Genomic DNA, 72,089 nt, shown 5'->3' with positions numbered 1-72,089 from the left:
GATTACAAGGCGTTTATGATATACGGTGTCGAAAGCCTTCGGGGAATCTAGAAACACGGAATCAATTTGCAATCCCTTGTCGATAGCACTCAACAATTTGCGTGAGTAAAGATCTAGTTGTCCTCCACACTAACGATGTTTTCTAAATGAAAGATGACTTTGTGTTAATATAGCGTTCCCTTCGAGCTGATTCATAATGTTCGAAAACAATATATGTTCCAAAACCCTGCTGCATATCGACTTTAACAGTATGGTCCCGTAGTTAGTGAATTACGTTTATTGCTTTTCTTGAATATTGGTGTGATCTGTGCAACTTTCCAGTATTTGGGTACGGAGCTTTCATCGAGCGAGTGACTGTGTATGATTGTTAAGTGTGGAGCTGTTTCATCAGCACATTCTGACATGAACTTAATTGGTGTAGAGTTTGGACCGGAAGACTTATTTAAGTTGCTTCACTACTCCGAGTATATCTACTACTAGTTACTCATATTGGCAGCTTTTCTTAACTCGAATTCCAGAATATTAACTTCTTCTTCATTGGCAAAGGAATTTCGGAAGGCTTTAGCAGCACTGTCATCCATAGTATTTACATTGCTATCGTCCAGAGAAGGCATTGTTTGTGACTTTGTAATATCTCTTTATATTCGATGAATTATTCTGATACAATTCTACCCTTGAATGACGTTTACAAATTTTCTATCTTCATACTCGCAGAATCCATGCGCAAAATAGTTTCATACAACAGCTATGCCATGAGCGCATAATTATTCTTTGTAGTACACTCTCTGGTGGTTGTTAAGAGAAAAAAAGCTTCCGAGATTGTCTTCGTTCCGATTAGCCTGAGCTTTGTTTGAAGAACTGTGATCTGATTATTGAGATTTATGACAGAAGATAACTGATACGAAATTGTACAATTAAAAGGGATATATATATATATATATATATATATATATATATATATATATATATATATATTGCTCCTTCATACAAAAGGTGTGTATTTGACATTTGAGAATTTATGACATTCATCGATTGTTGCGTAGTTGTTAATCAGAAGGGAACTTCCGAAAGACTGGATACGAACCTGCATTTAATAATCCAAGAGCTCCATTACTTCTTCGGAAGGTTAAACTTCATCAAAGCCAAATATCCGCTTGATCTGAGGTTTCCCGACTGATTATACAACGCTCCCAAAAATTACGAGGCATTTTATTTGTACAGATTAGCAGACTGCCGCAAAGCATGAGCCTGCAGAGAAGAAGAATCATCGCCTGATTTCGTTCTAACAAGTAAAATTTCTGAATCATTTTGAGTGAAGGAGCTATGATTGTGTTTCATATTACGAATGACTGATTGCTCGAGCGAATTGAGAGCTACATAATCATGTAGATAGGAGGAAAAATCACGGTGGCGACCGTGACAGGACTCTCTTGGATTGTTATATAATATATGTATTTTTTGTTTCATGAAAACCAACGAGAACGAGAGGTAACGAACCTGAAGTGAGATACGGTGCCCATAGTAAAAGATTGCTGATACCAAGAAACGCTTTCAACTATTGGACAACACCGAGACTACAGAACAAGGCCAGAGAAACCTAATTTTTTTATCCTGTAGTTAAAATAGTTTGAAATGAACTTAGAAAGAACTTCTTTCCGTATAGTAGATAGATTGTAGAACTGTATATTGTGTGATTTTCGTATCTGGACATTGAACTTTATACCATCTGTGAAGTAATTTGAAAGTTAAGTGTGTCCACAACAGTAAATTTGAAACTGTATTTAGTGACTAGAACCTGATATTGACAGTTATTTAATGGTATTGACTAGAGCGGCATTTAAAATGTCATTGAATCAGCAACGAGAAGTGCAACAGCCTTCAGCTGTTTGTGCTGAAGCAGAGGCCACAGATAGCAATTCTGAGACTGTTGTGGCTAGCGGTAGCAATATAAATAATGCTGCTGGTTCAGAAAACATTCAAACAACAGCTTACCAGAGTATTGTTGACACATTAGTTGTTATTATGCAACAGTTGTCTCTATTAGCCGAAGGCCAGGCGGAGGTAAAACAAGACTTATCCGTTATACAAAATGAACTCCAAAATCAATTGGCCGAAAATCAAACAGAATTACATAATCAATTAAGATCAACCTTTACCGAATTAGATCAGAGATTAAATACCCAGACACAGGAAATAAAAGAACAGGCAGTAAGGACCGAACAGAATCTTATTGCTCAAATTGAGCAGGTCCGCCAACAATGCCAAGAAAACAATAGTAAATTAAAAGTGGAACTAACCGAATATGTATCCATCAAAATTGACACGATACAAAAACAAGTAGAATTGTTTCCTCAAGTAATACAAGCTCAAGAGGACATACAGTGCTCCGTAGCTATGATACCAGAAATTATAGAATCCCAAGATAATCTAAAGAAGCAATTTGACGAACTGAAGGAAAAACAGACGACAGTGGAACATAGAATGAATGTACTTGCGGGAAAGTTTTCAGAAATGACATTAGAGCGGCAAAATTTTCTTCGGAAACGATAGAAGAAACTGTGAAAGTAGATTACACTAAATTTCGGAGAGTTCCGAGGAGAGTTTTTTCAACAAAGGGTTAAGGGAAGTTCGTGAACAACTTGGCGAAGAATTCTCGCGTTGGAAAGAAAATATAGATAGATCACTAAATCTCTCGCAGGAGGATTTAGAAACAGCGAGAAGTAGGAAACAAAATTCTCAGTCTGCGCGTGACATTCCGTCCTCGTCAAGATCCGATGTAGACAGAACTGGAACGTCAGAAGTTAGATTAGATATAACGGATAGCCACAGGGAAATGTACGAACAGTATGATTTTTGGAATCCTAGTACCGTCGAGGAGAAGATGATTAAAAAGAGACAATGTCAAATCTTTAACCCTGACAAAAAGAATGTTCATCCTGTAGTCTTTATTCGAAGTTTCAGAGGTCTATTTCCACGATCTTGGACAGAATGGCAAAAGATTAGTTTTGTATCTGGATATATACAAGGATCAGGAGCATTGTCGGCATCCGAACAAAAATCTTCTTGTAAATGTTACAAAGAATTTGAGCAGGCTTTTCTAGCAAAATATTGGCCTGCTGGAATACAAGAAAGACTTAGGCGGGAAGTATTATATCCTGAATCTTTCTCATGTTCTAGAGGATCTCTAAAGAAATATTTTGACAAATACATTAATAAATCTTTGTATTGGGATGTACCAATTCCTTTGCCGGATATACTTAGGATACTCAAGTCCAGACTACTCACCAGTATAAGGAATCAGCTGTTATATATAAATGATACGGATATAGACTCATTTATGACTACGCTTTATCATATTGACATAATTGAGGAGGACAATAAAAGGTCAAGAGAAATGTCATATCAAAGAAGAGCAATAGAAGCGAATCCGAGCTGCAACTTGAATGGGAATGGCAGTAATGGTAGCAGTAATAATAATCATAACCTACTACACTGTCCGAGGAGACTTAGAAATGGACAAAATGCAAGCAATAATTATTACCATAATGGAAACTTTAGTAATGGTGCATCGAGGGGCTATTTTGGGAACAATAGGAATTTTAATCGATGTAAACCAATGTATGACAACACAAGACAGTTCTACCAACACAAGCAGAACAACAACAATAATTACACGAATCAAGCAAGACAATGTAGACCGAATTCACCACAACAACCGATAATCACTGAAGTAGCTGAAGAGACAAATACCAATCGGACCAACAATCAGGCAAACTAAACATGACCGCATCGTTCCCCGGAGGAGCGGTCAGAGGATCTGTTAGGGGCGAAACAGTAAAATTACAATTGTTAAGATATAATGATGGTGAGCTGTCGCCTGAAGAGTTAACAAAGGATTTAATAACGTGTCATAATGACAGATCGAGTGTTCCGGTATCGGAAGTATTTGTTGAAATAGAAGAAGTACCAACGAATGTGATATTAGACACCGCCGCTTCCGCCAATGTCATCTCAGGCGCTCTTTTTAGGAGAATTATTAGGAAGAAGAAGGTACCAATTTTGCCGTTACAGAACTGCAAAATCATCGGAGCTGTTGGAGCACGCTCTCCCATTGTCAAAATACAAATACAATTAGAAATGAAAATGGGAAATGTAGCAATAAAATGCACGTTCCTTGTAGTAGAGAAGTTATTAGTGCACTGTATTCTTGGTATTGGGAGTATGCAGGAGTACGATTGTCAAATTGATTTTTTTGTAAGGAATAGTTAAATTTAGATAAAATGGAGAAGAGATAGCACTGTATTGAAATAGAAAGGAGACGGTGCATGAGAAATATTGTCGCGGTGCCATAATTCAATTAATTGACACTACAAACGGCCGTTGGAAGGAGCTTTCAAAGGATTTGATACAACAGGAGGACTTTAACTAAACAACAATGATAAAAACTAGTGAATCAAATCAGCTTACCGGAGAACAAAGGCAGCAGTTTCATTATTTGTTAGAGGCATATGAAGAGATTTTTGATGAGAAACCAGGAATTATTAAAGTGTATATTTGTCACCTACAAGTGAAGCCACATCAGACTTACTGTTACACGCACTATCCGATCCCCCGGCGTTTAAAACGATCTGTTCAAAGGGAGATAAATAGAATGTTAGAATGGAACTTGATTGAGCCATCAACTAGACCATATTGTTCTCCACTCTTAGTCATTCCAAAACCTGGAGGCAACGTAAGATTAGTTCTGGATGCGAGAGAGATTAATAAAATAATATTACCTGTTAGAACTCACTCGGAAAATATAGATGAATTAATTCAAAATTTCCAGGATGTTTCGTACTTAACTAGTGTTGATTTGAGAAGTTCGTACTGGCAGGTCCAAATGGATGAAGAATCTAGGAAATATACCGCATTTATCTATGCTGGGAGAAGTTACCAATTTAGAGTTGTCCCGTTTGGACTTAATATTAGTGCCGGAATATTTATTTCAGCGTTGGATTATGTTCTTGGACCAGAATTGCGTAGTCGTATAACTGGGTTTGTTGACGACTTATTAATAGCCACGGAAACATGGGAAGAGCATTTGCATATTTTGGAAAAGATTTTTGCTGTTTTCAAGAAAACCGGAATTACAGTAAACTTACAAAAGTCTCATTTTGCTTTACTTCAAATTAAGTTCTTACGACATATGATAGATGCGAAAGGTATCCTGCCTACCGAGAAGAAGATAAGTGCAATTCGAAATTTTCCATCACCACGGAATAAAAGACAGCTGAAGGGATTTATAGGTATGGCATCGTTCTTCCGCCGTTTCATAAAGACTCAAGCTATGAATACTGAGCCATTAAACCGGCTTCTACGGAAGGATGTGCCACGGCAATGGACTGAAGAATGTGAACTAGCTTTTCGTGACATTAAAGACCAACTCGTTAACGCATCCTTATTATATCACCCTGATATGAATTGTGAGTTCTGTCTGTCCACGGATTCATCGGATGTTGGATTAGGTGCTTGTGTCTTCCAAATAAGGAAAATAAAAGGGGTACCAACATTCTGCCCGATAGCATTTGCTAGTCGAGTGTTATCGCCCTGTGAGACTATACGACCACAGAACATAAAGCACCTGCAGTTATCTGGGCATTCAAGAAGTTTAACTATTATTTATATGGTTCGAAAACGATTGTGTATTGTGACCATCAATCACTAACCTTTTTGCAAACATGTAAATTATTACATCCCAGACTGTCACGATGCACAATGACACTACATCAGTACCAATTTAAAATTATTCATGTGTCTGGCAAAGAAAATATTATCGTAGATGCACTGTCAAGATCCCCAGAAGGTTTAACGCCGGAAATAGAATCAGTAAATACTTCGGATTTTCCAGTATTACTGTAGCAGGACAATATCTACAAGACTTATTATGTACATCTTTGTAGAGATATGGGAAATTTACAACGAAAAGACCCTCGATGGAAGAAGATAATTCAGCTAAAGGAAGAACAAAATTCAAGGGCTAGTTTACTAGTTTAGATCATTATAAATTAGTAAATGGAGTATTATTCTTCAGATGTGGGAAGGACAACAATCCACGGTGGTGTGTATGTATCCCGAAGGAATATGAGGAAAAATTAATTTGGTTTACCCACTTATCATGGGGACATTTTGGTGTAATTAAATGTGCCAATAAAATAGGAGCATACTGTTATTTTCCGAATATTCGGAGAAAAGTGCACCAAACAAAACAAAACTGTTTACTCTGTCAAAAGGCAAAACTGGATAATAGAAGTAGTAAGCATGTTCTGCATTCAATTAATCCACGAGAGCCAAGGGCGTTAATTTCGTGTGATATCTGCGGCCCTCTCCCACGATCAAGTGGAGGAGTCAAATTCATTGTTGGATTCTTTGACGTGTTTACAAAATATGTAAAACTATATCCGTTAAAGTGTGCTACTGCCAGAGCTCTTGTAGTGAGATTGCTGCGTGACTATCTTCCACATGTAGGTTTACCGAAATCCATAATTACAGATAATGCCAGAATTTTTACCGGGTTTAAGTGGAAGCAAACATTAACACAGCTTGGTATTCGACAAATTTTGACATCATGTTACCATCCCCAAGGTAGTCCAATAGAACGAGTTTTCTGAGAATTAAACCGATATATGCGTACATACTGTCACAGTAAACAAACATCATGGGCTGATTATTTGTCAGAATTTGAACAAATATTTAATAATCTGACACATACCTCAACTAACTTTACTCCAATAGAGCTTATGTTTAGTCAGATTGAAAAGAACTTCTGGATAAACCATCTGCCAAAGTATGAAGACCAGAATTTAAAATGGGAGGAAAAGATTCGACTCGCACTTCTCAATTTAACTAAAAAGGCAATACAACGGAAATTGGCATATGATAAACGGATTCACCAGATTCAGACGTTTCATCTTGGAGAAAAGGTTTTATTGAGGCGACACATCCATTCCTCGAAACTGATGAAGAACATAAAGAAATGGAATCTAATTTACACCGGACCATATGTTATTGTAAATATACCAAATCCTGGATCATACTTGTTGGCATATCCCGAATCAAAAAGAATAAAGGGATTATTCCCGCATAATGATATTAAGAAATTTTTTGAAGGATTGTAGATCTGTGATACCAAATATGGAGAAGAATTTAGAGTGGAATTTGAATATGAGTCGAATGTGTATATAAATATCAAGAAATTTATGTTGTCTAGAGGGTAAGAGACAGTGAGATTGCTCCTGTGATAGGTTAAGAGACAGTGAGATTACTCCTGTGATAGGTTAAGAGACAGTGAGATTACTCCTGTGATAGTTCAGCACAACATTTTAAGATAGGTAGAAGAAATTGTTAAATACTAGTGTTCTTAAGTGTGGACTATGAGCAGAAGCCATAGTGATATACAATGAATGTGCATCTACATTTCCCCAAGACACGGCACTTATGTGAGAATTGCGTGTGAAACTTGAACAGTGCGGGATATGTAGGTCAATACGCTGTGTGTATGATGTGCGCTGTTCGCGCGAGAAAACAAATGAACTGTGAAATGAAGTAACAGTCGATAATGTCACTGCTGCAAACAACTGAAAAAACACTCTGGTTGTGTGAGAGAAAATTATTATAGTTTCTAGATTTTTCATTATGCCTTCTTTACCAGGAGAATTAATTTAAGAATTTTAATTAACATTTTAAGAATAGCAGTTTGTGTGTTTCATATTATGGACATAATTGTTGAAATATATTTCCATAAATGTGCATAAGAGAATGAAGAAGATTCTGCGAGTGGATGATTTGTTAAATGAACATACGTCATCATTAATGATATTTATTTGCAGGTGGATCTATAAATCAATTAATTATAAGAATAAGAATAATGAAAATTTTTCAGAGAATTTTTTTCTAGAAACTATTCCTTTTGTGGAGTTAGTGTCGTATGCATATGTTTAAAATTTTTCATCTGAAATTCTCTGGTTGCGCGAGAGAAAATTATTATAATTTTTAGATTTTTCATTATGCCTTCTTTACCAGGAGAATTAATTTAAGAATTTTAATTAACATTTTAAGAATAGCAGTTTGTGTGTTTCATATTATGGACATAATTGTTGAAATATATTTCCATTAATGTTCATGAGAGAATGAAGAAGATTCTGCGAGTGGATGGTTTGTTAAATGAACATACGTCATCATTAATGATATTTACTTGCAGGTGGATCTATAAATCAATTAACTATAAGAATAAGAATAATGAAAATTTTTAGAGAATTTTTTTCTAGAAATTATTCCTTTTGTGGAGTCAGTATCATATGTCTATGTTTAAAAATTTTCATCAGGTGTAAACTTAAATTTTATCCGTAATTTCGTAATTGAAAGCAAACCTCGGACAGATTCAATGCTCTACTTCCACCTGCACTATAATAAAACGAAGATTAGATTTAAAAAAAAATTGAGAGGAATACATTCGACATGAGCTACAACAAAATTTAAATGCCCACAGTATATTTGGCAATGTTTTGGACAGTCAGCAGTTGTAATGCAAAACAACTTTGGTATTGAGGACTACAAAAAAAAATCGCGATTGTCAGGACTGATGGATGTTCCAGTCTAGTACAGATGGAAGAATATAAGAATCCACTCCGATTTTGAGTTCAACGATGAAATATGGACTTCGTTTCCTTAATCCACTCTCTTCCAGGGATTTATTCACTCAGAACCTTTTCTTATTCCGCTTTAAACCTGTTCCATGTTCACATCCCTGACCATCTGTTCCTGACATCACCTTGCTGTTTCTGCAGCACATCACCAGCTTCTTTCCTGTACCATAAGCCATCGCCTGTCCTCTGTACCGCCTCCACCAAACGCTGTGCGTCGCCTACCCGCTGTCCGTACCCAGTGTTCCTGTTCCATCGACCTCACGACGAGATCGCCGGCTACATCGTCGAAAGAAGAATTTTGAAAATTTTTTGAGCAATATTGTAAATTTTTTTTTGGCTATGAGGCGCTTTTCCTTCGATCTAATCTATCGAGCTTCTATATATTTCAAAATTACTGGAGTTAGGCTTTCCTATATTGTTTAATACCTGAGCTGGGGTCTATTCTTCCGGGTTTTCCCGGGTTTCCTTGTGGAGGCCAGTTCACAAATGGGTAGACCTTTTTCGTAATTACACCAATCTACATCTTCCCTTGTTATGTACTCGGGTTGCAGGTATAACCCAGTACATGTAAAAGCTACAGCTTAGGTATTCTCGTAACTTACTGTCTTAACATATTACCCATACTCTCTATAGTAAAATTCTATTAATTCAAAATATTCCTCTTTTGAATAAACAACCCAACAAATTTTTTCTGTTAGCTCGCAAAGTGTGTCTCATTAACATTGTTCGCTGCGAGGGGCAATTGTAATATCTCTTTATATTCGATCAATTATTCTGATACAATTCTACCCTTGAATGACATTTACTAATTTTCTATCTTCATACTCGCAGAATCCATGCGCCAAATAGTTTCATACAACAGCTATGCCATTAGCGCATAATTATTCTTTGTAGTACACTCTCTGGTGGTTGTTAGGAGAAAAAAAAGCTTCTGAGATTGTGTTCGTGCCGATTAGCCTGAGCTTTGTTTGAAGAACTGTAATCTGATTACTGAGATTTATGACAGAAGATAACTGATACGAAATTGTACAATTAAAAGGGAAATATACACATATATTGCTCCTTCATACAAAAGGTGTGTATTTGACGTTTGAGAATTAATTATATTCATCGATATATTGCGTAGTTGTTAATCAGAAGGGAGCTTCCGAAAGACTGGATACGAACCTGCATTTAATAATCCAAGAGCTCCATTACTTCTTCGGAAGGTTAAACTTCATCAAAGCCAAGTATCCGCTTGATCTGAGGTTTCCCGACTGATTATACAACGCTCCCAAATTACGAGGCATTTTATTTGTACAGATTAGCAGACTGCCGCAAAGCACGAGCCTGCAGAGAAGAAGAATCATCGCCTGATTTCATTCTAACAAGTAAAATTTCTGAATCATTTTGAGTGACTGAGCTATGTGTTTCCTATTATCAATGATTGATTGCTCGATCGAATTGAGAACTTCATAGATAGGAGGAAAAATTACAATTTGATGCTAGCATACTTTACATCAGAATCTCTTTGGATTTTGTGCAAAGTTTCGAGCACGGTTTCGTTGTGGAAACTATTATAAGCATTTCGGTTTGAAGTCCATGCAAAATTTCGAACCTCTGTAAAAGATCGCCAATCGAGGGGATTTTGCGTTCGTTTAAATTTGTTTTTCGTTGTTCTTGCAGTAGCATGTTAACCAGTTTTGTGTATCACGAGGGATGAGCTATGTCGTCTGTTAATTTATTTGGTGCAAAACTGTCGATTGCTATCGATGCTAGAATTAAAATCACATCTTGTCTACTCTTAAACTGTTAATCTGGAAGGAATGGAGATAGTTTCCAGGATGGCGTCAGGTGAATTTTGAACAGATGTAATTTCGTCTATTTCAGGAGGGTTTCAGAATTATGCTACGACAATCCTGTGTTCACTAATCCCTGTCTCCGTTTTGATGTTCGTTATTAGCTCAGGAGTATTTGTTGCTAAGTTATCAGTGTGTTTTGACAACCATATATTATTAAGATAGGCTTGTGATCTAATTGTTAAAAATAGTTTTCAGAGAATGAGTTTAGTACAATTTAGGATGGTGTTTTATGCGTACCTCCTGATTTAAATATATATTTTTGCCAACGTATCGAGGGTAAATTAAAGTCACCATCAAAGTCTAGGATATGCGTACATGTTTGAAATCAGATTCCAGTTTTCTTTGATCATTTCAACAATTTTATCATATGATTTGGCTGATCCGTAAAAGGATCCAGTTATTATATTGTTTTGGTTGCCAAGAATGACATCCACCCATAATAACTCACAGGAACTATATATCCCAATTTCCGTGCAAGAGAAACTATCGTACTTCTAACGGTACCACCAAAATTTGGTCAACTCAAGAAAACAATTTTAGTTATTCTCCCTGACACACTATCAGATTAAATAGAACATTTTTAATCTTCAATAGCAGACCACTCTATATATCTGCAATATTCATTACCAGGGGCTCCTAAAGTATCTGACTGAAAATCATAGCAAAACACAATAATATCTGTTGCTTAATTTGAAAATGACGTAACAAGCCCACATGCACTCTGTGAGAAAATAGCTAGAGGTTACTGAATACAGTATAAGACATGTCGAATGAAAAAGTGAACACTTGACGTAGAGTTACTCGTTTTAAGAAGAACATTATCGCAAATTACATGCTGCAATAACTATAGTCAGTCCTTCTGCTCGTGATTACTTGATTGCATCTGAAGATATTCTACGCCTATAATAATAGGTTTTTGTTTGTGAAAATTATTACATAAGTGAGGATAACGGATAACATCTCTTTCTGTAAATGGTAGACTTACAACCACTGCTTTTTATTCTTTTATTTTTCTTTTTTTTCTGTTTCATTCGGTTTGAATATCTTTCTGTGGTACTCTCAGTATGTTACACTCTTTATGATTACTTTCCAGTATTAATATGAGTAGTAGTTTATTTTGGGGTACATAGCTAAATAAGTATTTTCCTAGAAACAGCAGTGCCAGAGCTATACTTTATTTATGATTTACATTTCTTGGCAAAAAGCAAATATAAATAAGAATGTGAAGTGTAACTGTGGAGGTACAACCAGGAGAGCCTTATCATCTATAGGAAGATAGCACTCTACTCACTTTGAATCTACAAAGACTCTTGAATCTAGTTACCATTTAGTTTAAAATTAAAGTAACTGGCATTGAAACAATATATTAGTAAACTGTAAAAATTAAATATATATTTTATTCGAAAAATTCTCTCACATTTTCAATTGTTTCTATATTTTCAACAAAAAATGTAGATGAAATAATGAGAACAATAAATAAAGTTAATTGAGTGATTAATTGGCTACTCAGTGTGAAATATATTACCTCACTTGGTATTATGTAAATCTGATACTGATGTAAAGCAATGATAGCAGAGCTGGTGCTAAAAACAGTTAAAAGCGTGAAAAAAAACTCAAAAGAAAGATATTCATCTTTACCTTTCTTCAAAAAAATATATACTCATTTCCAATGTATAGGATAATCAAGACATTTGTATGTATTTCGAGACATATTTGGTCCTCTGTCTTAAAACTCTGGAAACGTGTGGCAAATACAAAATTATTTGATAAAAGGATTAATAACTGTTTGTGAATAATAACCGACGTTCATCATCCATGTAAAGGTAAAAGTATGTATCTGTTGTGCCACAGCAATTCCAGTATTAGAGGAAACATTTTGAATACTACAAATAAGCTACCCAACACAACCTTTTGTTCCATTACACAGGTTTAAATTATTCTGTGTTCTTTGTTGTTTTCTCATGATTTTATTATTTTACATATAAATTCTTCATATTTACCAATTATGGTAATGTAAGCACAATACTTAGTAATTGAGGTTTTTTCTAAACATGCTACATTATGAAAATGGGCTGCTAAAACTCGTAAAAATTCGAGGAAAATATGGATATTAATATCCATGGCTCCTCAGTTTGCAGGGCGCTTGTTCATTTGACCCAACAGTGCGTAGTACGTATAAGAGGCATTCACCAGCTGCCAGGAATGAGACAACAATTAGAGAACAGTCAAAGAAAATCCATAATAAGTATAAACAATTTTCATTATATATCAAGTGGCAACTCAGTGTCACTGGTTATGTAGACGTAATAGTCACTGACATGAATATTAGTTGTATATCAAAACATCAGTTACAAAATATTAAAAAGAAAGGTATTGGTTAGTTTGTAATGTTATTTTGCTGTATGTATCAAGTCCGAACCATATTGGGAGATAGATTACAGAAATGTTACACTTGCATTTTGCATCTTTTACGCAATCATCAGTGCTATGCATGCTGTGTTCAGGCTGTGGCGATAACAAGAGTAATGGGGTTAACAAGGTATGTAATTATCTAAACGGCCGAATGATATCCATGTTTGAACAAGGTATAATCTAAACGGGTGTTATACTGTTTTCGTAACTAAAATGAATCTGTTTGGACGAATACTTGCTTGTTATAGAATTGTAAATATTTGTGTTTGTTAAGAATATTACGAGTATGTGCAAGAGCCAATATTAAGCTGTCTTTTTTAAGGTGAGAGGTCTTCATTATATTTAAATGTGTGTGAATTTTTTAGGGCTTTGAGACTAGTAATTGAGGCGAGACAGTGTGTTAGAATAATTTAATAATGAGTATGAGTGTGGAGATGTAAGCAGAAGGGGAAACCCCTTTCTGAGGCGCAGAGTCTAGTGTGGAATTGCTTCACAGAAAGATATCTAAATGACTGCTTTGTTCCATCCTGAAATTTATGGGGAATTACGACACACGATTAATCGCACCAATGTCCAACGCTCGAGACCGGTGAAAGTGCCTGAAACAAAGTTCATTCAGCCGCTTGAGGCCAAGAGAGAAGTATTTAGGAGAAAATAAACAGTGACATTGGCACCCAAGCCACTGAAGCGGCATACAATCGGAAGGCTTCCACCGAACAGAGAGCTAAATCACCATAGAATTAAAAAAAAGTGGGTACTTAGAAGGAGTTTTTTGTCAACGAACGATTGTGACATTGAAGCTCTGAGTACGAGACGTGGACTAGAAACTGCACTGTTCAACCACACTGATTCATCAACGAATTCCTTCGAAACCATGTTTCAAGCCGTTTGGGTGTCTGTGCTATTGGTAGAGGGAAATCTGGAGGTAGAAGGCTAGTGTGAATTCTGTTTCTTTCCTGTTATATGTTTGTCTGTTCGACACATCGATCCGCTGCTGTAGAGCATTTGCCTTTCCATTATTTTACATTTTAATTTAACATTCGGGATCATGAGACTCAGTAGCTTGTATGAAATTTCAGAAAAGACTTGGTATTTCAAGAAACACTTCAAACTGTGTTACAAACATTGTCGTTCGATTATTTTGGCCTTAGCCCGCAATCATTAAAACAGATTATCTCTCTAGCATGGATTTTCGTTACTTGTAAGGTTATTAAGTACAATGTATCTTTACCATAGATACGTTTTCTTTGTAACAAGGACTTCTGGTAAGTTGACAATGTAATGTTACATGTATTTACGCGAGCTAATCTGCCGCTCTATATTGGTATGGGGTACTGTGAATTTCTTAAGCTAGAGGTCTCAGGTCTCAGGGCGCACCGCTTTTGGCTTCCGGATAGATGGCCGGTACGAGGGAGTCCAGGTGCAGAGGACAAGGAGCGCATGGCCGGAAATGGGGAAAATCCCTAAGCTGGAAATTTGGATAGCTTTTACTCATATGGCCGTTCTGAAGGATATGCTCCAAGGAATGGCGAAGTGTCAGACAATCTTAAAGACGACTAATTTACAGCTCTTTGAAATTCTACAGGAGTTCAAATCAAATATTAATGTAAATCTGAGTAGGTCGGCGATTCCAGAAAAGTCTCTGAATGCTACATATCTGTATTTATCTAATACATTGATTTCAGGAGTGTTTAGATCTGTTTCAGTATTCCAAATGTGTCAGAACATCTTATCTGCCACAATTACACAGTAAACGAACACAGCATCAATATCTCATATTGTCATAGTTGTGTAGTTATTTATTTAATGTGCTAGTAACTTTATCCAAATGTTCATGGCAAGTGCTGTTAAAAAAACTGTGCTAATTTAAAAGTGGTCAGTCCCATGTGTTGGCAGACACTACAGTTGAAAATAGAAACAAAAGAGACTTCTGTCAAGAAGGCAAAAAGATATGTTTAAATTATACTTTGAGACAATCTGTTGTAATTTATCATGAGCACACCTGCGCAAGAATGCTGGCTTATTTATTTATGAGCCAATTATTACTTGAATTTATTGCAAATGTCTTGAGTGTAACCCAATGTTTATGACATTTCCTTATTCTAATATTATTGTAATATATTAGTGTAATCTGGCAAGTGGTCGGCGTCAGTCAGATTGTGTCTATAGAGCCAAAAGACATATTTCTGGTAGGGATGGCCTTCATCCAATGGAAAAGCAGATAGTATCGTAACAATACAGGAGTCAGGTGGAGACTGGGACTCAAGGCAGCGATTCTGTACAGTTTCATACGAGTTCTGGAGGAAGGCACACATATCTAGAGTAACTGGCGTGATTCCATCGTCAAAGTGATACATTCTGGGCGGTGAACGCCCGCTACTATTCTTTAACGTCGGAAGGGACGTAATATTTCCAGAGGTCTGACTGAGCTCTCGAACAGGCCTCTATTTTCGCTTGCATTACGGAACTGAGTATAGACAGAGTATGAGTTACTATTCGGTGCATCGTGTGTGTTAATTTGTGAATAATCTTGTTGAACTCTGAAGTGTTTTGAGCTGGTGAATATTGCGTGTACTGTGAATACGAAATGGAGTTAATTTTCACGTATCTTCTATGATTATTTAGTATGGGGATTTTCTACCATTCTCTTAACGCTCTCGACGTAACTTTACTGCATTTGATAAGACTATTTTCTATGTAGATTTTAATTTGATATCATAGGATCACTTCCAGTTTATTTGAGATGTCCTCCCCTGAATAAAGATTGTTCAGTATAATTCTCTGTCATCTAAATCAGTTGCGGACGTTAGAATAAAACCATTCTTTTTACATTATTCTTTTATCTTTTCTTTTATATTTCTGTTCCTTTTTTATTTCCAATTCTAGCCAATGCATAGATTATTTGAGTGCAGGATTACAGCTACAGCCTATAACTTTCAGCGAATTAGCTGCAGGGCATGAAAGCAGACTTGCACAGCTCGACCGTATGATTACTTCAACCTAATCCTTTTAACAGATCCGTAAATAGTTCAAGTACCTAAAGTATGAATAACGAAAGTTACACACGCAACTGGCTCGATGCGATGTTGTTTGGAAGAGGGATTACTCAGCAGCGGTATCTACTAGGTACCGTCGCGATTGAGGGTCGTCAGGGATATGAACCCAACACCTTTAGAACTGTATTTGTAATTCTAACATGTCACAATATTCCGTGTTGCAGGTCCGAAATCTATTGCATGAAAGGCAGTTTGGGTGGTGCCTCTGACCAGGGGATTCTGCAGCAATCGCGTGCTTGAGAATCGGTAGCAAAAGCTAGGGGTGGGTTAACTTCAAGAAAGAAGAAGTAGGATATGCAGAGCCGTCCTGTGTTCAGGTCTGCAGCAGCCAGCTGCAGGGGTGATCTCGACAGCAGCATAGTGGCAATAGCGGCCACTGCAACAAGGGCCACAGTGGAGACTTCGAGTTCTTCACCATCAACACATAGGGCAGCAGCAATAAAAGAACCCACGTGTGAACCCACAGAGATATAGTCAGTAGTGGAATTTCAATGATTAAGTTGTCACTTAGTGCGTGTGGTTCAGACAATGTGAGTGGGCCACTCAAACCGAAACCTAAACATGGTAGAGTTGATAGACGAGATACTAGTAGAACAGAGAAGGGATATCGAATTGCGAAAGATTCAGTGGCATAGTTAAAGGAAATTCTGACAAATTTGAACTCTAAAACATGGGTATTGGAGATAGGTTCAATAATAACAGAGATAGTTTAGGAGAGAGAAGTGTAGCAGAAACAGAACAAGATGAGGTGGAGAAAAATGAATCTTATATGTAAGGAATGACTGACTCTAAATTAGATGCTGTAATCGCAGAAGTAAAAATTTCTGAGGAGGTGGGCCTGGTTAACACCAGAGTTGACACTGTAGAAAATGATTTTTTGGACAAGTTTGAAAAGATCCTTTAAGAGCTGCATGGCGAAGTGAAAATTTGTATGCAGAGTCGGGATGCACTTGAAGACGTGTTAACAGTTTGTCGGGTAGATTAGCAGAATGTCAAAAGAAGGTGCTTAAAAATAGAGCACGTTATGAATACGATTAAATAAAGAGGGTGTGAGCCATGTACAGTAGTTTAAAGACAGGAGGTCAGAATTAAATTCTTTAGCAGCATATCAGAATACTACTGTGATAGATGTTCCATGGATTAATTGTGTAACGATAAAGTGTTTTGTAAATTATGGAAAATGCCATACAGTTGATGTTCTTGATTCATGTAGAGATGGTTTTGTGAGAGGAATGAAAAAAATAGGCAAAAATTAAATTAGTTAACAGACATCATGAGGACAATGCACAGTCGTGGGAAAATTTAATGGGTGCTTCATTTACTATCTGTCAAGTGTTCGAGAGTTGCTTCTTGAACAAATTAAAGACTGAAGCGAAAAAACGCCACTTCAGAACTAGTTCCTAAACGGACCATGTTTCTGACACGGAAGTGGGTTGATGCGGAATTTTTCTGTACGTCAACTAGCTAAACTGACGCATGTAAATCATCTGCTCGAAGTGAGATTACGACGCACCAGAGACGACTACCGGAATTTTTACAATGGTATCTTGTCGACAGTCCGACAAATTCAATTGAAGAATTTTTAGATTTTAATGAGAAACTTGAACTGGAATTGAAATTCGAGCCTCATAATGGGAACAGTAGACAGGGAAATGGGTACCTGAATGGCGACAACAGTAACATCCATAATAACTGTAATGATCATAACAGAAATAATTATCGCCGTAATAATAATTTCCACAGGGGAAATAGTAGAGGAAACTTTCATAATGGAAATCAAAATCAGCAACAAAGATATGATAGGCAGGAGCCTTATTAAATACAACACCAAGATAAGAAATCGGAACGCCAGATATCGCCGCATCTCAGGTCCGGAAGTTGCGAAATAAAACAGCATTGAAAAGAGAACGTCATTTTAAAAATTCTGTGTGTGTCCAAAATTCGGTAAATAAGCCACAAATGTTTTAGATGAAGATTATAAGAGCTGAAATGGAATGGAAAATAATATTAAGCAGTGCAACTATAAACAGGGCGTACGAAATATTGTGAAGTGTGTGCTCGATAAGAATTATATGGGGCTGGAGAATTTATTTGGTTAAAAGGAAGTGATTGATGGACTGAATGTATATTTGTTGAGAGAGTTTGAGATAAAAAAAGAATCAGAGGTGTATCTGAATTTGGTGGAGGTGGAATGTATGATGAATGCTGATGACACACTAGTCAGTAGCAACAATAGTAGTAATGCATGTGAAAGTAATGAAGATAATTTTGTATCGGAGAAATTAAGTGGAAGTGTTTATGAAGGTGGCGTAGCAATAGTCTCGTCAGCTGGTCATGAATTTTATTTGAATTTTGTTATTTATCGGCGGAAGTTGGTGATTTATTGTTGTAAGAATGGAAAGGTGATGTTTTAGAGGCTGAAGTTGTAGAAGTTGGGGTTACTGATTTAGATACCTCAGAGGAAGGAATCCGTGCATTTATTTCTGTTGATGGAAGTGAACTGATGGCTCTTGATGAAAACATGAATTACGAGTGCATGTGGAAGGATGAACGTGAAAGTAAAGTGTTAGATGCTAGATCAGAATCTGAGAGAAGGAAATGTAAACGAGAAAGGGCAGAATTCATGTGTGCTGCTAATTTTAATGTGGAATGATCTAGTAGCGGTTATTTATGTGGTGTATCGGCGGAGGTTGATGGGGTTTCTGGTTGTGAATGGAGTTAACTGTAATAACATTTGTGGTGATTCAAGGGACACAAGTGACATTTTGTGTCAAGGAGACGAAGTTATAACTAGTGTGGTTTATTTGTCACATGTACAGCGACTGATATCGTTAATTTGGAGGAAGGAGAAAGTATATTTGATTCTGAAGAGGACGATGAAACAGACAGCGAATTCAGTAAAAGGTTTAGATATTAGAGATGGTTTGAAGGTAGATCAGGAGAATCTAGGAATGGACAGTGAATTGAGTGTTGACCTGAAATTACAATATGTACTACAAATATAGAGGAAATGTAAGGAATACCGGAAATGATCCTTCGAGGGCTAGGTGTTTAGAGAGGGGTGAAATTAAAACGTGCAGCGTGTAATCTTTCGCCCCTACTGCTGAGACTAGAAATCGATGAAGAAATGATGGAAATAAAATAAAGGTTCAAAAATAGGATTTAAACTCAGGGTGAAGGGATGTCAGTGATAAGATTCGCTGATAACATTGCTATCCTAAGTTAATGTGACGAAGAATTACACAATCTGTTGCATGGAATAAACAGTCTAATGAGTCAACACGTAAAAGACAAAGGTAATGACATGCAGCAGCGATGAGAATAGCGAGAAACATAACATCAAAATTGGAAGTCACGATGCAGACGAAGGTAAGGAGCTCTGCTTCCTTGGAAGCAAAATTACCCATGACGGACGACACAAGGAGGACATAAACAGCAGACATGCATAGCAAAAGGAGGCATTCGTGGTCAATACAAGACTACTTGTATCAAACATCGACCATAATTTGAGGAAGAATTTTCTGAGAACGCACGTTTAGAGCACAGCATTGTATGGTGGTGAATCATGGGCAGTGGGAAAACAGATACAGGAGAAAATCAAAGCGTTTGAGATGTGATAGTACAGTGGAGTTATAAGATAAGGACTGAAGAGGTTGTTCGTAGAATGGTAAAGGAGGGGACACAAGAACATTTGTCAAGGCACCAGCGAATAGCCTCCATGGTACTAGAGGGAACTGTTGTGAGGGTAAAAACCATAGGGGAAGACAGACGTTTGAATATATCTTACAAACAATTGAGGATGTAGTGTGGAAGTGCTACTCTGGAGATGAAGAGTTAGCGCGGGAGAGGGATTCGTGGCAGACCGCATCTCACCAATCAGAAGACTGATGACTCAGAAAGATACAGAGCACTCAATTTTCATAACACGCAGGCAAATGCAGATGAAAAGTGATTATCAAAATCGTAACTTGAATAAAAATAACTTTTAGTCCAATCATAATAACGATAGTTTTCTATGGAGTAATAATCACAAAATTTTTTAATAATAGGGTCATGATCAAAATCGAAGATCTGAGAAACTGAAGACTCACGGACGACAAAATGAGAATAAGAAGGGAAAACTAAGGTGCACCATAACTTTGGTCTGCAGATGAAAAAATAAATCGGTGATAAAACAGATGAAAAGGACGGAAGAATCGGTTAAAGGGCAGAACCGTGCGAAGAAGACACAATAAACACTAGAGACTAATATTATTAAAGTGGATAAGTAATTGTGGAGCAGTTTGACGAGACACAACAGAAAGAGAACACACTAACTGTAAAGTAATGTAAGTTTATTTATAGAACGTGGCTATGGGGCTAACTGCTTTATTCAAGAAATAATTCCAAAGCTAAGATCGCTTAAATACTGTTTACTGGATAACCGGTTTCAAGACATTAAAGGTGCCATCATCGGATCTGAATGTAAATTAACATTCAGATCCGATGATGGCACCTTTAGTGCCAGTAAACAGTATCGGCTTTTGAATTATTTCTACAACAGAGTGATCACCCACTACGCACTAAGTGTTCACTACAAAGTACTTTATTCAGTTCAGAGGTAGAAAAAGATAACGTGGGTACAATTCGGGTGAAAAATTTCGTATCAGAAGGAGAGGCAGAGGTGAATCCGAACTTGGTAGAGATAGAGTATACAGTGAACTCCAATGGACTACGATGGAGACTGAGCGGTATTACAGCAGTAATGTGGCTGAAATAAATTAGTTGTGGACATTGGTAAAAGCAGCGTTGCAATGGGCTCATCAACTGGAGACGATATTCGTATTGCGAAGACAGATGTTGAAGTGCTAGGGGGCGAATGGAGCTAATTTATGCAGTTTAGTTAGTTATCTGTGCGGATAATTTTGTGGTTACTGAGGTTGATACTTCAGGGGAAGGAATCAGTGCGTTCATTTCTATAGATGGAGGTGAGCTGATGGCTTTCAACGGAGACGTACATCCAAAAGGGATGTTGTAGACAAGTCAAGAGCATATAATAGTAGACGTCGAACTTCTGCTGTTAGAAGCTCTCATGAATACAGTATGGTCTGGTGAGCGGGGAGGTGATTTGTTAATATATGACTGGGGATCACATGCTACCACCTCAGTTAGGGGCACAGGAAAAGTTGTTTAAACTGGTAAGAGAACTTGGAGGAAAATTGAAGCTGGGGTAAAAGAAGTTCGAGATGATTTACTTAAGAGAGACTGTGATTTTTAAAGTTTTCCGTCGTTAAAGTATGTGCCACAGATGTAGAAGACTTTTAAATGTGTTACTAAGGGAAGTAATGGAAAATGTGCACGCTATTATCGAGATCAACGTTTACAATCAGAAAGCATGAGTGCTTCTAGTAACAGGAAGTGACATTTTGATGGTCTCTGAGAACTTAATACAAATAAATAAGACTTTATTGAACGGCGAGGAGGAATGTCTCGAATTCGAGCAAGATATAAGGTGACAGAAAGTGAAATTTAAAAGGTAGTATGTCTGGAGAACAATGTGTCACCAAATGTTACGACAGTGCGATTGTACATAGACAAATAACGAGAATAGGGTTATTTGTATAAATACTCGTATAAGTAATGTGTAAACTCTTGGATAGCGTGTATGATTTATTGTTATGTGCGTGTTATTGTTATTATTATTATTACTAAGAAATATGTGGAAACTAACGATCGCATAATATGCTAAAAGAAAATAAGACACACCTTTGGTGCATGAAGGTCGAGAAACGAGGACACAAACATTAATGTGTGGAGGTAGGAAGTTTGTGTTTGGTTTTAGGATAACATGTTGAATCACTTCAGTGCATATATTTTTTTAATTCTTTCGTAAGAGTAGTGGGATTATTTTTACTATGTGATTTTGTGGCAAGGGTGGTAAATGTTATGTATGTATATGCATGCTGTGCTGAGAAAATTAGTTGATTATTGACATTGCAGTTACGTAATATTTAATTAACAGGGTAAAATTGATTACATTGAGTAGAAATATTTTTAATTGCTGGGGTAAATTCAAGAAAATCTGTATGCTTAAAACGCGTTAACTGTGAATCAATTTTATGTGCAGGGCTTTGTGCTTGGTATCAATTTAGATTTATGGCTATATGCACTAACAGTAAAATTAATGTGTATTGCATAAGTGCTGAGTTATGTAGCTTCTGCTGCCAGGAAGTTCCTGCTTTCTGGTGGAAGTGTAGGTGATGTGTGATTTGCAAGAGCTTAAAGCAAGTTGCTTGTTACTGATTCCGTACATTGAATCAATTCCACTGGGGATGACGATCACCGTCTGAACTGTGGGGATTCACTAGACTGAATTATTATATTATGGGAAACTATAACAAAGTCATCTTACGATAGTATAAAATCATCCATGCTGACGGTGAGCTCGGAATCAACGTATATGTAAGCGACTAGTGGCCGTTGGATCAATAATATTCACGGAATCATCTGGAGGACAAGTAGTATCATTAACCATTACACAGCAGTATTGAAGTAGAAACGTGGGTAAATCATGTGTTACGAAACTACATGAGGCAATGTTTTGTGTTCAATAACTTCACTTAAAACTTCCGTGCTAACAGGCCGTGGTCGATAAGTAAAACTTTCCCTCCAATTTCGTCAAGGCAGGGAGGTATCCTCTGAGGTGGAGTGGTTTCACCTCTTAATACACTACTGGCCATTACAATTGCTACACCAAGAAGAAATGCAGATGATAAACGGGTATTCATTGGACAAATATATCATACTAGAACTGACATGTGATTACATTTTCACACAGTCTGGGTCAAACAGAGCTTGGATGACGTGTACAGGTACAGCTGCCCATGCAGCTTCAACACGATACCACAGTTTATCAAGAGTAGTGACTGACGTATTGTGACGAGCCAGTTGCTCGGCCACCAGACGTTTTCAATTGGTGAGACATCTGGAGAATGTGCTGGTCAGGGCAGCAGTAGAACATTTTCTGTAACCAGAAAGACCCGTACCGGACCTGCAACATGCGGTCGTGCATTATCCTGCTGAAATGTAGGGTTTCGCAGGGATCGAATGAAGGGTAGAGCCACGAGTCGTAACACATCTGAAATGTAACGTTCACTGTTCGAAGTCCCGTCAATGCGAACAATAGGTGACCGAGACGTGTAACCAAAGGCACCCCATACCATCACGCCGGGTGATACGCCAGTATGGCGACGACGAATACACGCTTCCAATGTGCGTTCACCGCGATGTCGCCAAACACGGATGCGACCATCATGATGCTGTAAACAGAACCTGGATTCATCCAAAAAAATGACGTTTTGCCATTCGTGCACCCAGGTTCGTCGTTGAGTACACCATCGCTGGTGCTCCTGTCTGTGATGCTGCGTCCAGGGAAACCGCAGCCACGGTCTCCGAGCTGATAGTCCATGCTGCTGCAAATGTCGCCGAACTGTTCGTGCAGATGGTTGTTGTCTTGCAGACGTCCCCATCTGTTGACTCAGTGATCGAGACGTGGTTGCACGATCCATTACAGCCATGCGGATCTGATGACTGTCATTTCGACTGCTGGTGATACGAGGCCGTTTGGATGCAGCACGGCGTTCCATATTACCCTCCTGAACCCACCGATTCCATATTCTGCTAACAGTCATTGGATCTCAACAGAAGCGAGCAGCAATGTCGTGATACGATACACCGCAATAGCATCGGCTACAATCCGACCTTTATCAACATCGGTAACGTGATGGTACGCATTTCTCCTCCTTACAAGAGGCATCACAACAACGTTTCACCAGGCAACGTCAGTCAACTGCTGTTTGTGTATGAGAAATCGGTTGGAAACTTTCGTCATGTCAGTACGTTGTAGGTGTCTCCACCGGCGCCAACCTTGTGTGAATGGTCTGAAAAGCTAATCATTGGCATATCACAGCATCTTCTTCCTGTCAGTTAAATTTCGTGTCTGTAGCACGTTATCTTCGTGGTGTAGCAATTTTAATGGCCAGTAGTGTATGTCTCCTGCAGTCGGAGACGAAACGTAAGGGGAAGTTTTACATATCGACGTCGGCGTGTCAGCGCGGAAGTTTTAAGTGAAGTTCATCTGCATACTCGACTGCTCAGTACAGATATTGTTGAGCATTATTAAGTACCGAAATGATTTACTTATTGCCAAGTGAATTTCAGAACGTGAAAGGGCTGCTGATATGTGTGTGTACCCTGCCTGACAAAAGAAGTTAATTCCCGGAAGCGGAAGTAGAAACGTAATGAAACTTCACAGGTTGAGAGGGTATCTTATATTACTTCAGTGATTACAAAATCAAGTCAGATTTACAAAGAACTTGGCAGTACGAGCTCACTAATCAGGATTAGACTGCACTCCATCTGGACTTCATGGAAGCACTAATTCGCAACGGGAAGGGGGTCGTAAAGCTGTTGTACACTCCCCTGAGGCATACTGGCCTACAACGGTTGTAGCTGTTGAAGATATCCTAGATATTGGCTCTGGGATGAAGATGACGCTCGAGCTGGTTACACCCATGTCTATTGGGGATTGATTTGAGGACTTTTCTGGCAGTGTCTCACACATTCATTCGACTTATGCCTCAGTGGCAACTTCAAGTTATCAGTATGCATAGATAACTCTGAATCTTGTACATAAAAGTAAAATTACATTTCTAGATAAAAAAAGAGAACCCTGCACAATATAGGGCCTGATGTCAATGTAACTTCGTACACGAACACACTATTGGCAGATATGAAAACGATTAGAGTAGCAACACTCTGTGACAAGTAAATCTGTCACCTGAGTGTGTTAGTAGTGCTCGTGTTTAGCAGAGTACCCAGATCTCGTAAGAAACTACGGAAGTAAAGCCATGAGGACGGGCCGTGATTCGTGCATGGGTACATCAGTCGGTAGAGCGCTTGACCCCGAAACGTAAAGGTCCCGAGTTCGAGTCTTGGTCCGACACACAGTTTTAAACTGCCAGGAAGTTTCATAACAGTGCACACTCCGCTGCAAAGTGAAAATTTCACTCTCGAGACGGAGTAATTTGTTGAGTGATCACTGTGGAAAGGTGCTACGTACTCGTGTGAGACAGATCAGCACCTGATGGAGTTCGAAAAGTTCTCATTGTTGTTCTCCATTTCGCCTACTGGTCGAATCGTGTAATATCCAGATATGTTGAGCACTCGGATGTAATAATGGCCCAAGAATGTGAAGGTGAGGATACTCGCCATCAAAGTTGCAGTCGACCAGTTATGACCCCCAGAAGGCGCTTATTGGCACCAAGAATATCGTAACGACTTTACATCGGCGTCTGTCATCCGAGAACAATTAAGAGTCTCCCTTCAACTTCTGGGAATTGCCGCCCCATGCGTAGGCTGCCATTAACACTACAACACGAGCAGCTGCATTTGGAGTGGTGCCATCACTGGGACTCATGGACTGCTGATGGATGGCATTGTGTTGTTTTCAGCTATGAATTGTGGTTGTGGGCTACTCTGGATGACCGCCATCGGCAGATATGTGGTTAACCTAGGGAGAGGTCCAATTATTCATATGTTTCGGAAAGGCACAGCAAGTGCTCTACCGACTGAGCTACCCAAGCACTCCTCACAGCTTTACTTCCGTTGTTCCCTGCCAGGCCTGGGAACTTCACTAAACACTTTGGTGACTGTTCTGCTTGCCACAGAGGTTGCAACTCTAAATCTTTTTCATATCTGCCAATAGTGTGTACGAGTACGAAGTTACACTGACAGCCGGCTGGAGTGGCCGAGCGGTTCTAGGCGCTTCAGTCTGGAACCGCGCGACCTCTACGGTCGCAGGTTCGAAACCTGCCTCGGGTATGGATGAGTGTGATGTCTTTAGGTTAGTTAGGTTTAAGTAGTTCTAAGTTCTAGTTGACTGATGACCTCAGATTTTAAGTCCCATAGTGCTCAGCGCCATTTGAACCATTTACACTTACATCCGCCCATGTATTGTGCGCGCTTCTCTTTCTTTCCGGCTTTGTAATCTGATCTTTACGTACAATATTCATAGTTATCTATACATACCGATAACTTGTAATCTGCATTGAGGTCTAGGTCAGCTGACTGTATGAGGCATTAGGCTTTTGCCCAGTAATAACAACAAAATAAAGGGACACTGACGTTAATATAGTGCATTATTACAAAAGGCATTTGTACACTGCAATAGTGCATGATTACGTACTGACCGAAAGAAAGGCTTCCCTGTTGATCGGGTACAGATGTCCGGCAGTGAGGATCAGCGGCTTCTGGACGCGACTGACGAGGATCCTCAAGACACGCTTGAAGTCCTCACTTGCGTCCACCCACGAGCAGCTGTACGCCGCACTCGAAACTGCCGCTGCCTGTTGACACCGAAATCACAGTGCTGACAATTGTACTCACGGTTCTCATGTTATTTCTCCTGCTTTAGAAACAGTTTCCTTTCCTACAGATGGTCACTAAAATATCCAAACCACCTTGCTGACAAAAATCTAGAAACACCTGCTAAGTCAGGGCTCATAGAAAGAAGGGGATGTACTTGCTGGCGCTTTATGATTTGAGTCGTGAATACATCGCCATCATCGGAGAATGGACGGCGCTATGTACTGAACTGAGTCTGTTCTGGAGGTAAAAAGTTTTATTCTCTTACAGGAGAGTCCCAATAGCCATACCCATATAGTGAGGTAGATTTTGTGTAGTAGAGCTCACTATTTGCATCTGTTTTTTATTGAACAATAAATGCCTTTTGGAGAGTCTTTTTCGAGTAAAACACAGTATCACCTCTTTCACTCTTCACTCGTCTTTGTTGGGTGATGTCACACCTTCATCAAAGGGGTGCCCTATATTTTACAAAAAGGAAATTGAGCCGTGGCGCTCAATGAAAGGGGACGCTTTCCTTCGGCAGGATCTTTGTGAGGGTTTCAAGAGGATGAGTAGAGAAACTAGCCACGAGATGTCGGGGTTGTGGCACGAAAGAGGAGACGCGTGCGGACGGCGCTCGCGAGAAGGAGCTGGGGGGGCAAGTACAGTTGTTGTTGTGACTGGCCCCTAGTCAGTCGGCTGCTGCTGCCATGGTCGGCTACGATTGTCTTTCGCTGATGGGGTCTGAGGAGCTGAGAAGTGGTGGTCTCTTGTCTATTGGTACCACTGCGCACGCCGCCTGATGGGACCAGTTCCGGTGATTGGAAACAGTGAGACATGCTGCACTTCTGATAGATCTGAGTGCAACGAATTTTTGTAAAGTGGCGAATTGTACAAAAAGTTGGTTGTGAGTGTTTTCCATGAACCGAGCTTAACGTTTGGAGCTGTGCACGATGGTTAAATGTGTCACAAGTGTAGTAGGCTCAAGCAAATGTCGGGCTTGCTTTAATTACATACATTAGTGCAGACCGGCAGTAACTTAGTACACTCAAGCTTCGTTCTTGTCACGTAATGGCGTCTGACTTTGTGTCAATGTTGATATGTTGAGCATCCATTTAAACAATATAAGCTTTCGATGTGGGTACTGTAATTGGTCGCCTTTCACTTCCTGTTGTTGGTTAAGTGATTCAGGGTTTTTTTTCCCTTAAGCCCTATCACTGGTTTGATGCGGCCGCCATGAATTCATTTCCTGTGGCAACCTCTTCATAACAGAGTTGCACTTGTAACCTGCGTTCTCAATTATTTCGTGGATATATTCCAATCTTTGTCTTCCTCTACAGTATTTGCTCTCTACAGCTCTCTCTATTGCCATGGAAGTCATTGGATTGGATTGTTTGAGGAAAGAGACCCAATAGCGAGGTCATCAGTCTCATCGGATTAGGGAAGGACGGGGAAGGAAGTCGGCCATTCCCTTTCAAAGGAACCATCCCGGCATTTGACTAGAGCGATTTAGGGAAATCACGGAAAACCTAAATCAGGACGGCCGGATGCGGGATTGAACCATCGTCCTCCAAAATGCGAGTCCAGTGTGCTTACGACTGCGCCACCTCGCTCGGTGGAAGTCATTCTCTGACGCCTTAACAGATGTCCTGTCACCCTATTCCTTCTTCTTGTCATTGTTTTCCACTTCCTCATTCCTTGCCTTATTAGTTAACCTAAGTTTCAGCATTCGTCTGTAACACCACATCTCAAATGCTTAGATTCTTTTCTGTTCCGGTTTTCCCACAATCCATGCTTCACTACCATACAATGCTGTGCTCCAAATGTACATTCTCAGAAATTTCATCCTCAAATTAAGGTCATTGTTCGATACTAGTAGACTATTCTTGGCCAGGAATGTACTTTTTGCCAGTGCTAGTCTGCTTTTGATGTCCTTGGCTCTGGGCATTATGGGACTTTGCTTATGAGGTCATCAGTCCTCTACAACCTAGAACTACTTAAACCTAACTAACCTAAGGACATCACACACATCCATGCCCGAGGCAGGATTCGAACCTGCGACCGTAGCGGTCGCGCGGTTACAGATTGTACCGCCTAGAACCGCTCGGTCCCCCAGCCAGCTTTTGATGTCCTTCTTGTTCTGTCGGTCATGGGTTATTTTGCTGCCTAGGTACCAGTATTCCTTTACTTCATCTAGTTTGTTACTTATCAGTCGTGATGTTCGCTGTTGTCATTTCTGCTACTTCTCATTACTTTCGTCTTCCTTAGTTTTACTCTCAATCCATACTCTGTACTCGTTAGACTGTTCATTCCATTCAGAAGATCATGTAAATCTTCAATGTCACTCAGGATAGCACAGTGATCAGCTAATCGTATCATTGATATCCTTTCACCTTGTTGCTCACAGCGGTTCAAATAGCCTGGACCTATCAGCTGATGGAGGAAGGAAACTGTCCAATGCAGTAATCGTATTTTTAATATGGTTATGACGAAGAGAACAGGTTGGCGCCTTGGCCTTGTATTATTATGGACTAAGTTGTGTACGTAAAAACTGTGTTAAAGTTACTATGTGTAAAGGTTTCTGTTAATGCACCTCTTATTCTACTTGCCATTTGAAAACTGAACTGTATATAAGTGTGTGGATAGCAGCATATTCTTACATTCTTTGCGAGATTACCAGGCAGTTATTCCAGTCTGATTTTACGATTTTAGCCAGTTGTGTGTCTTGAGATATGATAGTTTCTGAAATGAAGTAACTAACGGTCTTATATGTGTTGGTATTCTTGATGTTATAAATTTAATCAGTCATTTTCTTAGTCAGTATTTATTAGGCTTAAGTTTTGGCACGAATTCAGGAAGTTGCTTGTAGTTGAAGATGTTGATTGCCTTAATAATTGCAACATATGTCAAGCAAACATCTTACTTAAAATAGCATTATTTGGAATAGTTTCTTGACTCTGTTACAGCTATTAAGATATAAGGTGATTAAGATGATTTTTATTCTTTAAGGAGATAATTATTTTTACCTTTTTTAAAAGAGATCTTTATTCTAAGTATATCTGAAATTGTTTGAGATAGATCTGTAAAAATTTTTTTCTCTTTCTTAATACGTCATTATCATAAACATACACTATTAGTTAAGGTTGCTATATCAAATTAAGGTTACCAATTGTTAAATAAATTTTCTGTTAATGGTTTTTAACTGTGAATGGTGTCGCTGTTGTTTCCTTGGGTTCCCCTCCAAAAGCGCGTCTTTGTGCTGGCATTTACCTTCCCCTTAGTAGAACCCATTTCAGAAATGTCGATGAGAACAACTTAGAAGTATTCTTATCCAATTATTAGTACATTTTACCGCACTACTGAATTTTATGAAATGGGAAATACTAACTCTTTCTGTTTCCACAATCCGATTAACAATGTCGATGCCATAAAATTGTAGTGGAGACGATCAGCATGATTCGAGTGAACCACGTATGTCCAAAAGAGGAAGTTCTATTGTATACCAGGACCATTTATTGTTGTTGTTGTGGTCTTCAGTCCTGAGCCTGGTCTGATGCAGCTCTCCATGCTACTCTATCAAGCTTCTTCGTCTCCCAGTACTTACAACAACCTACATCCTTCTGAATCTGCTTAGTGTATTCATCTCTTGGTCTCCCTCTACGATTTTTGCCCTCCACGCTGCCCTCCAATACTAAATTTGTAATCCCTTGATGCCTGAGAACATGTCCTAACAACCAGTCCCTTCTTCTTGTCAAGTTGTGCCACAAAATCCTCTTCTCCCCAATTCTATTCAATACCTCCTCATTAGTTATGTGATCTACCCATCTAATCTTCAGCATTCGTCTGTAGCATCACATTTCGAAAGCTTCTATTCTCTTCTTGTCCAAACTATTTATCGTCCATGTTTCACTTCCATACATGGCTACACTCCATACAAATACTTCCAGAAACGACTTCATGACACTTAAATTCATACTCGATGTTAACAAATTTATCTTCTTCAGAAACCCTTTCCTTGCCATTGCCAGTCTACATTTTATATCCTCTCTACTTTGACCATCATCAGTTATTTTTCTACCCAAATACCAAAATTCCTTTACTATTTTAAGTGCCTCATTTCCTTATCTAATTCCCTCAGCATCATCCGATTTAATTTGACTACATTCCACTATCCTCATTTTGCTTTTGTTGATGTTCATCTTATATCCTCCTTTCAAGACACTGTCCATTCTGTTCAGCTGCTCTTCCAGGTCGTTTGCTGTCTCTGACAGAATTACAAGGTCATCGGCGAACCTCAAAGTTTTTACTTCTTCTCCATGGATTTTAATACCTACTCCGAATTTCTCTTGTGTTTCCTTTACTGCTTGGTCAATATACAGGTTGAATAACATCGGGGAGAGGCTACAACCCTGTCTCGCTCCATTCCCAACTGCTGCTTCCCTTTCATGCCCCTCGACTCTTATAACTGCCATCTGGTTTCTGTACAAATTATAAATAGCCTTTCGCTCCCTGTATTTTACCCCTGCCAACTTCATAATTTGAAAGAGAGTATTCCAGTCAACATTGTCAAAAGCTTTCCCTAAGTCTCTAAATGCTAGAAATGTAGGTTTGGCTTTCCTTAATCTATTTTCTAAGATAAGTTGTAGGGTCATTATTGCCTCACTTGTTCCAACATTTCTACGGAATCCAAACTGATCTTCCCTGAGGTCGGCTTCTACCAGTTTTTCCATTGGTCTGTAAAGAATTCTTGTTAATATTTTTCAGCTGTGACTTATTAAACTGATAGTTCAGTAATTTTTACACCCGTCAACACCTGCTTTCTTTGGGATTGGAATTATTATATTCTTCTTGAAGTCTGAGGGTATTTCACCTTCTCGTACATCTTGCTCACCAGATGGTAGAGTTTTGTCAGGACTGGCTCTCCCAATGCCATCAGTAGTTCCAATGGAATGTTAACCACTTCCAGGGCCTTGTTTCGACTCAGGTCTTTCAATGCTCTGTCAAACTCTTCACGCAGTATGATATCTCCCATTTCATCTTCATCTACATCCTCTTACATTTCTATAATATTGTCCTCAAGCATTTATTGTTAATAAATTAATAATTTTAAAATTTTTGTGAATAACTGTTGCATGGATTCCTGAGAAGATTTTAGTAAGTAATACATTTTACTGTATTATCCTACTCACACCACTCGAGCTGTGATTTCCTTAAATACGACTTTCTTGTGCTAGTGGTGGAGTTATCGGATTTATCCATTTAGTCACATGCAGAAAATAAAAATTAACGAAATTCGTCACTTTCAAACCATTCGCTATCATCAAGTGCATACAGGTGATTCCCTTACGATGTTACAAAGTGGTGGTGGTGAAGGGTAAAAGTATGATATTGAGGTAAGTGACGTCCGAGTCGAAAGTTACGAACGTAAATCGATTAACAAAGACAGTGAAATGGGTCTACTGGTACACTGTTGCTAAGATTGAAGGGTAGGCAACATTCAGAGGTAGTACTGTGGTTCAAAACTAGAACAAAAACGGCGCAGTAAACGTGGACTCTAAAATGCATACTTCAAGAGCTACGAGCACTTGTTCATTTTCGATACCATGAAACGCGTCTCTACTATTACAAGCGCTTTGGTTTTCATATTTCTGGGAGAGGTAGTATGAAAAAAAAACAAGAAAAAAGTACCAGTAAATATGGGGGGGGGGGGGGCTCTGCAATGCATACTTTAAGACGTATCAGTACGTGTTCAGATTCGTTACGGTGAAACTAATCTCTTCTAGTGAACAAGTGCCCATAGCTCTTAAAATACACGTGTCTTTTTTTTTTTTGGTCATCAGTCTACTGACTGGTTTGATGCGGCCCGCCACAAATTCCTTTCCTGTGCTAACCTCTTCATCTCAGAGTAGCACTTGCAACCTACGTCCTCAATTATTTGCTTGACGTATTCCAATCTCTGTCTTCCTCTACAGTTTTTGCCCTCTACAGCTCCCTCTAGTACCATGGAAGTCATTCCCTCATGTCTTAGCAGATGTCCTATCATCCTGTCCCTTCTCCTTATCAGTGTTTTCCACATATTCCTTTCCTCTCCGATTCTGCTTAGAACCTCCTCATTCCTTACCTTATCAGTCCACCTAATTTTCAACATTCGTCTATAGCACCACATCTCAAATGATTCGATTCTCTTCTGTTCCGGTTTTCCCACAGTCCATGTTTCACTACCATACAATGCTGTACTCCAGACGTACATCCTCAGAAATTTCTTCCTCAAATTAAGGCCGGTATTTGATATTAGTAGACTTCTCTTGGCCAGAAATGCCTTTTTTGCCATAGTGAGCCTGCTTTTGATGTCCTCCTTCCTCCTTCCGTCATTGGTTATTTTATTGCCTAGGTAGCAGAATTCCTTAACTTCATTGACTTCGTGACCATCAATCCTGATGTTAAGTTTCGCGCTGTTCTCATTTCTACTACTTCTCATTACCTTCGTCTTTCTCCGATTTACTCTCAAACCGTACTGTGTACTCATTAGACTGTTCATTCCGTTCAGCAGATCATTTAATTCTTCTTCACTTTCACTCAGGATAGCAATGTCATCAGCGAATCGTATCATTGATATCCTTTCACCTTGTATTTTAATTCCACTCCTGAACCTTTCTTTTATTTCCATCATTGCTTCCTCGATGTATAGATTGAAGAGTAGGGGCGAAAGGCTACAGCCTTGTCTTACACTCTTCTTAATACGAGCACTTCGTTCTTGATCGTCCACACTTATTATTCCCTCTTGGTTGTTGTACATATTGTATATGACCCGTCTCTCTCTATAGCTTATCCCTACTTTTTTCAGAATCTCGAACAGCTTGCACGATTTTACATTGTCGAACGCTTTTTCCAGGTCGACAAATCCTATGAAAGTGTCTTGATTTTTCTTTAGCCTTGCTTCCATTATTAGCCGTAACGTCAGAATTGCCTCTCTCGTCCCTTTACTTTTCCCAAAGCCAAATTGATCGTCACCTAGCGCATTCTCAATTTTCTTTTCCATTCTTCTGTATATTATTCTTGTAAGCAGCTTCGATGCATGAGCTGTTAAGCTGATTGTGCGATAATTCTCACACTTGTCAGCTCTTGCCGTCTTCGGAATTGTGTGGATGATGCTTTTCCGAAAGTCAGATGTCGCCAGACTCATATATTCTACACACCAACGTGAATAGTCGTTTTGTTGCCACTTCCCCCAATGATTTTAGAAGTTCTGATGGAATGTTATCTATCCCTTCTGCCTTATTTGACCGTAAGTCCTCCAAAGCTCTTTTAAATTCCGATTCTAATACTGGATCCCCTATCTCCTCTAAATCGACTCCTGTTTCTTCTTCTATCACATCAGACAAATCTTCACCCTTATAGAGGCTTTCAATGTATTTTTTCCACCTATCTGTTCTCTCCTCTGCATTTAACAGTGGAATTCCCGTTGCACTCTTAATGTTACCACCGTTGCTTTTAATGTCACCAAAGTTTGTTTTGACTTTCCTATATGCTGAGTCTGTCCTTTCGACAATCATATCTTTTTCGATGTCTTCACATTTTTTCTGCAGCCATTTCGTCTTAGCTTCCCTGCACTTCCTATTTATTTCATTCCTCAGCGACTTGTATTTCTGTATTCCTGATTTTCCCGGAACATGTTTGTACTTCCTCCTTTCATCAATCAACTGAAGTATTTCTTCTGTTACCCATGGTTTCTTCGCAGCTCCCTTCTTTGTACCTATGTTTTCCTTCCCAACTTCTGTGATGGCCGTTTTTAGAGATGTCCATTCCTCTTCAACTGTACTGCCTACTGCGCTATTCCTTATTGCTGTATCTATAGCGTTAGAGAACTTCAAACGTGTCTCGTCACTCCTTAGTACTTCCGTATCCCACTTCTTTGCGTATTGATTCTTCCTGACTAATGTCTTGAACTTCAGCCTACTCTTCATCACTACTATATTGTGATCTGTGTCTATATCTGCTCCTGGGTACGCCTTACAATCCAGTATCTGATTTCGGAATCTCTGTCTGACCATGATGTAATCTAATTGAAATCTTCCCGTACCTCCCGGCCTTTTTCAAGTATACCTCCTCCTCTTGTGATTCTTGAACAGGGTATTCGCTATTACTAGCTGAAACTTGTTACAGAACTCAATTAGTGTTTCTCCTCTTTCATTCCTTGTCCCAAGCCCATATTCTCCTGTAACCTTTTCTTCTACTCCTTCCCCTACAACTGCTTTCCAGTCGCCCATGACTATTAGATTTTCGTCCCCCTTTACATACTGCATTACCCTTTCAATATCCTCATACACTTTCTCTATCTGTTCATCTTCAGCTTGCGACGTCGGCATGTATACCTGAACTATCGTTGTCGGTGTTGGTCTGCTGACGATGGTCACTGAACTGTCCACAGTAACACACCCTCTGCCCTACCTTCCTATTCATAACGAATCCTACACCTGTTATACCATTTTCTGCTGCTGTTGATATTACCCGATACTCATCTGACCAGAAATCCTTGTCTTCCTTCCACTTCACTTCACTGACCCCTACTATATCTAGATTGAGCCTTTGCATTTAGCTTTTCAGATTTTCTAGTTTCCCTACCACGTTAAAGCTTCTGACATTCCACGCCCCGACTCGTAGAACGTTATCCTTTCGTAGATTATTCAATCTTTTTCTCATGGTGAACTCCCCCTTGGCAGTCCCCTCCCAGAGATCCGAATGGGGGACTATTCCGGAATCTTTTACCAATGGAGAGATCATCATGACACTTCTTCAGTTACGGGCCACATGTCCTGTGGATACACGTTACGTGTCTTTAATGCAGTGGTTTCCATTGCCTTCTGCATCCTCATGTCGTTGATCATTGCTGATTCTTCCGCCTTTAGGGGCAATTTCCCACCCCTAGGACAAGAGAGTGCCCTGAACATCTATCCGCTCCTCCGCCCTCTTTGACAAGGCCGTTGGCTGATTGAGGCTGACTTCTTATGCCGGAAGTCTTCGGCCGCCATTGCTGATTATTTATCAAAATTAAGGCAGTGGCGGGGATCGAACCCGTGACCGAAGACGTTTTGATTATGAATCAAAGACGCTACCCCCCCTTTTTTTTTTTTTTCGTTGTTGATCGATGGGTTTGGTCGTTGCGGACGTCACATGACATCCGTTAAAGTTCGTTTGTTGATCCTTCTACTCAGTTTTTTTTATTACAGAAGCCAACCTGCTCTCTGACCGAACACGTGCCGGCCTCCTAGACCATGTGTTAGAGCACGTATTAATTATATTTCTTTTTGTCCTTACAACCATCTCTGAAAGCTGCATACTATATAATCTTGGCAACTACAGTTCCGGGACATATATTTCACTGTCAGAGATATCGAACGATTTTCATTTCTAATTTTCTACTCGACCGTTTCCGAACCAAGATCTTCTGCCTCAAACTGATACAATTATCCTTGTCACTCATCCATGAAGGTTTGTAACGTCATAACCGAATCAAAATGTACACAGAAGGAAAAAAAGTCGCAACATCAGAAAATAATTACTGTAGATAATGAAATGTCGTGAGTACATTTTTTCTAGGTAACATACTTCAGTGATTAATGTTGCAAGATCATAGGTTAATGCAAGCGCGAGATAAGCCATTGCAAATGTGGTATGCTGATATACCAATAATCGGTGTACCCACCAGAATGTTGAATGCAAACATGCAAATGTGCATGTATTATGTTGTACTGGTGCCGGAAGTCAGTTTGAGCGACGGGTTTGCATTCCTGATGCACTTTGTCGGTCAATACAGGGATGGTTAATGTTGTTTGTGGATGCTGCTGGAGATGTGCTCGATTGGATAGAGATCTGGTTATCGAGCAGGTGAAGGCAGCATGTCGTCACTCAATAGAACATGTTGGGTTACAACAGCAATATGTGGGCGAGCGCTAACCTGTTGGGAAAACACTCCCTTGAATGCTGTTCATAAATGGCAGTAGAACGGGGCTGATCCACAGATTGACGAACAAATTTGATGTCTGTGTCATACGAAATTGCGCCCACAGGCCACGTGTAGGTTCAGTGTGTCTCGCAAGCAAACAGGTTGGTGCAGGATCTCAACTGCCACCTTCTAACCAATGGGACCGAGGCAGAACCAGCTTTCATCAGGAAACACAACTGACCTCCACCCTGCCCTCCAATGCGCTCTCACCTGACACTGAAGTCCAAATGACAGTGGTTTGGGGTCAGTGGAATGCACGCTACAGAGCGTATGGTTCCCAGATGTTTTTGAACTAACCTATTTGTAAGAGTTCATTGTATCACTATGGTGCAAACTGCTGGTCAGACCACTGCTGCAGATGCCGTACGATGCCAGAGCGCCGGCCGGAGTGGCCGAGCGGCTCTAGGCGCTACAGTCTGGAACCGAGCGATCGCTACGGTCGCAGGTTCGAATCCTACTTCAGGCATGGATGTGTGTGATGTCCTTAGGTTAGTTAGATTTAAGTAGTTCTAAGTTCGGGGGACTTATGACCTCAGCAGTTGAGTCCCATAGTGTTCAGAGCCATCTGAACCATTTTTGTTCTCGTGACGGCCGCTGTCGGCATTCATGTACAGTTACTACAGTCCTGGCAAGTCTTACTGCAGTATCGCAGAAGGATCATTCAGCTTCTCATAGTCCTATTAGACGACCTCAGTGAAACTTAGTGAGGTGTCGATAATTGCATCTGTGCTGCCTAAAGGGTTTTGCTTACTACCAACATCTCAGTATGTCCAATCTCGAGGTAACGACCATTACAGCGTGTATTGACTTCTTAAGTAATAGAACCCAGAACGTTGTCTTCGATGGTGAGTGTTCATCGGAGGTGAGGGTATTATCTGGAGTGCCCCAGGGAGGCCGGCCGGCGTGGTCATGCGGTTCTAGGCACTACAGTCTGGAACCGCGCGGCCGCTACGGTCGCAGGTTCGAATCCTGCCTCGGGCATGGATGTGTGTGATGTCCTTAGGTTAGTTAGGTTTAAGTAGTTCTAAGTTCTAGGGGACTGATGACCTAAGATGTTGAGTCCCATAGTGCTCAAAAGCCATTCTGAGCCACAGGGAGGTGTGGTAGGTCCGCTGTTGTTTTCTTTCTACATAAATGATCTTTTGCATAGGGTGGATAGCAATGTGCTGCTGTTTGCTGATGATGCTGTGGTGTACGGGAAAAGTGTCGTCGTTGAGTGAATGTAGGAGGATACAAGATGACTTGGACAGGATTTGTGATTGGTGTAAAGAATGGCGGCTAACTCTAAATATAGATTAGTGCAGATGAATAGGAAAAAGAATCTTGTAATGTTTGAATACTCCATTGGCAGTGTAACGCTTGACACAGTCACGTCGATTAAATATGTAGGCGTAACATTGCAGAGCGATATGAAGTGGGACAAGCATGTAATGGCAGTTGTGGGGAAGGCGGATAGTCGTCTTCGGTTCAGTGGTAGAATTTTGGGAAGATGTGGTTCACCTGTAAGGGAGACCGCTTATAAAAGACTAATACGACCTATTCTTGAGTACTGCTCGAGCGTTTGGAATCACTATCAGGCCGAATTGAGGGAGGACATTGAAGCAATTCAGAGGCGGGCTGCTAGATTTGTTACTGGTAGGTTTGATCATCACGCGAGTGTTACGGAAATACTTCAGGAACTCGGGTGGGAGTCTCTGGAGGAAAGGAGGCGTTCTTTTCGTGAATCGCTACTGAGGAAATTTAGATAACCAGCATTTGAGGCTGACTGCAGTACAATTTTACTGCCCCCAACTTACATTTCGCGGAAAGATCACAAAGATAAGATAAGAGATATTAGGTCTCGTGCAGAGGCATATAGGCAGTCATTTTTCCCTCGTTCTGTTTGGGGGTGGAACAGTGAGAGAAAATGCTAGTTGTGGTACGAGGTACCCTCCGCCACGCACCGTATGGTGGATTGCGGAGTATGTATGAAGATGTAGATGTATATATATTTAAAGCAAACCTGATCTGCATCCTCATAGTGACACTATTATGCGACTGCCGCGAAATCTGAATAGACATCTTTCGGATGTAGAAACACGCCTACCAGCATTTGTTTATGTCTCACAACTCCTATTTGGTGTTGCAATTTTTTTGCCGTCGGTGTCAAATTGAAGTAGTTCTCACCTGTTCTGTTACATGATGAGCAGCCCAACAATAGAGGTAAACCTGTCCTCCCGGTATGGGAAGAAAAGAGATGCATCTGATAACTCCAGTGATGTCTGAGCCCTGTAAAAAGAAAACACGGGAATTCCACATCAGAAAAAAAATATTTTTTCACATTGTAAAGCTGCCGTATCTACGAAATTAAATTGCATGTACAGTCACAAACGTGAGTCGATAGTAAGAAAGGACCTACATTAAACGAGTCCAAGCGACGCGAAGGGGCACCTTTGAGAAACAACCGTTACTGGGTTGGTTTTAGGTCTATTATTGCAGAACTCATCATCGCTCCGAAAGTACATTCCTAACAATACTTAATCGTTTCCATTTTTCGGAGAGCTTAGTTTTTGAGAAGGTAAGTGGTAGTATGAAAAGGAGCTTTAATTTCCCGTAAGATTAAGAACCATAACATTCTCTACCTTAAGTAAGCATAACTAACATTTTTGGAAACGCTGGTGATATACAATCCACAACTATTGGAAAGGAGAAAGAGGGAACTATCGCTAGGTAGCATCTGGTGAAAACATTTTCGCTGAAGTAACTGTGTGATGTGCGATATGTTAATGCAAAGGTGCTCCTACAGCGAAGCTGTACTCCATTGTGCCATGTATGTTTTTCAAGAGACAACGCGAGACGTTGAGCCTGAATTTTTTGCCTCATTTTGAAAAATTGCTTCAGAAAATTCATATTTTGTTTTACAGATTTTCTTAAAAAAGCATACCACTCTGTTAAGAAACAAGTTTCTTATTAGTATAACCAAATACACAACTCGTACCACCACTAGCCAAAAATCGTTTTCGATATCTTCAGTTTCTGAACTGGGGGTTGCGTTCACTGGTCCTGCAGAACTGTATTTAGTAAAAGGATTCGTCACTAATCCTTGGTATGAAGATAACATGAATAGTTGCAGAATAGTCAGTCCCCATCACGGCAGTTTTCAACTATCTGATGAAATTACAGTGTTAAACAAATATGTAAGACTGAATTACTTACTGAATGACATTGACAGGTACTGAAATGGAGAGACACAGAAAACAAAGGTTGAAAGCTGTGTGTTATAATTTGCCAACTTCCGTGAATTATGTTTTGTGTGTCTGCTACTCGCGAGCTGTCTTTGCTGTTACATCTGCGCCCACTGAATAATTTTCAATAAATGCACCTCTGTCTACTATAATACTTTGTCTTTGCTAAGATCTTTCAGGCAAGAACAGCTTTAGGCAAAGAGGATTGAGGGCGCAGAATTTGGTTGCACGACTTGCGGGTTTGTAGCGGTACAAAGGTTCTTCTTGGTCTGATTCCGTTCGATTCTGTTCTGGAGTGAAGGTGATCTTTCGCTTGTGTGTGATGTGGTGTGCAAAATGGCCTGATTGCACTGAGTTATACTGGGAAAGAAGGTAAGCGATGAATAAAGCAGCCTAGGGTTTGCATTCATAAAGTTATACTGAGAATTGTACGCAACAAGCACTGAAGCGCCAAAGAAACTGGTGTAGGCATGCATATTCAAATACAGAGATATGTAAATAGGCAGATTACGGCCCTGCAATCGGCAACGCCTATATGAGACGACAAGTGTCTGGCACAGTTCTTAGATCGGTTACTGCTGCTGCAATGCCAGGTTATCAAGATTTAACTAAGTCTGAACGTGGTGTTATAGTCAGTGCACGAGTGATGGGACACGGCATCTCTGAAGTAGTGATAAAGTGGTGAATTTTCCGTATGACCACTTCACGAGTGTACCCTGAATATCAGGAATCCAACATAAAAAAAAATGGTTCAAATGGCTCGGAGCACTATGGGACTTAACATCTATGGTCATCAGTCCCCTAGAACTTAGAACTACTTAAACCTAACTAACCTAAGGACAGCACACAACACCCAGCCATCACGAGGCAGAGAAAATCCCTGACCCCGCCGGGAATCGAACCCGGGAAATCCAACATCGCTGTGGTCGGAAAAAGATCCTGCAATAACGGAACCAACGACGACTGAAGAGAACCAACGTGACAGAAGTGCTACTTTTCCACAAATTGCAGCAGATTTTAGTGCTAGGCCATCAACAAGTATTAGTGTGTGAACCATTCAACAAAATGTAGACGTAGGCTTCCGCGGCCATTGTCACAGTCAATAAAATTCTTCTGGGTTTGAGGAAAGACCAATAAAAGAACACCTAATACCCTTCCTCCTCACCCTCATATCCAACGACAGCACTCCTTCATAGTATATAAGTAACCAAACTGGTTCTCATTCAGCAGTTAGCAGTACACCCTGAGGAAGGCTTCTGGCAATAGTCGCCGAAACGTCGGAATTTTATAGTCGGCAATGCGGCCTCAAGCCCAGAAGAATTTTATTGACCATTCAACAAAACATCATCGATATGGGCCCTCAGAGCACGCAAGGCGTCAGACAAATAACACACCTACCAGTGAATTCCTGAAGCAATTCAGGTTACATCGATGAGGCACACGACATAGTTACATGAAAATGTAGAATTTTATTGATTGGCAAATCGAATAAACAAGCTGAAATTTCGTGTTTATAAACCACTAACACTCACACTGGGAATTGCATCCAAGTAATTTCCCAGACCCAAGCTATGAGATGCAGTTCTGAGGAAAGTAGAATTTTACGATGGCAACGCCCGTCCTATGTTCTGCCGAAACCTTCACAGCAGGGCACCCACTGGACACAATGTGACGAAGTAGGCACTGTGCAGGCTGCCGGCAAAAGCCACCCTTGTCTCTGGAAGACAACCAATAAATCTAGCTTTTAACAACGACCCTTCGGAAAGCCTTTCTGCAGGAACACGGCTGGAAATGGCAGATAGTCTTCTAGACAAAGACCCACTCAAAACATTGGTGACTCACAGTGGCCACCTGCGCTATATCCCACGTGGAAAAAAGTTGTTTGTCTCAGTATTACGTAGCAGAAGTCGAACTTCCCTAAGCAAGAAACTGTGCCTTTGACAGGCTACAGAAATTCTAGTAGGAGGAGTTATAACAAGTAAAACCGCTCTGATTAGCCAGAAAGAAAAAGAGTGCTTCAAGTAATTATTGGAGCAATCTTTTTGACGACATGCCTACTTCGACATTCAATAAATCAATTTTCACCGAGACATCACTTTGATGTAGGCAAAATGCAGACAGAAAAATTTACTCTTCTCTTGCACGAAATCGTCGTATATCTGAGCAAGGCTACTCACGCCGAGCTGAGGCGATAGCGAGAGTAATTTTGTGAACACTTGTTCACTGGCTCGTTCCAACTCTTAAGGAGTTGAACTGCCAAGTCTCCTAGTATCGAGAATTGCGCAGAGCACTGACAATTAACGCTTGGCGAGCGATTTGAAGGCAGCAACGTATGCGCTATTCCAACAGTCGAGTGAGTTTTAGAACTGATTCTCAGATTCACAGTTCACGTAAACAGCAGCCACTGCCGTCGCCGACGAAAGGTAAACACGCGGGCTCACGCTACGCCAGCAAGTGATATTTAGTTGACACTCAGAACTGTGGTCGTCTCCGTCTCTCTTATGTTTTTCGTACATTCAACCACGACCTGTAGTTAAACATATTCTCAACTGCCGAGCTTAATTGAAAGGAAAACACCCGATATATCCGTTCTAACGAAAAGAATTGATCAGACAATGCAGAGGGCTTTATACTCTGAAGTCAATGAAATGTTTTAATTGTGCAGCTATATCTGCAATTATATTTGTACACCCTATACAAATCACATTAATTTTTGGGTATTTTCATCATGCATTCTAGCTTAATTGATATCTCTGGCCACAATTGTATTTAATTTTTTTTTCTATTTTATCGACCCACAGACATGGCCATCAATCATCTTACTACTAAAGAACCTTAGAATAGTTCAGAATTTCGCTTCACAGTTGTAAACACCCAATACCAATATTTTACCATCCTGTCCATATTATAATTATGATTGCTATGTCACGAAGTCATACTTCAAGTAGAAAAAAACCTTAACAAAAAAATGGCTCTCAGCACTAAGGGACTTACCATCTATGGTCATCAGTCCCCTAGAACTTAGAACTACTTAAACCTAACTAACCTAAGGACATCACACAACACCCAGTCATCACGAGGCAGAGAAAATCCCTGACCTCGCCGGGAATCGAACCCGGGAACCCGGGCGTGGGAAGCGAGAACGCTACAGTACGACCACGAGCTGCGGACTAAACCTTAACAACGAAAATATAAGATATTCATTTTTGCTAACATATGGTTACGCCTGAGCCCGTACATTAATTTTTGTTAGCGATAACATTTCTTTTGCAGGGAGTGTAGTGGAATCGACTTGACGTCACTATCTGATTATACCACGGTCCGTACTACTTGCACTCTTCTCAACTCTGCATGGTGATCTGGTATCTTCATACCTTGCAACTCGTAAGTTCAACACAGAGCGTCCTTGCGTAACTGTGGTACAACATAGATCAGCTCAGTCTCACATATGTCAGAAGCTGAAGGCCCCCTCTTGTACACTTGATGACTGCACGACCTAAACTTTACGTCATGCCTGGGCCCGTCAACACCGGCAGTGGACTGTTGATGCCTGGAAATATGTTTCCTGGTCAGACGCGTCTCGTTTCAAAGTATATCGAGTGAATGGATATGTACAGACATGGAAAAAACCTCATGAATCCATGGACCCTGCATGTCAGCATGAGCCTGTTCATGTTGGTGGAGGCTCTGTAATGGCGTGGGGCGTGTGCTGATGGAATAATATAGGACCCCTGAGACATCTGGGTACGACTCTGACATGTGACACGTACATAAGCATCATGTCTGATCGCCTGCGTCCAGTCATGTATATTACTAATTCTGACCAACTTGGGAAATTCCAGCAGGACAATGCAACACTCCACACGAACACAATTGTTACAGAATGACTCCAGGAAGACATATCTGAGTTTAGAAACCTCCGCTGGCCAGTAAACTCCCTAGACATGAACATTATTGAGCCTCTCTGGGATGCTTTGCAACGTGTTGTTCAGAAGAGATTTCCAGCCCCTCGTACTCTTACGGATTTATGGACAGCCCTACAGGCTTCATGGTCTCAATTCCCTGCAGCCCTACTTCAGACGTTAGTCGATTCCATACCACGTCGTGTTGCAGCACTTCTGCGTGCTCGCGGGACCGCTACACGATATTAGGCAGGCGTACCAGTTTCTTTGGGTCTTCAGTCTATCTCCGTGTTTCTGCTTTGGAAGACAAGGTAATGCTTCCTATAATTACAAACTTGGCGAACCATTTTGATAAGTAATATTCCTTGGGTACGGTTGTTGTTCTTGTGGTCTTCAGTCCTGAGACTGGTTTGATGCAGCTCTCCATGCTACTCTATCAAGCTTCTTCGTCTCCCAGTACCTACTGCGGCCTACATCCTTCTGAATCTGCTTAGTGTATTCACATTTTGGTCTCCCTCTACACCTTTTACCCTCCACGCTGCCCTCCAATACTAAATTGGTGATCCCTTGATGCCTCAGAACATGTCCTAACAACCGGTCCCTTCTTCTTGTCACGTTGTGCCACAAAATCCTCATCTCCCCAATTGTATTCAATACCTTCTCATTAGTTATGTGATCTACCCATCTAATCTTCAGCATTCTTCTGTAGCACCACAGTTCGAAAGCTTCTATTCTGTTCTTGTTTAAACTATTTATCGTCAATGTTTCACTTCCATAAATGGCTACACTCCATACAAATACTTTCAGAAACGACTTCTTGACACTTAAATCTATACTCAATTTTAACAAATTTCTCTTCTTCAGACACGCTTTCCTTGCCATTGCCAGTCAACATTTTATATCCTCTCTACTTCGACCGTCGTCAGTTATTTTGTTCCCCAAGTAGCAAAACTCATTTACTTCTTTAAGTGTCTCATTTCCTAATCTAATTCCCTGAGCATCACCCGACTTAATTCGACTACATTCCATTATCCTCGTTTTGTCTTTGATGATGTTCATCTTATATCCTCCTTTCAAGACACTGTCCATTCCGTTCAACGGTTGGGAACGGTAATAGAAGGAATAGCAGAGTGGTACTCGTAACTGGGATTGATGTAGCGCAGTTTTCATTCTGTTTATATGCTGTATGTGATTCTTAATCACGTTTAGCAAGCCGATATTCCCGTCATGAAAGGTTTCTTACACTTTTGTATATTTCATGACTACCCTGGAGAGCAGGTCTTTGCATGATAGTGACGTGGGGATAGAAAAGTTTCAATTTTTTTTTTTTTTTGGTCAGGTTGCAGAAGGTAAGTTTGCCCCGAGAACTGTAGACCAGTAGTTGTCCACCATTTTGATACAGTGCTATGTGGGACGCTGTATTACCAGATATGAACAGTTAACTGTTGTATGCCGTAATTCTACTAGGAGGAATGTAGATGATGCTTAAGAGATCTTAGGTTACATTTTTTTGTGAGAAATTTTTCCAGTTAACAATAGCAAACCGTATTAGATACCAAAGAATATTCATTTTTCTAAGTACTAATATGTGTCTTTATAGAATCATACCTGAACGGAAGTCTGAATGCGTAGTTTTACTATACATCTGGCCATTAGTACTTATTGTTAGTAAGGAGGTCATCTGTAACCAGGGCGATTTTATGTGTACAGACACCATACGAGTCAAGAATCTGAGCTGTAGTACATGCACTGAATTATATGGCAAAGAAATTTCCCCGGGATAACTTTATTTAGCGTCAAATCAGTGCCAGAATGAGAATGTACCGGCTCCCACAAATATAGTAAGGAAGTGTGGACGTCTCGGGAGATTCATAAGAAAAGCAGTGAGTTTATGAGTTTAAAACGATTAGTATTCTGAAATACGAAGTATAATTAATGATCATAAGGGCGTCAGAACATTACTGAATGAAGCTAGTAATGGGAATACAAAGAAAGGTGCGAAGATGTTTCTTTTTAGTACGAGCGACAAGAAACTGATTTCAGTTTACCTCAAGGGTGAAAATTTCATGTGTGGCACTGACAGGGATGAGCATCTATGAACAAAGCTCAAGAACATTGTACAATACACGTTTCACTTGTAGGTGCTGAGTGAAGTCGTCAGGGACGGAAAAACCCAAACCTCGCTAGACAATCATGTTAGAAAGTTGCTACGAAAGCAAGGAGAGCTACACTACAAAATTCAACGTAACCAAAGCCTGACAGAGAAAAACAACTAAACGAAGTCAAGCATTAGCATATTAAGATGCGTCATACGTGAAGCGCTCAACGTATTCGAAAGTAGAAACTTTCCTGCCAATTTGACAGAAATTCCCAAGAGGTGTTAGTCTCATGTAAAATCAGCAAACGGATGGAAGACATAGTATATCTCCAGACACACTGTAACTGTAATGCCTTTGAAACGGAGGATAATACAGAAAAGGCTGAAATGCTAAACATGTTGTTGCAAATCTGTTTCACAGACGATAATCGCACTGTAGTTCCTCCTTTAAATAGTCACAAGAACTCAAAAATAATAGATATCGAAAAAAAGTGATTGGGGGATAGGAAAGCAAAGGAAATCACTCGATGAAATAAACCCCACGGGACTTGTCGAGGTCGATTCAATTCTACGTAGATAATGCTAAAGAAATGGCCCCGCTTCTGGCAGCAGCGTACCATAGCTCTCTGGAGGAACGAATTGTCCCTAATGATTCAAAAAATCTCAGGTGATTACAGTTTTCAAAAATGGTAGTCGAACGAACGCATAAAACTGTATGTCTATATTTATGGCGACGGTCTGTCGTAGAATTTCAGAGCGTGTTTTATGCTCGCAAATTTTGACTTCTGTTCGTCTACAATACGCAGAAAGCACTAGATACAGGCGTCCAGGTAGCTGCAGTGTTCCTTGGCTTCGGGGAGGCATTCGATAAACTTCCGTCCTGCCACGGAAAGAACAATATGCGAGCGCACGGAATATGAGACTAACAGAATGGTTCTATTGAAGAGTTTCTAGATTTTTTTGGAACATGTTTTATGCTCACATACTGTGACATTTCTAGAGAGCGAATATCTTTTCTATGGGAATCAACATCGGTTCCGAAAACAACGATTTGTGAAACCTAGCTGGTCTGTTCGTCCACGAGACCTAGAAATCAGTAGACGTTGTCACCCAGATAGGTGTCGTGTTGCTTGACATCCGAAAGGCTTTCGGTAAAGTTTCGCACTACCACATAATTAACAAAATACAACCGTACTGAATATCGGACGGACAGTATGGTTGGATTGAAGAGTTTCTAGCAAACAGAGCACAGCACGTCATTATCAACGGAGAGAACTCTTCAGACCTAAGCGAGTGTTGTAGGACCATTACTTTTCACCATATATATACAAATGACGTAGTACATGACATCGGAACTTCAGGCTTTTCGCGGATGGTGCTGTTGTGCAGAGACAAGTCGCATTGCTAGAAAACTGTAGCGAAATAGAGGAAGAACTACAGTGGATCAAGCCTTGTTACTGGGAGTGCTAGCTGATCCTCAGCATAAACGACTGGAAACATGTTGGCCGTAAGTGGATGGAAAGGCGCATTGTTGTATGATGACACTACTACAGAACAATCACTGGAAGAAGTTATTTCCAAGTACACTATGTGACCAAAAATATCCGGACACCCCAAAAACATACGTTTTTCACATTAGGTGCATTGAGCTGCTACCTAAGGCCAGGTACTCCATATCAGCGACCTCAGTAGTCATTAGACAGCATGAGAGAGCAGAATGGTGCGCTCCATGGAACTCACGGACTTCGAACGTGGTCAGGTGATTGGGTGTCTCTTGTGTCGTACGTCTGTACGCGAGATTTTCACGCTACTAAACATCCCTAGGTCCACTGTTTCCGATGCGATAATGCAGTGGAAACGTGAAGGGACACATACAGCACAAAATCGTACAGGCCGACCTCGTTGTTGACTGACGGAGAACGTCGACAGTTAAAGATGGTCGTACTGTGTAATAGGCGGACATCTATCCAGACCATCACACAGGAATTCCAAACTGCATCAGGATCCACTGCAAGTACTATGATAGTTAGGCGAGAGGTGAGAAAACTTTGATTTCACGGTCGAGCGGCTGCTCATAAGCCACACATCACGCCGGTAAATGCCAGACGACCCTTCGCTTGGTGTAAGGAGCGTATACATTGGACGATTGAACAGTGGAAAAACGTTATGCGGAGTGAAGAATCACGGTACACAACGTGGCGATCTGATGGCAGTGTGTTGGTATGGCGAATGTCCGGTGAACGTCATCTGCCAGCGTAAGCAGCGCCAACGGTAAAATTCAGAGGCGATGATGTTGTGGTGTGGTCTGTTTTACATGGAGGGGGCTTGCACCCATTGTTGTTTTGCTTGGCACTATCATAACATCATAACACAGGCCTACATTCATGTTTTATGCACCTTCTTCCTTCAAACTGTTTCGACACGATCGAGCACCTGTTCATAATGCAGGGACTGTGGTGGAGTGGTTACCCGACAATAATATCCCCGTAATGGACTGGCCTGCAGAGACTCCTCACCTGAGAATCATATAGAACACCTTTGGGATGTTTTGGAACGTCGACTTCATGCCAGGCCTCACCGACCGACATCGATACCTCTCTTCAATGCAGCACTCCGGGAGGAATGGGCTGCCATTCCCTAAGAAACATTCCAGCACCTGATTGGACGTATGCCTGCGAGAGTGGAAGCTGTCATCGAGGCTAATACTGAATTCCAGTATTGCCGATGGAGGACCCCACGAACTTGTAACTCATTTTCATCCAGGTGTCCGGATACTTTTGATAACATAGTGTAAATATACAGGAGTATGTGCACGAAGAGATTTGAAGTGGAACGACCGCTCAAAATTAATTTTTTGTATGGCATATGTCAGAGTGAGATTCATTGGAAAATCTGAGGAAATGTAGTACATCAGCAAAGGACGTAGTTTGCAAATCACCCGACATTGTTTTCAGATTGCTATCCGTTCCAGATAGGATTGATAAAAGAAATACAAAAGATCAACGAAGAGCAGCACGTCTCGTTACATTTATTAAGCGCGAAAGCACTAAGAGATGCCAAGCTAACTCCAATGCAGACGTTGTAAGAGTGGCGCTCTGTATCACGGTGTTGTTTACTGTTGGTTTCCAGAGAATATGTTCCTTGAAGACTCACACAATAACCTGCTTCCTCCAACGAATATGACGCAAGAAGACCATGAAGATAGAATTAGAGAGATACGATCCCACAGGAAGGGTTACCAACAATCGTTCATCCTGCCAGCCATCCGCGACTGAAACAGGAAAAGGGGGAAATGACAAAGCAGTCTTCGCCACACACCATAGGACGGATTTAGGAATATAGCTGTCTACACAGATATAAAGTGCCCATGTTTGCCGGTGGTTGACGGACCACATAGTAGTAGGCAGCTTCCTTCTCAACCGACTCTCTGCTCGGAACCTTGCAGCCAGCATCTGATCCTTCCCCTCTCATCTTACTGGCAGAGGAGAGAATACCGACGTAGAGTCTGTGAAGAAAGATTGTCGAATTATTAATAAATTAGTTGTAATGCCCATAGACTAATGGTGGATAGAATAATAAACCAGTATGTTGCATAGTACAGGATACGTCCATCACCTTATGATTTTCAACTTTTAATGACAAGCGAAAATTACTGAAATGTTTTGTCTCTGTGACCTACAGAAATTTATGTCATGATCACGTTGAACATTTCATGACATTTTAATACTTATCAGATATGTTAACAGTTGTTTATTCGTTAATTAGCAATGTATCAGCTTGTTGACTACGATGGTTCATTACATTTGGTCTTAAATTTACGGTTCCTCTTTGCTGGATGCATCTAGACTTCTAATACTATAATGTATATCTTTTTTTCCGTATAGATACACTCCTGGAAATGGCTAAGCAAGAATGGCTAGAGGACAAATGTAAGGATGTAGAGGCTTATCTCACTAGGGGTAAGATAGATACTGCGTATAGGAAAATTAAAGAGACCTTTGGAGAAAAGAGAACGACTAGTATGAATATCAAGAGCTCAGATGGAAACCCAGTTCTAAGCAAAGAAGGGAAAGCAGAAAGGTGGAAGGAGTATATAGAGGGTCTATACAAGGGCGAGGTACTTGAGGACAATATTATGGAAATGGAAGAGAATGTAGATGAAGATGAAATGGGAGATACAATACTGCGTGAAGAGTTTGACAGAGAACTGAAAGACCTGAGTCGAAACAAGGCCCCCGCAGTAGACAACATTCCATTAGAACTACTGACAGCCTTGGGAGAGCCAGTCCTGACAAAACTCTACCATCTGGTGAGCTAGATGTATGAGACAGGCGAAATACCCTCAGAGTTCAAGAAGAATATAATAATTCCAATCCCAAAGAAAGCAGGTGTTGACAGATGTGAAAATTACCGAACTATCAGTTTAATAAGTCACAGCTGAAAAATACTAACACGAATTCTTTACAGACGAATGGAAAAACTGATAGAAGCCGACCTCGGGGAAGATCAGTTTGGATTCCGTAGAAATGTTGGAACACGTGAGGCAATAATGAGCCTACGACTTATCTTAGAAGAAAGATTAAGGAAAGGCAAACCTACGTTTCTAGCATTTGTAGACTTAGAGAAAGCTTTTGACGATGTTGATTGGAATACTCTCTTTCAAATTCTGAAGGTGGCAGGGGTAAAGGGAGGGAAAGGTTTTTTACAATTTGTACAGAAACCAGATGGCAGTTATAAGAGTCGAAGGGTATGAAAGGGAAGCAGTGGTTGGGAAGGGAGTGAGACAGGGTTGTAGCCTATCCCCGATGCTATTCAATCTGTATATAGAGCAAGCAATAAAGGAAATATAAGAAAAGTATGGAGTAGTAATTAAAATCCATGGAGAAGAAATAAAAACTTTGATGTTCGTCGATGACATTGTAATTCTGTCAGAGACAGCAAAGGACTTGGAAGAGCAGTTGAACGGAGTGGACAGTGTCTTGAACATCAACAAAAGCAAAACTAGGATAATGGAATGTAGTCTAATTAAGTCGGGTGCTGCTGAGGGAATTAGATTAGAAGTGAGACACTTAAAGTAGTAAAGGAGTTTTGCTATTTGGGGAGCAAAATAACTGATGATGGTCGAAGTAGAGAGGATATAAAATGTAGACTGGCAATGGGAAGGAAATCGTTTCTGAAGAAGAGAAATTTGTTAACATCGAGTATAGATTTAAATGTCAGGAAGTCGTTTCTGAAAGTATTTGTGTGGAGTGTAGCCATGTATGGAAGTGAAACGTGGACGATAAATAGTTTAGACAAGAAGAGAATAGAAGCTTTCGAAATGTGGTGCTACAGAAGAATGCTGAAGATTAGATGGGTAGATCACATAACTAATGAGGAGGTACTGAATGGAATTGGGGAGAAGAGGAGCCTGTGGCACAACTTGACTAGAAGAAGGGATCGGTTGGTAGGACATGTTCTGAGAGATCGAGGGATCACCAATTTAGTATTGGAGGGCAGCGTGGAGGGTAAAAATCGTAGAGGGAGACCAAGAGATGAATACACTAAGCAGATTCAGAAGGATGTAGGTTGCAGTACGTACTGGGAGATGAAGAAGCTTGCACAGGATAGAGTAGCATGGAGAGATGCATCAAACCAGTCTCAGGAGTGAAGACCACAACAACAACACATAGTCTCCAAAGGATCTCGATAATTCTGTGGAATGTAGTTTACTCCCTTTTATCGCAGTATCGTATCTGCTATTACCTCTTCACCTGCTTCCTCCTCTCTTTCCATAATATTGTCCTCAAATCTGATTCTCTTTCATAGACTCTCTATGCATTCCTTCCAACATACAGGTTTCCCTTCTTTGCCTAGTTGTAGTCAGTAGTATATTACCAAAGAGGACGTCGTCATCATTAAGGCATTCGAGACCATGGGAAAAAAACAACGGTAGTTGTTTCCCCTTTCTTTCAACTATTCGGAATACCAGCGCAGCAAAGCCATGTTGGCTAACGTTACACGGTGAGAGCAGTCAATCATCGGTACTATTCTCCCTGCAACTACTGAAAGGGCTGCTACCCCTCTTCAGCAACTACGGATAAGTTTGATCTCTGTACAGAATACTTCTTTACCTTTCCTAAAGGTAACAACTGCTCTTTTAACCTAGTTACTTATGTTTATATAGACTTGCAATTGTCCTGTAAATATTCCCACTTAGCCATTTTGCACATTCTATGAGCCTCATTTTATAGCCGTGTGTATTCCCTTCGGCCTGCTTCATTTGCTGAATTCTTATATTTTCTCCTTTCAGCATTTTAATTCGATATCTCTTGTGATAACTAAGGATTTATATTAGGCATTGTCTCTTTAACTATTTGATCTTCTGCCACATTCACTATTATCTGTTCATCTTCAACAGTATTCCTTTCCCCTTCTTGAACCAGTTTATGTGCTTGAGTCAACTTTTACCTCAGGATGCTTTCAACTTACCGAACCCCATTCCCTTAATTTCTATCTTCTTTGCAATTTCGGCAGTTTTAATCCACTATTCAAAATTAATAAATTATGGTCATAGTCCAAACTTGCCGCTGGAAATGTCCCACAGGTTAAAATCTGGCTCCAAAATCTTTTGGAGACCTGGATGGGGTACTATTTTACCTCAGTAGTATATTACCAAAGAGGACGTCGTCATCATTAAGGCATGCAGTAGAATTCGAGACCATGGGAAAAAAATAACGGTAGTTGTTTCCCCTTTCTTTCAACTATTCGTAATACCAGCGCAGCAAAGCCATGTTGGCTAACGTTACACGGAGAGAGCAGTCAATCATCGGTACTATTCTCCCTGCAACTACTGAAAGGGCTGCTACCCCTCTTCAGCAACTACGGATAAGTTTGATCTCTGTACAGATACTCTCCTTTGAGGTTACAGCCATAGTACAGCAGTCTGTATCGCTGAGGTACGCAATCCGTCCTTCTTTGGCAGGGACCGTAATTCCTCTGTAACTCTGTAATGGAAATAGATTTCCAAATCTCATTCCTTCTGCGAAGTAACTCCGAAATTGTGATTACAAGCCACCATTAACTTCAGCATAAAATATTTTCCTATACCAGTGGAATTGAAATTTAAACTTTACGATTGAGTCCCCATTAACAGGGGTAAAACTTCGCCCGTGTCGTACATTACTTTGCGTGACGTTATAGACTGTGGTATATGCATGATGGGACACAGGCCTATTTTGCTGTTGACACAAGACGGTCCAAGGCGGTTAGGTCAAACACAACTTGTGCTATGGCCTTAAAGTCACCTGACATCAATCCTTTGGGTTGATTGAAGAACTTGATCACTGAGATGTACAGTCAAGATTTACAAGCTAATCCGAGGGTGTTTGAAAATATTCGAAAATCACTGCTGACACGAAAGCAATATTTCCTTTCAATGTAAGGACGATAGGTTGATCTACTCCTTCAACTGGTATGAGCTATAGCAACCCAAGAACTACCGCAACCTCCTTCGTTTACCGAAATTTCCCACAGTACCTTCTTTTCAGTAATGTTTATGCTGATTTTCAACTAACAAGTATGAGATTCATGTTTCTCAGTGGTGCGTTGTGCACTGCTGCATCTGCGAAATCTTCCCTCGTTCCAAATTAGTCCATAAGCTAATAATAATTTTTTTATATTTATGTGAGATAATGTTGTGCTACGAAAAACGTTATCCTACAGACCCAGTTGTACATGAGTTACAAAAAGTGCCACGTATATCTGACATTTTTGAAGTATTGTTTACGTAATTGTTCACGAAATTTATTTATTAACCTAATAGAAAATTTCTGTGTTTCAGAAAAATACTTAACTTCACGTAAATATGGCCACGTTGTAGAAATAACTAAATATTTACTATATTATGAATGTGGCAAATTTGAAAACTTCGAAAGTTGTGTTTCGTGATTGTTTGGAACAATCTGTGTTACTGATATTATCCTTGCTTTTTTATATACTTCAAAAGACGCCGTTTTGTTTAAATTGTTCCTTACTGGAAAACAGAAAATCATTGTAAATGTTAGTTAGAACCATAACCGTTTCTAGAGCATACTAGAGGTTTGTATTCTAAAATACAGGAATGAATCCAACCCCTGAGAAAGGAGCGCTTATAGAGAAGTTCCGTTTAGCATAAAAAAGAGGGTCTATCGCAAATCTTCATCGTTGTAACAACGAACAGAAATGTACAGTAAAACACTGCGAAGTGTAAATGTGAAAAAGCTTATGAGTATAAAATTTTATTCATGTTACCATTTTTCTATGAACTTCATGTGGTCAATTTATTATCAGGTTAAATATATCGTGCACTTGCTGTGTTCGTAACTGGAAGTGTGATTCTTACGCAAAAGAAGGAAAGGGGAACAATATGGAGTGTACAGTAATTTACAACATGTAACTTGTTAAAGTACTACTGTATATTTTGTTAAGGTATCTACTGGGTGATGTTTTAGCTCAGTTACCTCAGACTCAGCCGATTGTGTCGCTTTGGACTCAAACTGGCCCTTTTGACATGAAATAAAAATGTCACCAGTCTGCTGTTATCAAAACCCGCTGAATTATACTGGCACCTACTGTTCGAGCATGTTTATCTATTTGTTCAGCTGTAACAATCTGCTGTGTACCTGTGCATTCAGTACGACAATTCATCATCCCATCCTTCTGAAAATGTAATGATTGTGTGACATCGTTGCCCGAGAGGCCACCGTCTGGGGAAGCTCGGACCCCGGGTGCAAGTTTAACTTCAGGTGACACCATACGGGGCGACTTGCGGCTCAGTGATGGTGGGGACAACATGACACTCATTCCACGAGCAGAGATGATCTCCAACCCGGCCGGAAATCGAACCCGGGTCTGCTGCGTGACAGGCAAGCGCGTTACCAATCAGCTTTTTTCTTTTTATTTTTCTTTTTTTCATTTTTTTCATTGTTCATCTTTCTGTTTGGTCGTTGCGGACGTCACATGACATCCGTTCAACTTCTTTCGTTGATCCTTCCACTCAGTTTTTTTTATTACAAAGGCCAATCAGCTCTCTGACCGAACACGCTGAGCTACCGTGCCGGCATATAAATAGGCGAACATCATTCTGAAATCTTACCGCGATAGTTTAGAGAAAAACTCCATGTACTTGTTCAAATAATGCTAAGAGAGTATATATCAAAGAAATTGTTCAAGTAACTTGCGGGAATGTTGTCAGGCGTCGTAGTCAACAACTGTCGATGTTTCAACAGAAACACACCTTGTCATTTTGAGGGGACAACTTGGCAGGTGTGCGATTGTCGACGACGTCACCTAGCAGCTTTCCCGTGGAATTATTTGAACATTGTTTACGTCGGGAGTAACTCAGGTCTCACATTGTCAGTGCTTGGCTGACCCTGCAGGTCTGCTGACCTCAACCCCATTGAGCACCTCCGGGACTCCATTAAGCGAGATGTGTGCATTCTGGACCCAGCTCCGGCCTACCTTCGTCGGTTGTGGGCAGTGGTTGGGCGCTCGAGCATCAGGTGACTTCCCAGCGCTTACGGTGCCCCATGAAACAAGTTGTACGACGCGAGGCAGCCGTCATCAGGGAAAACGGGGGCGCTCCTCACTACTAATTGCATCTGTGTGAGTTGCTTACGAGTGTTGCTATAACTATGTATAAAGTTAATGAAAGGCCTTACGTATGTCGCTTGGAATAGCGCCACACATGCGACGAGGACACTGAAGACAAACTGCGTCATTGCTATTGGGCTCATGGTGTCGTTTAGGTGCCTCACGAACCTGTAATACGAGAAGGAATTCAATGGTTGGCAAGTTTGTCGTATTTATTTGACATCGCTCTTTATACGAAAACAAAATTAACTTCTAAACTGGAAAACCTCTTAATCTAAACGAAATGGTCTACCGCATAGTTTTAATTCGTTTAAAAAGTTGTCTCAAATGTTCCAACACAGTTCCTCTAAAAGTGTACAACTTTTGTTTCTCCAGATATTTTATTTAAGACTAGCTGAGAAACCCGGCATTGCTTGGATAGTTTCTCATAGCTGTGCCCGTGATTTCATACCTGTGGAATTTAATTTTGACTTATAAAGCTACCTTGTATACAACGTCTGAAGCATTATGAGTGGGCTCATGAACGAAGAACTTGTTTGCTTCACTAACATGGGAGGAAGGCACGTTGAGTTAGCAGTGCCAAAAGCGTCTACCACTAAGGCACGCGCTCACAAAACACCGCGTCTGGTCTTCTGCTTTATTTATGGTGATGGTATAACATAAGCTGTCCGGGAATTACAGATGTTTAAAGAGAAATGGTAGAATGTCAGGAATAAGTGGGAATCCTGGTATAAAAGCTCGCTCGCCTCTACCGCTTCATAACTTTCGCTTCTATGATGTTACCTTGGAGAGAAGTAACCTTGAGGCTCCATGGGTGCAGAAAAGATCGTGTTAAAGCTTGATGTACTTGAGCTGTAGCAAGTCTTGCTTCACGATTTTCATTCGATTCTTGATGCTGCAAAGTTATCAGTCTTTTAGCATTTCTGGTGTATTCAGAAAGACACGACAGTTTTCTATTAATTTTATTTGTAAACAAAACAAAAATGAATGTAATCAGTAGGCACCCAAATCTCAAAGCAAATTTAATAAATTCGTTTTCCCTAGCAAAGAATATACATAAAACCGATCCAAAGAAGGAAAGTTGTGTCCTACGTTTTTAATAAATGGTTGGTTCAAATGGCTCTGAGCACTATGCGACTTAACTTCTGAGGTCATCAGTCGCCTAGAACTTAGAACTAATTAAACCTAACTAACCTAAGGACATCACACACATCCATGCCCGAGGCAGGATTCGAACCTGCGACCGTAGCGGTCACGCGGTTCCGGACTGAAGCGCCTTTAACCGCACGGCCACACCGGCCGGCTAAGTTTTTAATACAGAACGCTAAATCAGTAATTCGTTATATCTTAGCCAAGTGAATTCTCTGTTAGCTTGTATTTGTGAAGATACGTCACTGATGAAAACTTCCGAAAGTACATCCGTCACTGAGTTAAAAAACGATAACAATGACATCTATCGGTCCTTTGGTGCACTACTAAGTTAACAGTGGTATCATTTGGTTCTTTGGCGTTTTACACGGTGATGATTTAACATCCAAACTACTTAGCTGAGGAGATGATTTTAGCGGAAAATTTAAATTACGGTCTGACTTTTTCTGTGGTCTTATTTTGATGAAATAAAGCCTATGCGTTGCTCCAGGCTACACTCAAATTACTTGTAAAAATCTCACGAAAATTCTCCTAATAGATTGGAGATTAGCGTATTGAAATAGCCATCTTTTTCCCATTATATGATTTTGATGAAATAACGCCTATCGTTGCTCCAAGGTATCTACGAGTTACCTGAGAAAACTCCACTAAAATTCGTCTAGTAGTTTTGGACATTAGCATATTCAAACACAAAAAGAGACTGACAATATGGTTTTACAGTTTTATTATTAGTATAGGTATAGATGATAATCAAGGAAAACTTATTTTATAACTAATTTAGTAGGCATATTTCTACGTAGTCACCGTTGAATTTCAATACTTATTGTAGTGCTCCGCAAGATTTCCGATGCCTACTGGATTCTCAGTGCCCGCCTACCTGATGAGCCAGTCCTCTTTCAGTTCGTTGTCATTTCCAAGGGATTCTCTGTCAAAAAAGTGTTCAATACGGCGGAAAGATGGTAACCACTCAGGGCCAAGACCGGGCTGTAAGCAACTGGAACAAAATACCTCATCAACGCAGCAGAATGTGGACGAGTGTTGTCTTAACAAAGCACAACGCCCCTGTACAACAATATTCGCTGCTTGTATTGAAAGATGCGGTGTGATCCGTGAACGTTCTTCTGAGAGCAGGCCGTCCGCCGGTACATTTTTGGTCACTCCCGTGAGCACAAGGACGGTGAATAGTGCGTCATTTCGATCCCAAGACACTTTTACCTCTTCAGGTGTTCAAATTTCTTTTGCTTGTGTTTCTTCGTTGGGGGTCGTAAATGATGCTAGTGCATTGACTGGCGCTTTCTTTCTGCACTTAAATGCAAACTATGGTTAACAATGTGGCTCAAAAACTCTTCGCCATCCTTGTCGTACTAAATGAGAAAAGTGAGTGCAGCTCCGATCTTGTGTTTTCTCGGTACATCCGCATGGTACACATCGAGGAACTCACAGGGCACACATTTTTTGTAGCTCCAGTCACCACTAACAGTTTCTTAAAGAACTGTTCTTGAAATTTCGGGCAAGAACAAACTCAATCCGCGAACAGGGAGAATCGGTCTTGTTGAATTTTTACCTCATTCCTTGATTTGAGCGTGTCAGTCGCAACTGAAGATTGACCTACTCTTTGTTAAAGATGAAAATTTGTCCTTCCGCCATTAAGCACGACGAACGATCTTCTAGCTCAAGCCTCCTTCAACACGTTTCCACAAGCGTTCGTTATTTGTACGTAAATTTCGACAGGGAGGACTTTTTTGCATTCAAAAACCATGTTACACTACGATCGTCACATTGTCTGGGATCAATTTTTTCACTCGTTTTAAAATCTCACAAGTAAACAATGAACGACCGTCCGTGCTCGCTGTTAGCGTCATACTGGAGCCATCGAGTGAGAGGGTCTATTTCTCAACGACTGGGGTGGGATGTGGGTTTGTGGTAGCATGAAGGGAAGGGGGAGGTATAAATGCGCAGCTCGACAGATTAAAATATTTTTTTCTTATAATATTACTCTTGTAGAATGGACGTTCAAGCTCAAAGTTAACTTTCACTAGCAGTTTATGTGACGAACAACTTCGGTCCGACTTAGAAATGTCGGAAGCAATTTCACAGATCGTACTTTTCTGATGCCTTTTAATAACTTGACGCAATAAGACCACAGTATTTCATTGTACTCAGTCAGTAAAACTGAAATCAGTCGTTAAACACGTGGTAAAATTCACTGCCTGCAGGTAGCGCTACTGTATTTGAACACGAATGCAGCCTGTGAAATATTCTCAATACTTTGGAAGTGCCAGTCGTGGCCAGAACAGTGATCTGTGTAGTTTTCGATGCGTCATGTCTAAGCACAGTGAATTCGAACGTGGGAAAATTGTTGGTGTTCGTGTGGTGGGCACATCCGTAACAAATGCGGCCGAAGTGGTTGGTGTTTCAAGAGCTATTGTACAGAAGATTTATACCGCATGCAAGAAACGCAGCAAATAATCATCCGCTAAGTCACAACACGGATAAAATTCTGTGTTGAGAGGTCGTGACAGACGGTCATTGAAGAGAATTAAGGCTATAAATGGGGCGATGACAGCTGCAAAAGTCACCGCTGAAGTGCTGGAGCTATAAAAGCAGGACTACGGAGTAATAGAAGAAAGTCATTTGGAGTATTGTTTCACACTGTTCCAACTTCGTACCAAACGTGAAATATGGCTGGAGTTCGGTGATGATTTTGGCCGCCATATCGTGGTATTCCATGTGTCCTATGGTTTCGATGCAAGGTAGCGTTGTTACCGAGGAGTGCGCGACCATTTTGACTGATAAGGTCCATCCCACGAAACAATTAGTGTTCGTTCTGGAACTGCGATGTTATGTTCCAAGCGATAGGGAACCTATTCACACAGCTCACATCGTCCAGACCGGTCGAGTGAGCACGAGGATGAATTATGGCATCTCCCTTGGTCGAAACAGTCACCAGATCTCCATATAATTTAGCCTTTGTTGTCTACTTTTGGAGAGAAGGATGCATGATCCATCCAGCTCCATCAGCGTTAACTGAAATTTTGCAGGAAGAATGGTATAAGATACCTTGAAAACAAGGAAAAAATTATGGGACTGTATTTATCCTTTCGGAGACGTCTGTAAGCTGACCACACTACGACATGGAATACAAAACACTAAATAGTCACAACATTATCACTTTCAGCTTTCCCACTTCTATTAGTATTTATCCCAGTTTCACACGACACTGCCCCATTTTGTAATTCTATTTTCCTACTATGAACTCTGGAGATATTTGCCCGTCTTGCTGTGCAATGCAAGCCAAGTGGCGTTGCTGGATAGACGGCCGACTCACCTTGCTTCTCTCTCAACCTTATCTAGCGTCACACGGAATCATATCACGCAAAGTAATATTAAGAACATATTCATCACACACGCGAGTCCTCAACTGATACCATGGACGAGTACTTCTCTTTATCCTTTGTCTCATACACAGATTGAGACTCACACAGTACTCAGCACGTGGAAGTACTCGTCTCTAATTTCAAGTCCTGCACACGCCGTTTCTTAAATATTTCAGCTTATGGTACACACGCTATTTCTTAAATATTTCAACTTATTGTACACACGCTAGTAATTCAGCTTAACTTAAGCACACGGAAGTATTTCAACTTATTGCTACATGTGGTTTCATTGTGACCGTTGGTCACTTCCGAAGATTACTACAATCCCATTAATACACTCCTGGAAATTGAAATAAGAACACCGTGAATTCATTGTCCCATGAAGGGGAAACTTTATTGACACATTCCTGGGGTCACATACATCACATGATCACACTGACAGAACCACAGGCACATAGACACAGGCAACAGAGCATGCACAATGTCGGCACTAGTACAGTGTATATCCACCTTTCGCAGCAATGCAGGCTGCTATTCTCCCATGGAGACGATCGTAGAGATGCTGGATGTAGTCCTGTGGAACGGCTTGCCATGCCATTTCCACCTGGCGCCTCAGTTGGACCAGCGTTCGTGCTGGACGTGCAGACCGCGTGAGACGACGCTTCATCCAGTCCCAAACATGCTCAATGGGGGACAGATCCGGAGATCTTGCTGGCCAGGGTAGTTGACTTACACCTTCTAGAGCACGTTGGGTGGCACGGGATACATGCGGACGTGCATTGTCCTGTTGGAACAGCAAGTTCCCTTGCCGGTCTAGGAATGGTAGAACGATGGGTTCGATGACGGTTTGGATGTACCGTGCACTATTCAGTGTCCCCTCGACGATCACCAGTGGTGTACGGCCAGTGTAGGAGATCGCTCCCCACACCATGATGCCGGGTGTTGGCCCTGTGTGCCTCGGTCGTATGCAGTCCTGATTGTGGCGCTCACCTGCACGGCGCCAAACACGCATACGACCATCATTGGCACCAAGGCAGAAGCGACTCTCATCGCTGAAGACGACACGTCTCCATTCGTCCCTCCATTCACGCCTGTCGCGACAGCACTGGAGGCGGGCTGCACGATGTTGGGGCGTGAGCGGAAGACGGCCTAACGGTGTGCGGGACCGTAGCCCAGCTTCATGGAGACGGTTGCGAATGGTCCCCGCCGATACCCCAGGAGCAACAGTGTCGCTAATTTGCTGGGAAGTGGCGGTGCGGTCCCCTACGGCACTGCGTAGGATCCTACGGTCTTGGCGTGCATCCGTGCGACGCTGCGGTCCGGTCCCAGGTCGACGGGCACGTGCACCTTCCGCCGACCACTGGCGACAACATCGATGTACTGTGTAGACCTCACGCCCCACGTGTTGAGCAATTCGGCGGTACGTCCACCCGGCCTCCCGCATGCCCACTATACGCCCTCGCTCAAAGTCCGTCAACTGCACATACGGTTCACGTCCACGCTGTCGCGGCATGCTACCAGTGTTAAAGACTGCGATGGAGCTCCGTATGCCACGGCAAACTGGCTGACACTGACTGCGGCGGTGCACAAATGCTGCGCAGCTAGCGCCATTCGACGGCCAACACCGCGGTTCCTGGTGTGTCCGCTGTGCCGTGCGTGTGATCATTGCTTGTACAGCCCTCTCGCAGTGTCCGGAGCAAGTATGGTGGGTCTGACACACCGGTGTCAATGTGTTCTTTTTTCCATTTCCAGGAGTGTATTACCTGCCTGATATTTAATTCTCCTCACAATAGTTCCTGAAATAGAGAAATTATTATTTCAAACTACTCTTAAATATTCCACATGCATACCATGTCTCCACTCTTTTGTCATTACGGAGCACATCTAAAGCAGGTCTTAACAGCACAAGATCCAGCGGCAGAGTGCTGAAAAATGGCCGTTCTCCAGGTCCTCTCACACCTCTGTCGAAGTGGGGGAGCACCTTGCTACCGTATTGGTCAGCCACATTTCAGGCGCTCAAAGCTGAGGTAAATTTCATCTCTTTGGTCCCACCAAAGGTGGCCAAAGGATCGACTCAAAGATGATCATATATTCACATTCACTATCTGCGGTTAGCAGACGACCATACATTCATTCATTTCACAGATCTCACCAAACTGGATGTAGGGATTTACTTTGTGGGATTGCACATGTGATGAATTAAATAAATAAATTGTCATTCTTTCCCACACTGGTATCTGGCTTCGCTGTATTAATTGAAATTGAGTTACTTTTACAAAAAAAAATGTGTTGTTCTGACAAGAATAATGAAGTATGTTGTACCTATTTTCAATGTCAGGCGGTACTGTACCCTTTCAATATGGTACGGAATGACGAGGTTCTCCGCAGAATCGCTGAAGAAAAGGACATATGGAAACACAGATAATAAGAAGGGGCAGGATGAAAGGATATCCTTTAAGATTTAAGACACCCGGGAATTGCTTCCACAGTACTAATAACTGTAGAGAGATTGAGATACTTATCTTTGTGTATAAAATGCAATGTCCCCAAACCCACAGGAATAGGAACCTGAAATCTGCAGAGGGTGATGTTACACTGTAGGCGTCATTTAAGAAGGGACTGTTTTAAAAAATTACAGCACTAAGGGGGTGAAATAGGGGATGAAATGTTTTTTCAAATATGTCACAATTTGAAAGATTTGGAAGCTGGATCTACGAAAATTGGTTTTTGGTTTCTCATTCAAAAATAAAGAAATGTTTCAGCATTTTTGGAAAGTTAACCCCCTTATCGGGCGAATTTTTTTTGGAAATAAATCATTATTAAGGAACTACTAAAGCATTTTTAAAGTTACATCCATGAAAACTGCTATTTGACTTCTCAGTTAGAAATAAACAAATAAAAAATAAATAAATCGCCAGGTGCCGATGGGATTCAAATTCTGTTTTACAGAGAGTACTCTACTGCATTGGCTCCTTACTTAGCTTGCATTTATCGCGAATCTCTTGCCCAACGTAAACTTCCGTGCGACTGGAAAAAAGCGCAGGTGACACCTGTATATAAGAAGGGCAGAAGAACGGATCCTCAAAATTACAGACCAATATCCTTAACATCGGTTTGTTGCAGGATTCTCTAACATATTCTCAGTTTGAATATAATGAATTTCCTTGAGACAGAGAAGTTGCTGTCCATGCATCAGCACGGCTTTAGAAAGCATCGCTCCTGCGAAACGCAACTCGCCCTTTTTTCACATGATATATTGCGAACCATGGATGAAGGGTATCAGACGGATGCCATATTCCTTGACTTCCAGAAAGCGTTTGACTCGGTGCCCCACTGCAGACTCCTAATTAAGGTACGAGCATATGGGATTGTTTCCCAAATATGTGAGTGGCTCAAAGACTTCTTAAGTAATAGAACCCGGTACGTTGTCCTCGATGGTGAGTGTTCATCGCAGGTGAAGGTATCATCTGGAGTGCCCCAGGAAAGTGTGGTGGGTCTGCTGTTATTTTCTATCTACATAAATCATCTTTTGGATTGGGTGGATAGCAATGTGTGGCTGTTTGCTGATGATGCTGTGGTGTACGGGAAGATGTCGTCGTTGAGTGAATGTAGGAGGATACAAGATGACTGGGACAGGATTTATGATTGGTGTAAAGAATGGCCGCTAACTCTAAATATAGATAAATGTAAATTAATGCAGATGAATAGGAAAAAGAGTCCCGTAATGTTTGAATACTCCATCAGTAGCGTAGCGCTTGATACAGTCACGTCGATTAAATATTTGGGCGTAACATTGCAGAGCGATATGAAGTGGGACAAGCATGTAATGGCAGTTGCGGGGAAGGCGGATAGTCGTCTTCGGCTCATTGGTAGAATTTTGGGAAGATGTGGTTCATCTGTAAAGGAGACCGCTTATAAAAGACTAATACGACCTATTCTTGAGTACTGCTCGAGCGTTTGGGATCCATATCAGATCGGGTTGAGGGAAGACATAGAAGCAATTCAGAGGCGGGCTGCTAGATTTGTTACTGGTAGGATAGATCAGCACGCGAGTATTGCGAAAATGCTTCAGGAACTCGGGTGGGAATCTCTGGAGGAAAGGAGGAGTTCTTTTCGTGAATTGCTACTGAGGAAATTTAGAGAACCAGCATTTGAGGCTGACTGCAGCACAATTTTACTGCCGCCAACTTATATTTCGCGGAAAGACCACAAAGATAAGAGAGATTAGGTCTCGCACCGAGGCATATAGGCAGTCATTTTTCCCTCGTTCTGTTTAGGAGTGGAACAGGGAGAGAAGATGCTAGTTGTGGTACGAGATACCCTCCGCCACACACCATATGGAGGAATGCGGAGTATGTATGTAGATGTAGATGTGGAACAAGTATTTCAGTGGTTTCGGAAATTCAACCGCAAAGGGATGAAATGTCTTATGAAAATATTTCATTATGACAGTATTTTTAAAGCTAAATCTATTAAAATTTGATTTTGGCTTCTAGATTAGAAACAAACAATACTTGAATAGACGGAAAATACCTCCACGAAATACATACGTTTCACTGACTTTGGAAATTCAACTCAAGTGTGGGTGAAAAAGGAATTGAATGTTTTTATGGAATTATTTCGTTTTGCAAGCATTTTGAGGCGAAATTTATTAACATTTGTATTTCGTTCCACTACTAGAAATTAAAAAATGTACGCATTTCGCTGGCTTTGGGAATTCAACACCTAAGGGGGAATAATAGGTGGTGAAATGGGTTATGAAAATTTTTCATTATGAGCGCATTTTTAAAGGTAAATCTTTGAAAACTGGTATTTCGCTTATTGGTTAGAAATGAAAAATACATGGTTGACTGTTTTCGGAAACACGGTTCCTAGAACGGTGAAATAGGGCCAGATTGGTTCACTGACTCACCACTGCCCAGCCGAAACTGCTAGAGGTAGAAACTTGAAATTCTGAGAGGGTGTAGATCTTATAATGTCGGCATCGTATACGAAGGGATTGTTCGAAATTCCACTGATAAGGGGATGAAAGACTTTTCCAAAATATGGCGCTATTGAGACAATTTTTCAGCTAGGACGAAAAAATTTTAAATTTGGTTTCTCGGTCATTAATAAAAAAAGTACTTGTTCCGGCATTTTTGGAAATTAAATCACTAAGGCGGTACAACAGTGAGTGAAAGATTTTTTTAAAAATAAAACATTATTAAAAAACTACTAAGCATTTTTAAAATTACGTCTGCGAAAATTAGCTTTTGACTTCCCCGATAGAAATTTAAAAAAATGTTTTTCAGTGCTTTTGGAAATTAAACCGCCTAAGGAAGTGAAACCTGGGATGTAATGTTTTGTGAAATTATACATTATGAGAGACTTTTGAAAGCTAAGTGTATGACTATTTGCATTTGGCATCTCTGTTAGAAACAAACAAAAAAATACCCATTTCACTGGCTTTGGGAATTCAACACGTAAGGGGGAATAATAGGGGGTAAAATGGCTTATGAAAATTTTTCATTATGAGCGCATTTTTAAAGGTAAATCTTTGAAAATTGATATTTGACTTACTGGTTAGAAATGAAAAAAATACATGGTTCACTGTTTCCAGAAACATAGTTCCTAAGAGGGTGAAATAGGGCCAGATCGGTTCACTGACTCACCACTGCCCAGCCGAAACCGCTAAAGGTAGAAAATTGAAATTCTGAGAGGGTGTAGATCTTATAATGTCGGCATCGTATAGGAAGGGATTGTTCGAAATTCCACTGATAAGGGGATGAAAGCCTTTTCGAAAGTATGACACTATTGAGACAATTTTGCACCTATAAAGCATTTTTAAAATTACAGCAACGAAAATTGGTTTTTTACTTCGCTGTTAGAAATTTAAAAAAGTTGTCTGTTTCAGTCCTTTTGGAAATTCAACTCCCTAAGTGAGTGAAATCTGGGATGAAATGTTTTATGACATTATTCATTATGAGAGACTTTTGCATTTGGAATCTCTGTTAGAAATAAGAAAAAATACGCGTTTCTCTGTTTTTGGGAATTCAACCCCTAACGGATGAAAAAGGGGTAAACGTTTTTAAGAAAATATTTCGTGATATTATAAAAAACAAAATCCCAGAAAATTGGTATTTCACTTCTGTGTGAGACATAGAGAAACATGTATTATGGGATAACAGTTTATATGGATATATCACCAAAATCAGATAGAGACTCCGATCACGACGTAGCGGTGATAAAGTTTGAGATTAGTCAGGAAGAAGAAATATGCAAATATGTGGGATACGCAAGTGCTAAGGAACGAAGGTATACGCTTGCAGATCTGTAAGGCTATAGATACTGCAATAAGGAATACCTCAGAAAAATATTTGTTTGATGTGATAGACAAGAGGCAGGAGTCGATAGAGAACGGACAGGCAATCAAGTATTGCAATTAGAATTTAAGATTTTTGGGAGACTTAAGATCAAATAAGGCAGAAGGATAGACAAAAATCTATCAAAATTTCTAAAATCATTGGGGGAAGTGGCAACAAAACGAATATTCATGCTAATGTGCAGAAAGTATGAGCATGGCGACATATCATCAGACTTTCGGAAAAATACCGTAAACACAATTCCGAAGACTGCAGGAGCTGACAGTTGCGAGAATTATCATAGTATCAGGTAAAAAGCTCATGTATTCAAGTTTCTGACTAGAATAATACAGAGTAGAATGGAAAAGAAAATTCAGGATGTATTAGATGACAATCAGTTTGGTTTTAAGAAAGTTAAAGGCACCAGAGAGGCAGTTCTGATGTTACGGATGATAGTGGAAGCAAGACTAAAGGTAAATGAAATCACAGGATTAGTTGACATTCGACAATGTCAAATCACGCAAGATGTTCGAAAATCTGAGTAACATTGAGATAAGCTATAGGGAGAGATGGGTAACATACAGCATGTACAAGAACCGAAAGGAATAATAAGAGCAAGAGAGCAAGAACAGAGTGCTTAGATTAAAAAGGGTGTAAGACAGAGACATTGTCTTTCGCTCCTACTGTTCAATCTATGCATCGAATATGCAATGACGGAAATAAAAGGAAAGTTCAAGGGTGGAATTAAAATTCAGGTGAAAAAATATCAATGATAAATCGCTGCTGACACTGCTATCCTCCGTAGAAGTGAAGAACATTTAGAGAGTTGTTGATCGAAATGAATAGTCTAATGAGTAAAGGATATGGACTGAGAATAAATCTAAGGAAGATGAAAGTAATGAAAAGTACAGAAACGAGAACAGAAAGAAACTTGAGATCAGAATTGATGATCACAAAGGAGATGAAGTTAAAGAATGATGCTACGGCAGTAAAATGACCAATGCCAGACAGAGCAGAGCAGGAGCACTGGCAAAAAGGCCATTCTTGGCCAATAGAAGTCTACTGGCATCAAACATAGGCCTCAATTTGATGATGAAATATCTGAGAATGTACGTTTTGAGCACAACATTGGTAGTGAAACACGGACTGTGTGGAAACTGGTACAGAAGACAGTCGAAGTATTTGACATGTGGTGCTACAGACAAATGTTGAAAATTAGGTTGACTGATGATGTAAGGATTGAGGAGGTTCTGCGCAGCATCAGAGAGGAAAGGAATATAAGGAAAACACTACAAGAAGAAGGGACAGGATGATAGGGCATCAGTAAAGACATCTCAGAATGACATCGATGGTACTAGAGGGAGCTGTAGAGGCTAAAAGTTGAAGAGGAAACAGAGATTGGAATACATCCACCAAATAACTCAGGACGTAGGTTGCAAGTGCTATTCTGAGTTGAAGTGGTTGTTGGCACAGAGGAAGAATACGTGGCGGACCGCATCGAACCAGTCGTAAGACTGTTGACACATACACTCACACACACACACACACACACACACACACAAATATTGCTCTCCCTGTTACTACGCACCGAATATCGCACTAGACTAATTTGAGACCTTTCTGTCGAATGGGAATGTAAAATTCTTCCTTAACAATTCTGTTGTGCCTAACGGAACCCCGGCCAGTGTGGCCGTGCGGTTCTGGCGCTTCAGTCTGGAACCGCGTGCCCGCTACGGTAGCAGGTTCGAATCCTGCCTCGGGCATGGATGTGTGTGATGTTCGTAGGTTAGTTAGGTTTAAGTAGTTCTAAGTTCTAGGGGACTGATGACCACAGATGTTAAGTCCCATAGTGCTCAGAGCCATTTGAACCATTTGAACCTAACGGAACACAAACCAACACTTTCTGAAAAATTTAAATGTTCCAACAGGATTATGCATGTCATGAAAGACGTGATGATTAGTATTTGTTTGTGATGTCTCCATCTACACACTGCAAAAGCCCGCGCGACTAGCCGCGCGGTCTAAAGCGCTACTTCCCTATCGGGAAGGCGCACCGGTGCCGGCACGAATCCGCCCGGCGGATTAGTGTCGTGGTCCGGTGTGCCGGCCAGAATGTGGATGGTTTTTAAGGCTGTTTTCCATCTGCCTTGGCGAATGAGGGCTGGTTCCCCTTATTCCGCCTCAGTCACACTATGTCGGCGATTGCTGCGCAAACACGGTCTCCACGTACACGTACACCATAATTACTGTACCACGCAAACGTTTGGGTGGGGGGGGGGGGCGTTCCACTTGGATGCCGAACGGCACAGTCGCACAGTAACCCTGGGTTCGGGTATGGGTGGGGCGGTGGAATAGGCGGACAGCTGTGGCGTGTTGTGGGGTTGCGAACCACTGAGGGCTGAGGCGGGACCAAGCCTCTCCATTGTTCCTAAGTCCCCGGTTTAATACACAACACACACACCGCAAAAATGACGTTGCAAATATCTGCCGGAAGTCCAGAGAAAATGCACATGATGACTCTTAGAACAGACAGTCGTTATATTGTATAAATTAGTATCTTCATATTGTAATATCTTAAAAATTTATGTATACTGTAATGTAGAGAATTTTCAGTTCGTCGAAGGTATTGTTCGTCCTGGTTTAGATACAATGGGACAGGTTTTGTGGCTGCCGTAAATAAATAAATAATGTGAACATGATGCAACTGAATATACCAAAGTACTCTGTAATAGCCTCTCTTGCTTACACTTACGTTGTAGCTTAACTGCAAGGTGTCAATTCAGGTACTGAGTAGTTACGTAATCTGCGAAATGGCACTATTTTCTTGTCAAATGGTTATACCAAAAGTTTGGGATTAGAAAATTTATTTGTTCAATGGACAAAATAGTTCAATTGGCTCTAAGCACTATGGGACTTAACATCTGAGGTCATCAGTCACCTAGACTACTTAAACCTAAATAACCTAAGGCCATCACACACATCCATGCCCGAGTCAGGATTCGAACCTGCGACCGCAGCAGCAGCGCGGTTCCGTACTGAAGCGCCTAGAACCGTTCGGCCGCAGCGGCCGGAAGTTCGTGGACACATTTCGGTAGCTTATTATGACATTCAATTGTACCAATGATTTGTGCATGTGAAACTTTCGAAGTTGGCCAAGTAGTTCGTGTAAGACGCTACACGCCAAATTCTAGGCCTTTCTCCCTCATATACTTGACGAGCTGTTTTTATAGACAAGATAGGAGCAGGGTAGGGTGCGTAGAGACGTCAGATTTGCTAAAAATTAAAAGGTTACAGTTCACATTATGGTTAGACGTTGAATTTCCCACAGACCGAACGACACCGTCGTTCAATGAGTATGACGAAAGAACAAGCTATTGACATCGAAGGAAGCATTGCTTCATCTACTCCAAGTGATGTGGGAAATGATGGAATGTGTATATAATAATAAGACTGGTATCTGAACCACGCTTATGAAAAATACTAGTCCAGTATCTTAAACCTCTACATTTCTGGCTCATTTCCTTATCTGAATGGATAAATCATTATGGCATTATGGTACACGAACTATTGACTGAGAACAGTGCGTGAAACGGGAGTTTTTTTTTATGAGTATTAGTACTTCCTACTCTGCAACTTCATCATGTCATTGTTACAGGCTATGGTCTATGCTTGTGTTTCCGCACAGTCATTGTGGGACTTGTGCAATAAATACAGCTATAGACTTAGTATCTAAAATCTTCAGCTAGGAAGAATAACTGAATGTTTACGGGATACTTAGAACGGAGTTTCTGTAAAGCTGCACTACATACATATTTTGTATATTCCATAAGTTTCGTTGGTACTAAACATGATTTATTAGCTTCATTGCTCTTAGTATGAAACACACAAATCAAAGTGCCCAATAAGACCCTGAACTCAAGGAATTTTTAACGCTAATTGGTACAGTCATCAGCAGAATATCGCGTATAAGTAAAAACAAGAAGTGAAGGGTTAATCGGAGTCAAAGGAAACATAAAATCAATATGTATCCAACTATTTCTTCATATTTTTAGAGACCAACTGCTTCCAGCATCTTATGTGTGTTTTATGATACTTCTCCACATCATTTTTTCCACAATTGGTGCAGTGTGGTTCACAATGTTGGGTCTAAGAGTCTCGACTTCTGTCAGGCTTCAGATTATTTCATGCGTAATCTTACATATTACACAACATTAACGCTGACAAAACTATTGGCGTCTCATGTTTGATAAAACAGTTGAATCCAACCTACCTGAGGATTTGCTGATGGCTTTCGATACAAAGGCACAGATCGCTGTACATTTTCTCATGAGCAATAGAAGATGTGCTCAGCGATCGGCAAACTTCATCGGCACCGCTGTCGGCGGCCTTTAGCTTCATGATCCTCAGAGCGAGCACCTCCAGTTGTGCGGCTACCAGTATCATGATTGATGCGAACAGACAATCCAAGCCGAAGCTGATCTCGGCCATCCACAAGCTTGTCACACACTGGAGAGTGTAAGACAGCTTGTAGAAGGCAGTGTTGTTATCCCACAGATGCTGTGCGAAGGGCAAGCGCCTCTCGCCTGGGTGGGCAATGAGTGGCATCGGGAACCAAATGAGGCCTTGCGATGCCATGAAGAGCAGCATGCCCAACGTGAGGCGGGTCGCTTGCCTACGCGACCTCTGGACGATCTTCTCGAGCGCAGGATCTCTGGAGCAGGGCTCGCTTTGAACCAACATCAGCGAGTCGACGCGCCGGACCAACGAGTTGTACAGCCGCCGGTCTCTTGTGAAAAAGGCCAGTTTGACGGTGCCACTGAAAAGGGTGAAGGTGTTGGTCAGGACCAGGGTTGTGGCCTCTAGGTCTCGCCAGCTGAAGGAGACGGACACCGAAGCTTCCACGAAGTTCCAGACGCCCAGAGCGAAAACGAAGATGACGTACAGTTCGTAAAGGGGGAAACTACCCAACGGCCACACTCCGTAGAGCCACAGGTGACGTATGTTCAGCTTGAGGACCGATCGTCCGCTGGACGACCAGGAGAAGGGCGTCTCCATATCCACTCGCCGTCCACTGTGCATTGAATTGATTTTAAGAATCTACTGCACAGCACCCAACTGCTGCGTCTTCAACTTGTTTGAGTTCGGTGCAAGCCTTGGAGTAAATAAGCACTGACTGAACCGCCTGTTTACCGACAAAACTAAGGAGTGCGGAGTGCGAAACGCAAATGAAAACTCAGATCACTCCCTCTCCTAATCCAGCCGACTTGAAAGAGGCCTGTATATATATATGACGGCGAGTGGCACAATTACAGAATTAGATATGAGATTTAAATTATCCAGCAGGACGGGGGCATTCTGTACCTGACTTATTTATTTTACTCCATTTTTACCCTTTCCTGAGTTGCATAACATAAACAAACGTAGCACGACAGTGGAAATAAGTAATGGGAGCTTCCCAGCATCATTTGTTTCATTTATAAAACGATAAATCGACGCATTTGAAAACGCATCTCCCTTTTCGGTTACTTACACTTCCACCTATTTTTTTTTTCTGCGAGATAGAACCTAATGAATAAGATGTATGTCTCAAGTACATAAAGAAAATGTAATAATAAAATACACACAGCAGTATTACGTCTAAAAATTAGCTCCTCTCTTTTTTCTTGAAGTTCGAGGCTGCGAAAAATTTCACGATTCAAAGTATTGGCCCCCACTGACCACTACTGTCTCCCATCTTTCGGGCAACATACGAATCCCGTGGTGGAGTAACTGGGAGTCTTTTGAGGAGATCCGCGAATCGATCCTATTTTGCATTTATTCATATGACCCGAAGTGCTGGTCAAGCGGGCCGTGTGTCATTGACGAAAAAGTCACTAGTCAGAGGGAGAAATACCTGGAGAATTTGGGGGGGTTGGAGGGGAGGAGTAGGACTTTCCATTTCAACGTTTCCAAGTTCATAGTTTCCTAATATGTTTTGATCGGTTTTGTGGCACGGGCAAGCACTGTC

General features: G+C 40.8%; 1 protein-coding gene across 1 annotated transcript; it reads right to left on the bottom strand.

Moving 5' to 3' along the window:
• Positions 1 to 12,652: 12,652 nt before the first annotated feature.
• Positions 12,653 to 71,137, bottom strand: LOC126204127 (odorant receptor Or2-like). The gene is made up of 5 exons (XM_049938541.1): positions 70,353 to 71,137; positions 55,284 to 55,383; positions 38,546 to 38,647; positions 26,223 to 26,378; positions 12,653 to 12,718 (listed from the first exon to the last, which is right to left on the bottom strand). Exons 1-5 carry the CDS (start codon positions 71,135 to 71,137, stop codon positions 12,653 to 12,655), a joined length of 1,209 nt encoding a protein of 402 aa, XP_049794498.1.
• Between the last annotated feature and the right edge of the window lie 952 nt (positions 71,138 to 72,089).

Source organism: Schistocerca nitens, chromosome 9 (assembly GCF_023898315.1).
Source record: "Schistocerca nitens isolate TAMUIC-IGC-003100 chromosome 9, iqSchNite1.1, whole genome shotgun sequence".
Taxonomy (NCBI): domain Eukaryota; kingdom Metazoa; phylum Arthropoda; class Insecta; order Orthoptera; family Acrididae; genus Schistocerca; species Schistocerca nitens.
This window is presented reverse-complemented; position numbering and strand designations above follow the sequence as displayed.

What these genes read in the sequence shown, in the direction of transcription:
- LOC126204127 (XM_049938541.1), bottom strand. Translation starts at nt 71,137, where the DNA reads ATGGAGACGCCCTTCTCCTGGTCGTCCAGCGGACGATCGGTCCTCAAG. An exon ending in CTCATCATGTAACAGAACAG is followed by an intron (nt 26,379 to 38,545) that starts GTGAGAACTACT and finishes CGGTGTCAACAG; the next exon opens with GCAGCGGCAGTTTCGAGTGC. An exon ending in ACAGGGAAGCCTTTCTTTCG is followed by an intron (nt 12,719 to 26,222) that starts GTCAGTACGTAA and finishes CATTCCTGGCAG; the next exon opens with CTGGTGAATGCCTCTTATAC.